Source organism: Lactuca sativa, chromosome 3 (assembly GCF_002870075.4).
Source record: "Lactuca sativa cultivar Salinas chromosome 3, Lsat_Salinas_v11, whole genome shotgun sequence".
NCBI classification, from domain to species: domain Eukaryota; kingdom Viridiplantae; phylum Streptophyta; class Magnoliopsida; order Asterales; family Asteraceae; genus Lactuca; species Lactuca sativa.
The window spans coordinates 230713540-230785628 of NC_056625.2; the positions used below are offsets into that span (position 1 = coordinate 230713540).

Below are 72089 nucleotides of genomic sequence, written 5' to 3' on the forward strand. Positions count from 1 at the left end.
AGGCAAAAGGAAAAAAGTTTCTCTAATCTGAAAAGATGGGAGAGTACTTTAGTATCGTGTTTTATGATCATGTTAATGTTTATGGAAAAACCATATCACAGTTGATCCTCTAAATACATCTTAGTTCATTTGTATGGCTAAGAAGATGAATCGTGAATTGTTGAAATAGTTTAAATCAAGAAGATGAGTCACACTTTGTTCCCAAAACAAGTCTTAAAGTAATACTCCAAGATTGTAAATCTGAGTGACATGAGCTTAAGAAAGGTTTAAAACCCTTATCAAATGTAGAGTAAAAGTTTTCTACTCTTGTACATTTAAAATTGGTAAGTTGTGATGTTTGAATAAAACAAAGATCAACTAAGGCCAATTGCATGAAGTGTTTGTCTTGATTACAGTCTGCACTAACTATTGAATATTAGTTTGTCAAGTAATATTCCTTGACAAATTGAATCATATATGTCAAAAGGTCAGTGGGAGTCTTAAAGATCTTGACAACTTTCAAGAACTAATCAATAATAAACCTATTATTAAACACTAGCACACAACTTGAGGTTTGTGGCGTATCGTGTTGACATATTCTTATTTCTGTGCCCATTCCAATTAAAGTTGACTATGCATGTGATTTCTATGAGTTCTCGGTTGTTTGCATATCAACTGGGAAGCAATGGTTGGCCCTTGTGCTACCAAGTGGTAAGAAATTAAGATCGAACAAGTTCAGTCCATATGAGTTTGGATTTGTCACTAACCATGTCTTCTGATTATGTTCATGAAAAATTCACATGGATAGGAGCACATACACCATAAAATCTAAGTGCCATAAGGTTTCTCTCTGATTCATGAAAATGATGTTGAGGAAACGCTTTTACTAAGTAGATTTGTAGGAGATAGCAATTGTGATATTTGCATTCTCAAATTCAATTATGATTACGGAATCCCTCTTCATAATTTGAATTATGAAAAATGGAAAAGGTCTAAACATTTCATACTTATATCTATAAGTTCTAAAATTGTTAAGACACACATGCGAGCTATCTAAGGAAAGGTGTATGATTTTGAGAAGCCTAGATAAATTCTTATCGTAGCATATCGTATCAGAAATATGAACTTTGGTAATGAAAACCAAAAATTATTGATTTCTAGAAGTCCGGTTGATTTCTAAATACATGTCAAAGCTAGTGGGAGCATAAGTGTTATGCTAATAATAATTTGTATGCTAGTAGGAGCATAATTATTATGTTAAGTGTTGCAAGTTAGAAATGTTAATTATCGAAATGTTAATTAAAGGATACGAAATTATACTTCGTTTCAAATCTAAAAACTTAGATTGTGAGTTTTAAATCTAAAAGCTTAGATTGTGAGATTTTAATCAAATTTAGTTATGATTGTGTTAATTGCGTTCTCAAATTTGATTATGCTTACGGCATCCCTCTTCATAATCATAATTATGAGAACATGGCAAATAGAAATATTATAGCAAAAGAATGATTAAGTATCATGTCTTTGTTATGAATCGTATCACATATGCTTCGGATATAGGATTGATTGCATATGTCATAATATTCTCGTGTTCTAATTTTCCAAATGCCTAGGGCATTTAGAGGGAATAAGGAATAGAATCGGATATGACTAAAGTGGTTAAACAGCTGTTATGGACAATCTATGGTTCGCCAAAGATTGGTCGTTTAAGGACAGTTGGAAGTATAGTAATGGAAGGACCATATTGACATTATTATGAATAGACAGGAGTCTATTAATAATGAATTGTCGTATGGCAAATATGGAATGCTTCCATATTGGGAGTGGAAGAATTGATGAAAAAGTTAGAAAGTGTTATGCATGAAGGATGTTCAAAGGAATGCACTTTGAATTTTACACTTCATTTCCATGTAATTGTCTTGTAACAATCTCCAAAGGAATATTTTGTAATATCATTGGTCAAGTCTCTGTGACTTTTGGCACCTTGACATTACAAAATAATCATTGCATCATAGTTTAGAATCTAACACTTTCTAGCAGTGATAAGAATTCGGAATTCTTACACTTGCAATAAGGATTTGGAATTTTGAAATGAGCATCATTGAAATGTTTTTCAATTGATCTATTTCACAAAGTAGGGACCATAGACAAACATAGTGTGCATTCTTGGTGCATAGCATAACTATTGTTCAGACAAACATAGTGTGCATACTTGGAGCATGGCATAACTATTGTTTTAATTCAAGTATTAAGTTGATTATTCGAAACATCATACAATGAGTAATGAGTAATCAATATGATTCAAAAAAAATTTGGGCCATATAGGATTAGTATTATTCTTGTGTTTCACTTTGCATGTTTTGACTTCCCGAATAACTAGGTTAGTCACACCATCCATAGTCGATCATACTTTGGAAGTAGGTATTGAGGCAAGACTGTCATGAATGGGTTTGTAGTTTGTCTAGGACATAGTTGCAGTGTTCATGAGTGCTCTTGGAATAATATTTGAGTAATGGATTCAACCCACGCTCATCTGAATCACTTCATGGATTTTATCACGAGTGATTGTGAGACGATAATATATTATACTCTTTAAACGGAAACGTGTAAGTTGTATTTGCGATTCGGTTGCACATTGACATATGTAAACGCACCAGTAACTTGGTGTTATAAAACATATCATTGTGTGTAATTTGATGAGTAAGTACAAGCGAGCATTTGGGTCGAAGTTTATCCGTTCCTTTTACCACACGTGGATAAAAGCAATATCTATGGGGCCCTCGATAATTTAGTGATGACATCAGGCCTAGACTAATTTGATTTGTTCAATTAGGCATTCGTTATAAATCGGAAATCAGGAAAAAACAGATGGATAGATATAATAATTATAATCCTTGTCTCGGTCCATATGATATCAATAGTGGAGGAATATATGATCCCTTATCTAACGGACACGTCATTGACTATGTCAGAGGTCGACAACGGCTTTTAAGAGTTATGATTGCTAGTCGGGTTGGAGTCATGCTTGCAATAATAGTTATTAGACTTATCCAACTGGGAGACTATTGGATTAGGTTTCTAAGCCCATAACTTTTAATGGTATGTACTTGAACCGAGAGTAGCATGGTCCGTTTGGGTTGCATGGCATTGGAACAATTTGGATAGACTTTTGTGAGAAGAGGATATTTATGATTTGTTAATGTATTATAAGTTCTAATATAGTAATATGAAATCATATTATTTACTTAGTATTGATCAACAATTAGTTTAAAATTTATTTTGTGATCAAAAGAGACTAATTAAATAAATGGGGATTGATTTGGTAAATCATTCATTCTTATAAAGTGGGCTTATGATCTATAGTTCTTCTTGTTGAGCTAAACCCATGTGGTGACCCATGGATACTCCATTGAGGTTAAAACCCATGGATCATGAGGAATATGGAAAGTCATGAGTTACATGGTGTAATCCTAGTTTGCCACACTATATAAGAAACCCCAAGGCTCATGAAATTGCCACTAGTGTAAACCTTTTTTTAGGGACAAGAAGTTAGGGCTAGCCGATTTGTGAATCAAGCGTTCTTCTCTCAAGTTATTCCAATTGTTGGTGGTGTTGTGTGATTCCATTTGAGGTGCAACACTTGGGGCACTAAGCTCTTAAAGCTCCAAGCAACAAGCTACAAGAAAAGGTATGTCATCTAACTTGTTTTATTACTCAAGTATCAATGTTTTGTATGCTAGTTAGGGTAATACCTTGGAAAGTTCAAGTTTGCATGTATAATAGAGAAAACATTGATCCAAAGTATTTAGGGTTGCATGTACACCTTAAGAGTGTAAGAATTCTCAAAACCCAACAGTTTCACCATCTATGAAAACAAATTTTTCCATCATAGTTGATATGGTCGTCAACTTTTTTTTATGACTCTCCCATGATACTGGTCGACTGATAGTATAAAGATGTATGCCATTAATAACTATTATCTTTTCATTATGCAAAGTCGTAGTCAAAATATCGTATCACTTATAAGTTATTACTTCTTTTTCAAAACTAGTTCATAATTCTTAGTCTCATGTAAATAGCATAAAATTTTCTTGGTAGCTTTTTAGTAACCTACACAATGATTTTATTGATAATGCCTCGGCATGCGAATAACATAAATAACATTGGTACAAGCACAAATTTGTGCATGGTTAATCTATGATCATATAGGATTAACTTCATTTGATCTTGTTCTACCTCTGTTTTTAGGTATTGAAATGAACCAGAAATATTTTGCTTAACTACAGAAGAAAATAAAAGGAAGCATTGTTTCATGGAATCTCGACTTGATACACACTTGATATATCCCTTTTAGCATAATTATATTCAATGTATTCAGATGCTTACAAAATACAAGGCTTTGTAGGATATTTTATATCATGTTGGTGTGATAGCAAAGTTTTTGATTCATGGAGCATATCTGTAACGACCGAAAAATCCGTACCAAAAATTTTACTTTAAATCATTACCAAATCCATATTCATAAAAACATATCATAAGTCATAACATAAATTCAGAGTATCATTTCCAAAACATACTTTCATTATCAGTGTAAAACATCCCAAGCTGACTAATCAATGGTGTGTGCCATGCGATCACCCCGATCTCTTCCCTCTGCTACCGGAAGTACCTGAAACCAAAACTGAAAAAAGTAAGAACGAAGCTTAGTGAGTTCCCCTAACCTACCACATACCTGGCATAAACACATACTGCACATACTGGGCCACGCCCGCTATTCCGGGCCTCGCCCGCTACAACGGCCCCGCGTGGCTTCGAGCCCCGCTCGGATACAAATCTGTTTCTTTTAGGCCCCGCCTGTCTCTGGGCCCCGCCCGCTAACCACATAATACAAAAGAGCATATAACACATAACTAAACATACCCTATTGTATTCCTGTCCTAAGGCCTCGCCTATATTGGGCCTCGCCCCTATCCTGTTACTAGCGAGTCATGGAACCCAGTCCAAGCTCCTACTGTAAGTGAGATACGGGCCCCCGCCCACACTCACTCCATACCTATCACGGTCCTTGCCCCTGCTCTACTACTAATGAGATATGGAACATCTCCCATACTCTATAACTGGTGAGATACGGGACCTCGCCCACACTTATCTCCCTACCAGGCACATACATGCATCACACAGACAACAAGTATACTCTATCATGCAAACCATTCCTTGGGCACTCACCCGACATTGGACCTTGGTCCTGAATAACATACAAGCAAACAGTGCCTAGGGCTAACCCCCAGGTCTTCCTACTCATAACTACATGGGCCAACATTGTGGCCATAGACCCATTCACACAAAGGGAAACTCACCTTCACGGCTGAACTTTTGTTGATAACCCTCTGGCTGCTAGCCGACAGTTCTCTGAACCGCTGCTCCACTAGCTCCCCAAGCTACCAATATCAATATACATATCACTTAGATCCAAAAAGAACTCTGGAAGCCAACTAAGTCCACTCTTGTCAAAGTCAAAGTCCTGGTGAAAGTGAACCTTCCTAACTGACTCTACTTGCCGAGTCAACCCATTGACTCGTCGAGTCCTTATACTCTGAAACTCTCACAATACACCTCAACTCGCCGAGTCACCCCCCCCCCACCGACTCAGCGAGTTCAACGATCTCTGAGTCCCATCCTGTCCAACTCACTTAGTCACTACTCAACTCACCGATCTAAGTCTTAACCAGAAAAGGTTGAGGTTCTCTGATCCAACTCGTCGAGTCCAAGAACAGACTTGCCGAGTTGTTATTCCAACTTGTCGAGTTCCTGCCTATCTTCATCCAACTCCTCGAGTCCACCCATGTGACTCGCCGAGTAGCTTCAATTCTTAATCCATATAGTGGCTTTTCGAGCCATGGAGGGGCTCCAACTCATACATCCACTCTTCCAAAGTCTATTCCTCACGTAAAGTTGCAAACTTTACATGAAACCAAGGAGCTACAGGCTTAAAACACTCTAGGGCTAGGGTTTATGACAAACATGCTTCACAAACACACCAAGGGCTGATACTTTATGGGTTTTTTGACAAAGACAAGCCTAGATCTAAATTAGCAACCTCAGATCTGGACTTCTAACTCGAAATGGCTCCTTAACATGCCAAAATGGCCCCAAAACATCATCCATGAGAAGATCTAGAAGCAACAAAGGCAAGGTAACAGATTGTTACCTTCAAACTGATGCTCACAACCAAAGAGTTGAATCCTCCAGCTCCTTAGCGGTCAAATCATTCAAATCTTCCTCTTGCAAAAGCCCCAATCTCACTTTCCTCCTCTTCTTACTCAAATTAGGGTTTGGAATCGCTTAAAGAAGCTGTTGGCCGACAAAGGGGGCTAAGGAGAGGACATAAGGTCCTTTAAATAGGGTGCGAACCCTAAGATTAGGGCTTTTCTCGTCCATACCAGACTCGCCGACTCGCCGAGTCGGTCACTTATTTTATAACCCGGATCCCGCTCCGACTCGTCGAGTTCTTCCCTGGACTCGACGAGTTGACTCCTTGACTTATAGCTTTTCCTTTCTTTTCTTGGTCTTTCTGATTCCGGATGTTACAACTCTCCCTCACTTAAACTAAACTTCATCCTCGAAGTTTCTCTACGGCCAATCACCCTGCAATCTTTTTTCAACACCCTGCTTAAATTCTAATACCAACTGCCTACCTCCGCTGGCAGCAGTACTACATTTCATACCAAGCGTAAGAGCTACCGAGGGTGACTTTTTTCTTTACTCGAAAGCCTGTTTAAGCCTTCTTTAATGGTTAGACTCTAGCCTCTAATAAAGATCGAGATAAGGGCATATCTTTGAGAAAGTATAGGAGAAGCTTGATGCTTCAGATCCAACCCCGACAACTCAAACTTGTTTTTTTGGCTAGCAAGAAATAGGCACTTGTTCTTACCTATCTAAAATCTATGTGCATTTTTCTGGCCTTCCCAAAGCAACGTTCCATAACCAACTACTTCTCCTGTCACTGTGAAGGACCTGTCGTTCACCGAATCCATTATTACTCCCGCCTCAAAGTTCTGCTGTCTCTCATCTGCCTTCCAAAAGAACCGAGACCACCCTGCTCTCAACGGGTTCTTCTGATGACTATGTCACTGGATACCCATCAGCTGCTACAACTGGCATAATCTCTTAGTCGCTCCCAACGACTTCCGAAGGAACCTCGACTATCCGAACTTCTCTATCTATCCTGCCACCCTGGCGCTACAAGTCCTGGGATCCTCGATCCCCTAACTTGACCCTAAGGTCCTTACCAGGTCCCACTTGTGTTACTATAAACTCCCGCGCCCCACCCACGGGTCTCACCCAACTACATCCTGGAGCGGCCTCTCCCAAGGTCTCACCTATCTAGGGCTATGCAGGCTAGCTCCATACTATTCTCATCAACTACCCATTCCTAATCCCTACCTTGATCACTAGGAGGTAAGGGCCTCGCCCAAACCCCGCTAACTAGGAGATACGGGCCTCCGCCCACTCTCCACTAACTAAGCTGCTAGGGAATGTTATGGCTTACCCGTAGTCTTACAATACCTTCCACCACTGGCTCGCTGATGGAAAAGTGTTGCGGCTCTCCTGCCGCTCTACCATGCTCTACATGCTATCTCTACCACTGACTATCAACACAAAAGTATCCCATGCTACCCATTCTCAAGATCCTTACTCCGACTCTCTCTCGAGTCCTACAGGCGATTCTTCATCCTAAATTTCCTACTAGATACCCATCTTGATTATATGAACTAACTATTGGGAAGTTCCTCAAACCCCCAACCTTGAACTCCTCAATCCATCAATCGTTGTGCTACTTCTTTTCCTTTTCAGAGGTCGTGTACTCATTCTTAATTTATATGCTCTTACCCTTGTACACTCGGAGGGTTCTCCCCCACTTTGATCCTGCCTATACCTCACTGCTCAATGCTTGAGAAGAATTCCTAATCTTCTCTGCTATACCGCAATTGTTGGATTAATGTCTAAGTCCATAACTATAATTGGTAAGACTTGACCCGACCCGGCATGGTCCATTTGGGTTGCATGGCATCATGCACTTGGATAGACTATAATGAGAGAAATAAGACACTTATGGTTATTAATATATTATAAGTTCTAGTATATTAATAATAAGAATAATAAGATTATTTAATTAGTATTGATCAAGAATTAATCTAGGATTAATTAAGTGATCAAAAGAAGACTAATTAAATATATGGGTTGATTGTGTAAATCATCCATACTTGTATAGTGGGATAATGCTCCATGGATAATCAAGTTGGGCTAAAACCCATAGGATGGTCCATGGATGCTCCATGGTGTATTTGAACCCATGGATCCAAGGAAATGGAAAGTCATGACAATTAGGGTTTACCCTAATTGTAACACTATATAAAGATCTTATTCTTGACAAAATCGGACACTTAGTGCGAGTAATGGAAGGGCTAGCCGATTTCATGAAGTGTAGATTTATCTCAAGTTATTCCAAGTGTATTTGGTGTTGTGTGAACCATTTGAGGTGTCACACTTGGGGCACTAGGCACTCAAGCTTCATGAAGACTTTCTACATCAAAGAGGTATGTATTCTATCTTGTTACACTCATTGTTTTGTATGCTAGATTAGGTTAATACATTGGAAGTTCTTATTTGCATGTATAATAGAGAAAACAAAGATCCAAGGTATTTAGGGTTGCATGTACACTTAGGAGTGTTCGAATGCTCAAAACCCAACAGTGGTATCAGAGCGTAGGCTTGTTTTCTTGTGATACTTGCAAAAGGAGCTGAAAAAATCGAGTTCTGATGTTGCCTGCCCAGCAGACTCGCCGATTCCATGAAGGGACTCGCCGAGTCCAAGTCAAAACGCATCCAACTCGCCGAGTTGGTTCGTGCACTCGACGAGTTGGACCCCCAAACAGCATAAATTCGACTTTTTTGGCTGGAATTGGACTAGGAACATTACCCTAAGATGTTTTTGAACTTATAAACTTGTTTTTGATGTGGTAATGTTCATGCTAATCCAATTTCAAAGATAATTGTCAATAGATTCATGTTTTGTATTAGTTTAAGGTTTAGACTAATTACATGAAAAAGTTTGATTTGAATTATCTTGTTCTTATGAGTTGCTTAGATTAATAGAAAGTTGAGTGAAATAGTTGTTTTCAATCCAAATTAATCTAAGAGGTGATTCTAAAATGTGTTTTTGTAACTTTTCCTCAAGTTATATGAAAAGTCACATTTAAGTTTCATAAAACTCATAAAAGTTGGCAATGGTTACAAAAGATGAAGAGTCTTGTCCTTAAGTTATGGAGGTTCAAGATTCACTTCATTAATAAATAAATAAATAAAGTGTAACCTTAATTAATTCCATAAGTTGTAAAATAAAGAAAAGTTAATTCTTTTATTAGTTTAAAGTCTTCCATAACTTGTCCTCAAGTTATGGAACTTGAAGAGTTTTTGGATTAAAACTACTTTAAACACATAAATCATGGAATTAATTAGTTTTGTATAGTTTCAAAGCTTTCCCTCAAGTTTTGGAATTTGAAAAGTTTTCACTTATGAATACTTTAATTCCAAGTTAGCCCTTAGAATTTTAAAGAGTTAAAATTCAACCCTTATACTTTATAATATTATAAGTTAATAATATATATATATATATATATATATATATATATATATATATATATATATATATATGTATAAGAGTAAAGTCAGTCTTACCGCTAGTACGCCTCATTCACGAAGCCGGTCTATAAGGTGGGTATAAGGTTGTTGCCTATAAAATGGCAACTTAATGGGTGTCCACTCTCACCCACCACTTGCTTGACTGGTGGAGGGTCGTTAGTCGAACGGGTTTGACAGGACTAGAATTCTCCCTTCATTAAAAGTATTAATGATAAATACTAAGTAACTAAACTCTTAATAATACCCAATCTTAGTTACTTAGGAAAATGTGAATAAGGTGCTAATCCATGAAATTACACTTTGCACTTTGTTTAATTCGGTTAGTGGAGCGTGTGTGGTTAACCGGCACACTAACTCGTATTTAACAAGGTAGGTAAAGGGTAACTTAATGTTTATCATAGTATCGATGGAGCGTGTGTGGTTAACCGACACATCGATTGAGGGCTAAACACTTAAGGGTACCAAGTAATTTGCATGGTTACTTCACACCTTGTTTTGTGATCCTCGGCATCCCAGTCACAAAACCTGAAGGGCACACTCGAGATTGAAACATGCCATTGAACAGTTCAATGAATCTCAAAGATCTAGGAGTTTCAAAACCAATTAAAACCTAATTATATATTTCGTTTATCTTGGTGGAAATTGGTGAATCGTCATTCACCTACCTTCAAATATTTTATAGCTTGGATTACGACATCCCTCTTCTAAGTTATAAAATAGTTTGTTGGATCCTAGCCTTAATATTTCATATTGGGTATTATATTAAGGACTATAGATCAACTATCTTGAATATCTCCCAAAAAGATGTCTGGTTTAGACATTTATGATCTTCCCAAATCTCTTGAAACAAGCTTTCCTAAATGAAGATGATGTCCCTTGTACTTCTTTCACCTCCTCCAATTATTCTCCCTAACCCACAAGTTCTTGAAAAGTTTAAGGTCACTCAAGCCTTATTGGCAAGGCAAGGTCTAGGTATGGTCACATCTTGGAGATGTAGTCACATATTGACAAGCCGGGAGAGTTGGGTGTCAAAGTCTTGAAAAAGTTGGTGGTTCAATCGCTTTCTAAGTCACATAGTGAGTTCCTTTGGGACACCTATGAAACAGACTTTGACAAGACCTTTAATGATCTTATCTATTTGTTAAGATCAACTTCCTTAAAACTTGATGGACATTGACAATAGTGACACAGGAAATCCAGAAAAACATTCTCTTCCCAGTGGAAAGGGATTGGCCATAGTCAACTCGGTTGACCAAATGGTAAAGAGAAAAGCTAAGTCTGTGATAGTCCCGTGTACCATTATCAAAGGGTCCATATGTTTATATTGCCAAAGAAAGGGGCATTGGTTGCGAAGCTACCAAATTTACCTAAGGATGTTAAAGTCAATAAGTTTGACTCTAGTTCAGGTAAAGTCCACTATCTAACTCTGTTAAGTTTCTATTCTGAGATTCTTGATACATGATGTGACTAGGTCACATGGTGATGTTTTAGGAATCAAAGAAAAGTGAAGAAACTTAAAGAAAGAATATGCTGAATCTGATCGCATAGATGAATTTCTATCGCGTAGTTTGAAGATCGGATTCTTGAGCTACTTCTTAGGAGTTATGAGATATTGCTTAGGAATAGATAACAACAAGTTTTCATATGGATTGTAAGCATAAGTTTTTCCGCATAGTTTTAAAATAAACGAAAAAAATTTTGATTTTATTTATTTTAAAATATCCTTACAATGGCATTTGAGGATAAAATTGTTGCTTATTTGATTCCATTAATAGCAAGAGTGGAAATATGAAATTGATTCTTTCATTTGTGGTAATGTCTAAATTTACCAAATAAGGAAAGATTCTCATCACCCAAGTTTCAATTGGACCGGGACTTGGAATCATGCAAGGTGTATAGCATGATGAATGAGAACTTTCAAGTATTGGAAAATTAAGACTAATTACTTGTTCACATGGATGTATGAGTCAAGTGAAGGACTAAGGGATCGAGTACACATTCTTGTGCACTGGTCAAGTCCACCACAAAAGATTGATAAAACTATTCGTCATAGTTTACAAAAGCTCAGTAAATATGATTATACATACAAGCTTAAGTATAACTCTGAGACATTGGAAAAAGGTTCCAATGTATGGCAGAGCGAATAAGAAGAATCAAATTAGGCAGAAACCATAGCACAGTTAGTTCTCTAAGGAACTCTTAGTGCATTCTTATGACTAAGAAGAGGAACTTGAATTGTTTAAGTGGTTAAATCAAGAAGATGAGTCATACTTCGTTCCAATACAAGTCTTAGAGTCATACTCCAAGATTGTAACTTGAGTGACATGTCTCAAAGAAGGTTTAAAACACTTGTCAAATGTAAGAGTAAAAGTTTTCTACTCTTGTACATTTGAAATTGGTAAGTTGTGATGTTTTGGATAAAACAAAGACCAACTTAGGCCAATTGTGTGAAGTGTTTGTCTTGGTTAGAATCCACACTATCTCTTGGATGTTTGACAAGGGAGTCTTATAGGTCAAGAGGAAAGTGGGAGTCTTAAAGGTCTTGAAAGTCTCAAGAACTAATCAAGAATAGAACCTAAAGTTCTTCACTAGCACACGACTTGAGGTTTATAACCTATCGTGTTGACATATTGTGTGCCCATTCCAGTTAAAGTTGGCTTTGCATATGAGTTCTTAGAGTTCTCAATGTATTGCAAAACAACTTGGAAGCAATGGCAGGCCCTTGAGCTGTCAGGTGGCAAGAAATTAAGATTGAGTTCAATCCATATGAGTTTGGATTTGTCATTATCCTTGTCTTGTGACTATGGTTTTGACAATTCACATGGATAAGAACACATACACCATTACATCTAAGTGTCATAAGGTTTCTCTCTGATTCATGAAAATGATGGTGAGAAAACACTTTCACTAAGTAGATTTTAGCTAGATAGAAATTGTGATATTTGCATTCTCAAAGTCTTAAGTGGAGCGTGTGTGGTTTATCGGCACACTAACCTGGACTTGTGAGAAGTGGTAAAAAGGTTTAACCATTATGATTACGGCATTCCTCTGCATAATTTTTTAGACACACAAGTGTGCTATCTAAGGGAAGGTGTATGATTTTGATAAAGTTTTATCAAAACAATCTAGTATCAGAAATCTGAACTTTGGTAAGAAAGTCAACTGATTTATGAGTACATGTCAAAGCTAGTGGGAGCATAAGTGTTATGCTAATAATCATCATGTTAGTGGGAGCATGATAATTATGATAAGTATTGCAAGTTAGCAATGTTAATTATAAAAAACAAAAGTTTCAAATGGGAAAGAGTTGTTTTGCTATAATTAAGGGAGAGGAAATTATAATTCATCTCAAATCTATAAACTTAGATCGTGAGGTTTTAATCATTTAGTCAAGGATATATATGAATTTCATGTTGGAATGGTTCAACATAAGGAAATTTTGTATATGAGTCCATTATTTGCGTTCTAAAATTCGATTATGATTACGGCATCCGTTTTCATAATCTGAATTATGAGAACTTGGCAAATTGAAATGGAAATGTTATAGCAAAAGAATGGTTTAGTCTTTATGTGAGACATCATGAATCGGTTTCCATATGCTTCGGATATAGGATCGATTACATGTGCTATATTCATCCTTTCTAAAATTTTCCAAATGTCTGGGGCATTAAGAAGGGAAAAGGTTTAGAACTGGATATGACAAAAAGGATTAAACAATTGTCGAGGACAATCTAAGGTTTACCAAAGATTGGTTGCTCAACGACAGTTGGAAGTATAGTGATAATTCTGGAAGGACCATATTGACATAATCTGGAACGAGGCAACTCTTGTTCAGAAGTGATAGTCAAAATGGAATCTGGAAATTTTTCAAAGTTAGAAATTTCAATCTGTGTAAGATTAGGTAACTTAATGCAAGAAGGATGTTTCCAAGGAGCTGATCTCCTTTGGAATACTTTGTAATGTTTGTTGTCAAGTCCTTGTGACTTTGTGCATAGTCATTACAAGAGGATCAATGCATATAAGTTTAGAATCTAACAAATTTCAGTAAATAACATGAATTTCAAATTCTTGTACTTGCAGTAAGGATTTGGGAGTGTGAAAAGAGAATCATTGAAGTTATGTTCAATTGATCTAGTTCACAAAGTAAACATCATAGATAAACCTAGTATGCATACTTGGTGTGTGGCATGACTAGTGTTTAGAAAACATAGTGTACATGCTTGGAGCATGGAACAACTATTGTTTTAAATTCAAGAATAAAGTTGATAGCTAAAACAGTATACAATGAATAATGTGTAATCATATGGTGATAAATAAAAGGTGTTTTATTTATGTTCATAGGTTTTGATACCATATTGGATTCAATTATTATTGTGTTTCATTTTGCATGTTTTGACTTCCAGAATAAACTAGGTTATTCTTCCGGAATGACTAAGTTATTCAAACCATCCACATTCGGTCATATGTTGGAAGTAGATATGAATTAAGACTGTCATGGGTTGGCTTGTAGAGGTCTAAGGTGTTGGACAAAGGGCTAAAACACTCATGAGTGCTCATAAGTTCTGAGTATTGGATTCAACCCGCGCTCATTGGAATCACTTCATGGATTTTATCACGGGTGATCATGAGACAATAATATCTTATATTCTTCAAACCTAGAGATATGAGTTGTTACTATGTGTTGATAGTACATTGATTGCACGAAAACACATTTGGTAACTTGGTGCTATAAAACGTGTCTTTGTGTATGTTTCAACAAGTAGTAGAACAAGACATATGAGTCGAAGTTTATCCATTCCTTTTACCTTTAGGATAAAAGCGATATCTGTAGGCCCCTCGATGATTTGATGATGGCAAATGGAAGTGCTCGGTCGGGCCAGGACTGATTTGATTTGTTCAATTAATCAGTCGTCATAAATCGGAAATCGGGAAACAACAAATGGACAGAGAGAATGATGATAATCCATGTCTCAGTCCATATGATATCTAGAATGAGGAATATATGATCCCTTATCTAATGGACAAGTCATTGACAAAGGTCAGAGTTCAACAGAAGCTTTTGAGAGCTACGATTGCCAGTCGGTTCTTGAAGTCATACACAATAATAGTTTTAGACTTATCCAAGTGGGAGACTGTTGGATTAATGTCGAAGTCCATAACTATAATTGGTAAGACTTGACCCGACCCGGCATGGTCCATTTGGGTTGCATGGCATCATGCACTTGGATAGACTATAATGAGAGAAATAAGACTCTTATGGTTATTAATATATTATAAGTTATAGTATATTAATAATAAGAATAATAAGATTATTTAATTAGTATTGATCAAGAATTAATCTAGGATTACTTAAGTGATCAAAAGAAGACTAATTAAATATATGGGTTGATTGTGTAAATCATCCATACTTGTATAGTGGGCTAATGCTCCATGGATAATCAAGTTGGGCTAAAACCCATAGGATGGTCCATGGATGCTCCATGGTGTATTTGAACCCATGGATCCAAGGAAATGGAAAGTCATGACAATTAGGGTTTACCCTAATTGTAACACTATATAAAGATCTTATTCTTGACAAAATCGGCCACTTAGTCCCGTGCCAACTACTGCACCTCAATAATCGGTGAAAACTCAGCCCTGAACCTGGACTAGAAATCGCTCCATGTCATCGCGTCCAACGTGGCATCATCACCAATGGAATGACCAATCTCCTCCCACCAATCTCTCGCTCTGTCCTTCGGAAGACAGGAGACGAGTCTGACCTTGTCTCCATCGGGACACCGGCTCGTACGGAATGCGTTGGCGACATCGGCCAACCACCTGCTGCTAGTGATGGGGTCCCTAGCCCCATGATAATCTGGTGCTCCGCATATCCTAAACTCTCGGAATGTCAAAGTACGCGCTCCCATCAAATCCATCATCTCGGTACGGAAGGCTCCCAACCTCTCATCCAAGATCTCTAGTATACCCTCCTTGACCGTGCCAAAGATCACAGGAGTCTGATCTAGGATACTGCGCATAACCTCAGCTGATATCAACTCCCTCATCCGCTCCTCAAGCTGCTTGGCTCTTGAACCCGAGCCAGATCCCTCTCCGGCGCCTGATCCGCCCACTGGTCTCTCATGCAATGTCACCATGCTGAAAACACATCACCATAACTATCAAGATACTTGTCACTGCTGAGGGATCATACACACACACACTACAAGTTTCCCGGTCTCATTTCGGCCTTTCCCGAATCAAGTACGGATCCTCTGCTTCCAGTAGTACGGGCCCATACTACCTTCCACATATATCCGTACCTTCCTCAAGAACTACTTCGACTCCACCAGGTCCCTATTTCTACTACTACTGCTCCCAGCACTGTCTCATTCTAGGCTTACCCTAGGGAAAATCCCTGACTCGACCCAAACCAGTCCTCAGCTGCTGTAGCCCTCCTTGTAATGCCAATTAGCTACACCTGAATACCATCGCATGTGATGAGGCTTAGATAATCCTTCGAGTAAAAGACTCGTCCCTACAATGGTTAGACTCAGACAAGAGTTGCACAATAGGGCCAAATCCAGCACTCTGAGATTATTCAACCCTGATCACATGTGATGTGACGTATTCACCTAATAGCTAACTCCCATCACTCAAAATCCCACAATGCACGAAGCAAGCAGCATTCAGACAAGGGAAAATCTAACCATACAGAAGCAATCATAATCCCGTACCAAGAATCTGATGAGTTTGAGCCATAAGAACATTCCTATGTGCACATACAAACCCTAATGCTTGGATCTAGGTTTCTCTAATTGAACATGCAATATATCCAAGACTTTGATTGATAGATCGAATGAAGAACATTCAAATCATATATGAAAAACAGATCTAGAAGATTACCTTGAGTTGCTTGCTTGAATCTTCTTGTCCTTGGAGCTTAGAGTCACAATTGTCACTCCTCTAATGGCTTACAAACACCAACTAGCAAGAGGATGATTAGAGAGAGAGGGGAGGGTGAGAAATGTCGGCCAGGGTTTCTCCAATACCAAAGAGTGCCGATTTCCTTAGCTCTAAGGGTCTATTTATACTAGAGAGCCTCCTAGGGTTTCCCCCCTAAACCCTAATTGGATAACTTAGGCCCTAAGCAATCCAATCTCCTTATTGATAAGCCTTGGACGATTTCTAGGCCTTTCCTAACCCTAAAATCGTCCACTCCCTTATTCATAAGGAATCATAGCCCAAAGTACAACTATCATACAATTGACAGTTTATGCCCCTTTATTCAATTAATCTCTTTAAGTCACCAAATTAATTACTAATTAATTTATGACTTATATTAATCAAATAACAATATTATTATTCCTTATATTATACTCATAATATATTAATAATATTTCTTCTCTCATTATAAATCATCCTATCAAGTTGCTATGGTGAAGGCAACCTAAAAGGACCATGCACAACCGGGTCAAATACTTGCCAAATGTAGTTGCAGCCTTAGACACTATTCCAACAGTCTCCCACTTGGATAAGTCTAGTAACTATATAAGCATAATCCGGTTAGCAATCGTAGCTCTCAAAGACGCTATCAAACTCTGATCTTATCAGTCATGTCCTTTAGATAAGGGATCGTATAGTCCTCTGTTTAGATATCATGCAGACAATTCTATGGAATCATTTGTCCAGCAGTTGGTTTCTCGATCTCAGATTTATTCGACATAGAACTTAATCGAACACATCAATTTAGTTCTGACCGGGCCCGACACATAAGTCAAATCAAATCATCGAGCGGCCGAGATATCGCTTTTACCCTCTTAGGATAAAAGTAACAGATAAACTTCGACTTATATGCATTTACTTATTCATTAATCAACTATATACAACAATGCGTTTTATAACATCAATTTACTGATGCGGTTTCGCATTATCAATGTACAAGTAATTAACAAATAACAAACCATATATCTAGGTTTTAAGACCTTATGATATTATCGTCTTGCGATCACCCCTTTTTATCATATTCCATAAGGTGATTCCAACAAGCGCGAGTTTGTTCCAATGCTCAAAACTAGTTCATAAGCACTCATGAACGTTGTAGCAAACTTTTGCTATGTATAATACCATTTAGACAATCTACACACCAATTCATGACAATCTTCATTCATACCTACTTCCAACATATGAACGATTGTGGACTGTTCGAATAATTCAATTATTCTTAATAAACTCAATTATTCTGGAAGTCAAAACATGCAAAGTGAAACAATAGTTAAACAATTAACATAAGATAGTAACTTTACTCATAAATAATACTCCTTTATTTAATCATCAAATGTCAATTACATTTATCTATTACATGTTTCAAAAACTATCTAATCTAATCTAATATCATCTCTCAGTCCAATACTCCTAGCATGCTGCAAATGCTTAACCCTGCTCAGTCCCTTCGTAAGCGGATCTGCTGGGTTATCTTCTGATGACATCCTCCTAAGCACGAGGTGTCCTTCTTCTACTCGATGTCTAATGCAATGATATTTTCTGTTGATATGACGAGATCTGCCATGATCCCTCAGTTCCTTGGTCAAGGCAACCACTCCTTCATTATCACAGAAAATTTCCATAGGCTCCTCTAGGTCAGGCACAACTCCAAGATCACCAATGAAGTTCTTCAACCATATTGCCTCCTTCGATGCTTCGCTCGCTGCAATGTACTCTGATTCGCACGTTGAATCAGCTACAGTTTCTTGCTTGGAACTTTTCCAAGTTACTGCTCCTCTATTAAGGGTAAAGACCCAGCCCGACTGCGAACGGTAGTTGTCCCTGTCAGTCTGGAAGCTGGCATCACTATACCCTCACACCTTTAAGTCGTCACTCCCCCTGAGGACTAAAAACCATTCCTTCATCCTCCGAAGGTACTTAAGTATATTCTTGACCGCAATCCAATGGGCTCTGCCAGGGTTCCCTTGATATCTACTGACCATGATCAAAGCAAAGGCTACATCAGGGCGAGTACAAGTCATAGCATACATGATTGAGCCAACTGCGGAAGCGTATGGTACTCGGCTCATTTCTGCCATCTCGGCTTCGGTACTTGGACTTTGAGTCTTACTCAACTTGACATTACTTTGTATCGGTAATTCTCCCTTCTTCGAATTTTCCATACGAAAACGTTTTAGTACTTTATCTAAGTAAGTGTTCTGACTAAGTTCTATTAGTCTCTTACTTCGTTCTCTTACTATCCTTATTCCCAAAATATACGAAGCCTCTCCGAGGTCCTTCATAGCGAAGCACTTCCCGAGCCAGGTCTTAACCTCCTGCAGTGTCGGGACGTCGTTTCCTATGAGTAGTATGTCATCAACATACAAAACAAGGAAGCTAACTATACTCCCACTGGCTTTGACATATACACATGATTCATCTTCTCTTCATACAAATCCAAACTCTTTGACTTTCTCATCGAAGCAAAGATTCCATCTGCGAGACGCTTGCTTAAGTCCATAAATGGACTTCTCAAGCTTACACACTCTATTCAGATGCTTCGTATCAACAAACCCCTATGGCTGAGCCATATAAACATCCTCAGCCAACTTTCCATTAAGGAAAGCAGTCTTGACATCTATCTGTCATATCTCATAATCATGAAATGCAGCAATGGCTACATCACCCTAATAGACTTTATTTTTGCAACTGGTGAGAAGGTCTCATCATAGTCAACTCTGGGAGTTTGAGTAAAGCCCTTCGCAACCAATCACGCCTATTATGTGTGTACCTTCCCATTCAGGTCGGTCTTCTTCTTGAAGATCCATTTACACCCAACGGTCTTACGTCCGGGCACATTATCAACCAAATTCCAAACTTGGTTGTCATACATAGATTGGATCTCGCTGTCCATTGCCTCCTTCCATTTTGCAAACTCCGGGCCTGCCATGGCTTCCTTATAGCTATTAGGTTCATCTAGATTTATTAGTGTACCATCACTAATATACGTGTCCCCTTCGGTAGTAATATGAAAACCATAAAACTGGGGTTGAACTCTAACTCTTTCGGAACGTCTAAGAGGTAAGGACTCGTCAATCGGTTCAACCAGAGTTTCCTCCTCGGGTTGAGTGCCAACGGTGGAGGTTCCTTCATCAATCGACTCTGAATCTCTTCAAGCTTGATCTGCCTCCCACTGTCTCCTTGGCTTATGAGTTCTTGCTCTCGGAAAACCCCTCTTTTCGCAACGAAGACAACATTGTCACTCGGTCTATAAAAGAGATATCCAAAGGATTTCTGCGGGTAGCCGATGAAAATACATCGCTCACTACGAGGTTCGAGCTTGTCGTGAGTATCTCGTCTTACGAAAGCCTCACAACCCCAAACCTTGATATGTGCCAATGAGGGAGCTTTCCCTGTCCACATCTCGTGAGGTGTTTTGGCAACCTTCTTTGTAGGGACTAGGTTAAGGATATGGGTGGCAGTCTATAAGGCATACCCCCAGAATGAGATAAGTAGTGAAGCACGACTCATCATAGAACGAACCATGTCTGACAAGGTTCGATTACGCCTTTCTGCCACACCATTCAACTGTGGTGTCCTAGGAGGCGTCAATTGCGAAACAATTCTGCATTCTTTGAGATAGTCGTGGAATTCAAGACTTAGGTACTCTCCTCCTCGATCGGATCGAAGCATCTTGATTTTCCTGCCCAATTGATTCTCCACTTCATGTTTGAATTCTTTGAACTTTTCAAACGTTTCTGACTTGTGCTTGATTAAGTAAATATACCCATATCTACTATAATCATCGGTGAAAGTCACATAGAAGCGGTTCACATCCTTTGTGGCGGATCTAAAGGGTCCACATACATCGGTATGTATGAGATCCAACAAACCCTCACCCCTTTCACACATACCAGTGAAGGGTGACTTGGTCATCTTTCCAAGCAAACAAGATTCACACATGTCATCTTCCCTAAGGTCGAATGACTCCAACACTCCATCCTTTTGGAGTTGGGCTATGCGCTTCTTGTTGACATGTCCAAGACGACAATGCCACAAACATGCTTTATCCGTACTATTGGAAGAATCCATGTATAAAACATCATTTCCTAAGTTATCTACATTCATAATAGTTTCATAAATTCCATTACATGGCATTGCTTCAAAATATAAGACACCATTTAGATAAGCATAAATTGAACCATTCCCATTATTAAAAGAAAATCTAAATCCTTGTCTAAACAAACCATGAAACGAAATAATGTTTCTTGCCATTTCTGGCGAGTAGCAACAATTATTCAAATCTAAACATAATCCATTACTAAGCACTAGAGAATATATTCCAATCTTGGTCACAGGCGACGATCTTCTGTTCCCCATGATTAGATTTATTCATCCACGCTCCACATCCCTATTTCTTCTTAGCCCCTGCAATTCAGAACAAATGTGGTAACCACACCCGGTATCGAGGACCCAAGAAATAGCATGAGATGAATTATTAGATTTAATTGTGTAAATACCTGCGAAAGATGGCTTGATCTTTCCTTCCCTGATGGCTTGCAGGTACTCTGGGCAGCTTCTCTTCCAATGCCCTATTTTGTGGCAGTGGTGGCACTCTGCCTCCTTCGGGTTAGGGTTAGGTTTAGCAGGATCAACCTTGGTCCCGCTAGAAGAGGAACCATCTCAGGACTTTCCCTTGCGGTAGCTCTTTGACGGAGCCTTCCTCTTCTTTCCCCTTCCTTGCCCTATGGCCAAAACAAGAGCATTTCCCCTTCCTTTCCCTATGGCCAAAACAGGAGCAGCTTGTGGATTGGGAGTCGGTGCAACATAATTTTCCTTGAGGTTGCTCTCAGCAACCCTTAGGAGACCTTGGAGTTTACTTAGGGTGACCTCCTCCTTGTTCATGTGGTAGGTCATCCTAAATTGGTTGTAACACGGAGGCAAAGAATGAAGCACCATGTCGATAGCCAAATCTTCCCCAAAGTCGACATTCAACTTGCGAAGACGATCGACATACCTTTACATCTTTTGCAAGTGTATGGTTAGAGCTTCTCCATGTCCCATTTTAGCGGAGATCATGTTAGTGAAGATCTCGTAACGTTCCTGCCTCGCGTTTTGATGGTATCTATCCAATAAGTCTTCATGCATTTCGTACGGATACATGTCCTCATAGGACTTTTGGAATTCGGCGTTCATTGTTGCTATCATGATGCAATGAACTTTCGTCGCATCACGTTCATGAGTCTCAAAAGCAATCATTTCAGCCGGAGTAGCGATTTCTTGATTGATCTTCTCGAGCTTCTCGTTGAGGACATACTCCTTGTCCTCGTAGCGAGCAATCGTGCGAATGTATCTTATCCATTCGCTAAAGTTCGATCCATCGAAAGTCACCTTTTGGCAAAGGCTCATCAGTGTGAATGAACTAGCAGCAGCGTTGTTCGATTTCGACATCTACAAACAGAAAGGACAAAGATTTATTAGAATTTGAATCCCTAATTATCACCCAATAAGAAAAATTAGGGCTAGGACCCAACAACAATATTTACATATTAGAAAAGGGATGTCGTAATCCAATATGCAAACAATTTGAAGGTAAGTGAATGAAGATTCACTAATTCTCCACCATGAAAAACATAAGCTTAAGTTCTAAATGTATTGAGAATTCCTAGGTTTCGATGAGATTCATTGAACTTTTCAATGGCAGGTTTAAATCTCGATATGCCCCTCTCGTTTGTGACTGGGATACCGAGGATCACAAAGTGGGTGTGAATAACCATGCAAATCTACACGGTGCCTTCATTGTAACAATCACCTACTCGATGTACCGGTAAACCACACATGCTCCACCGAACTATGATAAACAATGAATCATTCTTTGCCATCTATGCTTAGAACCGATTAGTGTGCCGGTAAACCACACATGCTCCACTAACTTCTAGGCAAGGGTGCAAAGTGTAATTTCATGAGATTGCATCAATTCACTTTTCCTAAAGTAACTAAGATTGGGAATTTTAGAAAATAGTTTGGTTACTTTATGTGTTCATTATACTTATTAATGAGGAGAGAGAGAGTGCCCTATCCTAAGCGTTCGGCTAACGACCCTCCACCGATCAAGCAAGCGGTGGGTGTGAGTGTACACCCATTAAGCGTCATTTTATAGGCAGCAACCTTATACCCACCTTATACACCGGCTTCGTGAATGAGGCCTACTAACGGTACGACTAGCATTTTAATTATACATATATAAATTAAGCTTGTAATCATATAGAGTATAGGGTTGAATTTTAAACTTGTAAAATTCTAGGGTTTGAAATTTAAATTGTCTAAATTAAACTTTTAATCACAAAACATAAATTTCAAAACTTGAGGACAAGTTTTAAACTTTTCAAAACATGTGGGATCAAATAACAAATAATTCAAATTAACCATTTAATCTCATAATTATCTATATTTGATTTATTTAAATGTTTCTTCCAAAACAATTTACAAATTCAATTAAAATAATCAATCAATTATCACATAAGGAAATTATTATTCAATTAATTGATAAATATCTTTAATTAGGTCAAGGATATACTCAACTATATGTTAAAATCGGATTTATATTGACCCATTAAGATAAAGGCAAGTTTCCATAAGATAAACAGCAAGAAAACCCGAAAATAGCTCCTTCTGACCCTCGAACTCGCCGAGTTGAGGCCTACTCGCCGAGTACACTGTGGTACTCGCTGAGTTCATCAGGCAGAAGGACCAAAATCGATTTTGCAACCAACAATCAAGCAACCAATGCATCCATTCAATAGAAACCAATCAAGGCTCTGATACTACTGATGAGTTTGAGCCATAAGAACATTCCTATGTGCACATACAAACCCTAATGCTTGGATCTAGGTTTCTCTAATTGAACATGCAATATATCCAAGACTTTGATTGATAGATCTAATGAAGAACATTTAAATCATATATGAAAAACAGATCTAGAAGATTACCTTGAGTTGCTTGCTTGAATCTTCTTGTCCTTGGAGCTTAGAGTCACAATTGTCACTCCTCTAATGGCTTACAAACACCAACTAGCAAGAGGATGATTAGAGAGAGAGGGGAGGGTGAGAAAAGTCAGCCAGGGTTTCTCCAATACCAAAGGGTGCCGATTTCCTTAGCCCTAAGGGTCTATTTATACTAGTGAGCCTCCTAGGGTTTCACCCTTAAACCCTAATTGGATAACTTAGGCCCTAAGCAATCCAATCTCCTTATTGATAAGCCTTGGACGATTTCTAGGCCTTTCCTAACCTTAAAATCGTCCACTCCCTTATTCATAAGGAATCATAGCCTAAAGTACAACTATCATACAATTGACAGTTTATGTCCCTTTATTCAATTAATCTCTTTAAGTCACCAAATTAATTCCTAATTAATTTATGACTTATATTAATCAAATAAGAATATTATTATTCCTTATATTATACTCATAATATATTAATAATATTTCTTCTTTCATTATAAATCATCCTGACAAGTTGCTATGGTGAAGGCAACCCAAAAGGACCATGCACAACCGGGTCAAATACTTGCCAAATATAGTTGCAGCCTTAGACATTATTCCAACAGAATCCGCACTAGCATGCAACATAAGCTCATAAACTCAGGCATAACCTAAACAGGCTATCCTACTACTGTCTAACCAGTACTATCATTCAGCTCAAAAGCACATATAACAAGCACATAAGGCATCATCCTTAGATCCTTAGTCCTAATCTAGCATGCTGATCTACTAACTGATAATCATAACATAGACTTGTATGGGTATTTTGGGGGACTTACTTGAGCTCGGATGATGGCATGCAGCACACCCTTTTCTCTTATCAAAGTTCTTTTCGCTTTTCTAAAACTGTTTCATTTCTCAAAACTCTTTTTACAAAACTGACTTTTCATTTTGAAAATTTCTATACCAATCCCTTAGTTTGAGTTTAGACACACCTGAAAGTATGTCTGAATCCCTCAAACCAAGGCTCTGATACCAACTTGTAACGACCCAAAAATCCGTACCAAAAACTTTTCTTTAAATCATTACCAAAGCCATATTCATAAAAACATATCATAAGTCATAACATAAATTCAGAGTATCGTTTCCAAAACATATCTTCATTATCAAAGTAAAACATCCCAGACTAACTAATCAATGGTGTGTGCCATGCGATCACCCCGAGCTCTTCCCTCCGCTACCGGAAGTACCTGAAACCAAAACTGAAAACCGTAAGCACGAAGCTTAGTGAGTTCCCCTAACCTACCACATACCCTGCATAAACACATATTGCACATACTGGGCCACGCCCGCTACTCCGGGCCTCGCCCACTAGAATGGCCCCGTAGCTCCTGGCCCCGTCTAGCTTCGAGCCCCGCTTGGATACGGATCTGTTTCTTTTAGGCCCCACCTGTCTCTGGGCCCTGCCCGTAAACCACATAATACAAAATAACATATAACACATAATTGACAATACCCTACTGTATTCCTGTTCTAAGGCCTCGCCTGTCTTGGGCCTCGCCCCTAATCTGTTACTTGCGAGTCATGGAACCCCGTCCAAGCTCCTACTGTAACTAAGATACGCGCCCCTGCCCGCACTCACTCCATACCAATCTTGGGCCTTGCCCCTTCTCTGCTACAAATGAGATATGGAACACCGTCCATACTCTGGTATTGGTTAGATACGGGACCTCGCCCACACTCACCTCCCTACCAGGTACATACATGCATCACATAGAAAACAAGTATACTCTATCATGCAAACCATTCCTTGGGCACCCGCACGACATTGGACCTTGCTCCTGAATATCATACAAGAAAACAGTGGCTAGGGCTAACCCCCCGGGTCTTCCTACTCATAAATGCATGGGCCGGCATTGTGGCCATAGACCTATTCACACAAAGGGAAACTCACCTACACGGCTGAACTTTTGCTAATAACCTTCTGGCTGCTGACTGATAATTCTTTGAACCTCTGCTCCACTAGCACCCCGAGCTACCAATATCAACTAAGTCCAGTCTTTTCAAAGTCAAAGTCCTGGTCAAAGTCAACCTTTCTGACTGACTCTACTCGTCAAGTCAACCCGTTGACTCGTCGAGTCCTTATACTCTGAAACTCTCACAATACACCTCAACTCACCGAGTCACCCCGCCGACTCGTCGAGTTCAACGATCTCTGAGTCCCATCCTGTCCAAGTCATTGAGTCACTACTCAACTCACCGATCTAAGTCTTAACCAGAAAAGGTTGAGGTTCTGCGATCCAACTCGTCGAGTCCAAGAACAGACTCGCCGAGTCCACAACAATCTTTAACAGACTCGCCGAGTTGTTCTTCCAACTCGTCGAGTTCCTACCTATCTTCATCCAACTCGTCGAGTCCACCCATGTGACTCGCCGAGTAGCTTCAGTTCTTAATCCATATAGTGGCTTTTCGAGCCATGCAGGGGCTCCAACTCACAGATCCACTCTTCCAAAGTCTATTCCTCACGTAAAGTTGCAAACTTTACGTGAAACCAAGGAGCTATAGGCTTAAAACACTCTAGGGCTAGGGTTTATGACAAACATGCTTCACAAACACACCAAGGGCTGATACTTTACGGGTTTTTGGACAAAGGCAAGCCTAAATTTGAAGTAGCAACCTCAGATCTGGACTTCTAACTCGAAATGGCTCCTTAAAATGCCAAAATGGCCCCAAAACATCATCCATGAGAAGATCTAGAAGCAACAAAGGGAAGGTGACAGAATGCTACCTCAAACTGATGCTCACATCCAAGGAGTTGAATTCTCCAGCGCCTTAGTTGTCAAATCCTTCAAATCTTCCTTTTACAAAATCCCCAAGCTCACTTTCCTGCTCTTCTTACTCAAATTAGGGTTTGGAATCGCTTAAAGAAGTTGTTGGCCGACAAGGGGGGTTGAGGAGAGGACATAAGGTCCTTTAAATAGGGTGCAAACCCTAAGATTGGGGCTTTTCTCGTCCAGACCAGACTCGTCGAGTCCACTCGTCGACTCGCCGAGTCGGTCACTTATTCTATAACCCGGATCCCGCTCTGACTCGTTGAGTTCTTCCCTAGACTAGACGAGTTGACTCCTTGACTTATAGCTTTTCCTTTCTTTTCTTGGTCTTTCTGATTCCGGGTGTTACAATATCAATGAGATTACTCGCCAAGAGAATTTCATCTATATATTATATGGGTATGCTAAAGTTCCTCCCACTGATTTTGAGGTATTGATCTACTTATTTCTTAATGAAGTCGTTACAATTCATCACTTTGCCGAATGTTAGATACTTTGACATGAAGCCTTATTTAGCCTGTATATTTAAATTCTAGTCACGAAATTTTTTTTGACAATTATTTGATATCAAAATTAGCTAAGAAGACCATAAAGATCTTAAGGAAGTCATTTAGAGAAACAAATGAGAATGTTTCTTGGTATTCAATACCATCATGTTTGTGAATACCATTTAGCAACCAATCACGCTTTATGTTTTTCGATGTCAATTGTTGGGGTCCAGCTTGGCCTTACAGAGCAGCTTGCATTCTATATGTTGAAATCCTTTAATAATTTAGCAAGTTCCCAAAAACAACATTATTTTACATTGAATCACAACTTCATTCCACTTAGTTAATTGATCACAAGTTAGGGCATCATTATTCGTGACATAGTCATTTCCTTCCTTATGTCAAGATCGACCTCATGTAAAAATTATGAGCCACCTACATCATATAAAATGTCTTAGAACTATTGAGTTTCATGATTTTCAATGTCAATAAATTAAGTGGGGCCATTTCTGTTGAGTTTCATTTTCCGATACATTTGAAGAGTTTTCTTATGAGGCATAACATATTGACTTGAATCTCCATTTGATTCTTGGAGGTCAAAATCCCTCAATAAACCACTCCCACAAATTTTGACATTCTCATGAAATTTGGCAAGCTTCGTCTTTAGAATTCAGGTACTATGTGACAGATCATAAATTGGTATGAAGAAACAACTAATAATTTTCATGTCGATTATTGCGATTGAAAATTGCTCCAGTCAGACAATCCCACACCTTTAGATAATTTAATTTTGGTTTACTTCATGTCCAATTCTCAAAAGGTATGTTTGGAACAAATTTTGAAGGAAATATATTCAAGATGTCCACTGTCATTCTACCATAATACACATCACCCATGTATGATCTCATTATTTTTATTTTTGAGTGAAGTTGATTTCAACCTATTTTTCCAAGAGGTTTTAATCATATTATGAGACTTATACTTTTCATGCATCAAGTACGAATATATGTAACAAAGTGATCATTAAGATAAGTGAAATATACGAGTTATGACTACTTTTTCCCGCTGGAAAGGATCTACAAACGTCGGTATTAGTCATATCTAGTAATTTCCGAACTTCTTGTAGATCCTTCCTTATTCCCTTTCATACATTTAATGTTTTATTAAATTTTAAGAAGTCAATTGATAACAGAACTTTGTCTTTTACAAGACCTAACATTCATTCTTGTGTGTGGCCTAAACGTTATTGTCACCACATAGATAAAGTCTCCACTTCTAAAATTCTTTTACTTAAGTTCTCCTAAATTATAAATGATATAAAAGATTTCATAAGATGGTTGTTGGGTTATAATTTTTTATAGGTTTCCCTCCAAAAACCATAAGAAATAATATGGGAACTGAAACTAATATTTACATCATTGTATCCAAATGTAAAAGTATAGCCAACATTTGTTAACTTAGATACAAATAATAAGTTTCAAGTTATACTCGATATGTAAAGAATATCTTTAATACTTAAACAATAACCACTTTCAAAAAATAATGAAGGTGTGTTAACCGCTTCTATGTTTAAGCCTTTATCTATCCCACTTTGATTGATCTTCAATTCCAATCCAACTTCCGGATTGTATGGAATTTATTTACTTGCAAGTTACTCTTTCACTTAACTTTTGGACCTTTATTCAATATTCCTTTCTGAATGACACAATCGTTACCTCTTTGAAAGTGATAATTACATGATTTATGGCATAACAAAAAGAAAAGTTATCAGCATACCTATCATTAACACCAAAAATAATAGTGATTAAAGACACATTAGCCAATTATCAGTTTCGCTTTGTCTAGACCAATAATTGTATATTATGGCATCTAAAATATTATAGTATGCTACATAAATATTGCACATCACCTTTGGACAGAAATACAACACTTATGTATATTATGTTGAAAATTCATTGTACGAATCATTATCCAATTAGCCTTTGGGTTCCTTGAACAATAATTCATCCAATTACTTAATGTGTCGTTCTATAAACTTCAATTTCAAATTTGTGCAAACTTTCTTTGGTCCAGTTACTCAAATTTAACATTGAAGTTACCACTCATCATTTAACAATAATATTTATTTCATAATTAAATTGCATATGGATATCACATTGAGAATGAAATAGCATGCTTTTAAGCCTTGTACGATGATAATAAGACTTGCAGTTTTTACTTTTATACAAGTCAAACATTATGAATAGGTAAAAATGACTTCTGCCATTTGTAGAAGATTGTTGTTAAATTTTATTAGATTCTGGCTTTGGTAATGTGTTTAGAATTCAGTGAAATTGGATAACACTAACATATCAAATCATCACATGCTACAATAGTTTATTATTATTCACTAGTAATCACTAGGGGTTTGCAATAAACCGCATAAACCGTTCGCACCGCACCAAACCGAACTGGATAACGCGGTTTAAAACACTTGCGGTGCGGTTTGCGGTTCGTATTTTTGTTAAACCGTATTATAAAGTGTGGTTTTTGGTTTACGATTACAAAATTGCAGTTTAAACCGCACCACATGGATAAAGTCAATTAACGATTATATATATATATATATATATATATATATATATATATATATATATATATATATATATATATATATATATATATATATATATATATTATACCTTAATATGCATATTTGGTCAAAGGCTGAAATTTAAGAGGTACAAGACATTATACAATTTGTACAATAAATTTATGCATTAAATTGAGCATCGTGGCTTATCTGGTCAACATTTACTCAATTCATTTGTTTTTGACTTGGTAATGAATGAAACAGTCAAAACCTAATTCATAGGAAAATATTATAAACGTGACAAAAAAAATTGAAATCAAAATTTTGTTAATTTTTCTGATATCTCTACCTACCTATTTATATCAAGCATCTAAAACCATAATTTATCAAATATCTATAGTCCTGGAAAAAAATGTGAAACGTGATTAAAGGTTTGTGTTTATGTGTGTGTGTGTGTGTGCTTACATACATACACAAACTCACTCTGTATCTCCCTCTTTAATACAACAGAAAAAATTGCAAATTAAACACATAAATTCAGTCTCTTTAATTGTTTTTTTTTCTACAGGGCACGAAACAGCTAGCAATACAACAGCCAACAATACTTGGTGAGTCAGCCAGTACTACACCACCTAATCAACCAACGACAATCATCATATCATCTTCTGTTCCTACATAAAAAAACATTGTATACTTTATCAGCTAGCAATCCAACTTATATTTTAAAAAACTTTATCTAATATAATGTAAATAAAGAAACTATATCTAATATAATGTTGTGTGTGTGTGTTTTGTGTTTATAGATCTTGAAGAAAATAGCAATCCAACTTTATATTCCTGCATAAAATAATAAATTTCAGGTCCGATCAGGTAAATCAAAAAAAAATATCTTAATATAACATAATATTGTACAAAACTTTAACCGTACCTAATATAATCTTGTGTGTGTGTTTTGTGTGTTACAGATCCTGAAGAAACTAGCAATCCAACTTATATTCCTGCATAAAATAATAAATTTCAGGTCCAATCAGGTAAATCAAATATAACATAGTATTATACAAAACTTTAACTGTATCTAATATAATGTTGTATGTGTGTGTGTGTTTTGTGTTTACAGATCCTGAAGAAACTAGCAATCCAGCTTATATTCCTTCATAAAATAATAAATTTCACGTCCAATCAGGTAAATAAAAAAAAATATCTTAATATAACATAATATTGTACAAAAATTTATCTAATATAATATAAGACAAAAAATATATATATTTACTATAATGGTGTGTGTGTGTGTGTAATTTTTGTTTATGTTAATATAACATAATTTTTGTTTATGTAATATAATGTAAGTCAAAAAAAGGTATATAATACTTTCATTTGCATTTTTGAAACACCATGTATTTTCTATGTACATGATTTTTGTTTTTTTGCAGGTTAGATCAACACTGTAATGGATGTTAAGGTTGTTGATGCCCAGTTGTGTGATGTGATTGTGTGTGATATTTGTGGAGATGTAGGCTATGAGCATTTACTTGCTATATGTAGTAGATGCAAGGATGGTGCTGAACACACATATTGTATGCAGAACATTATAGATCAAGTACCCAAACATGATTGGTTATGTGAAGAATGCATATTTAGTGTGGTTATGCATACAGAAATTCCAAAATTACCCTTACCATTGGAACAAGAAGATATTATTCATTCAAATGATAAAGTTATGAATGAACAACATAAATGGTGGATTACTTATGGCCAATGGATGATAGTCGACACCAATAGCTTACTCTTGGGTGAATACAAAAAATTAGATGAAGACCTTTACACCCCAATAATCTAATATAAATTAGAATCATAGATAAGGTTGTTTATTGTGGCATCAATATGAAGGTTTAGATTTAAATAATAGCAATTTACTTTGTATTGGTTGATTATTATAACACCCATTTTTTGTTTTAATCGGTGTACTTTCATTTTTGTTTATGTAGTTATTTGTCATTTATTATATTCAAGTTTAATTTTTTTTATGATAATAAACCATTGTATTGAAAGTACATTACCATAATATTACTTTAGAATACTTGAATTTCAAACTTTAGATAATGGATATTATAAAGATAATATATATAACTAATTATAACATCATAAGTTTTTTCTGTTGGTGGTATTTTAAATATGGATTGCTATTAATTACAAAACTTGAAAATATTAGACCTAATTTACTTAAGAATCCTTGGATTGTTACTCAAACTTCGACATACGACTTTTAAAAAGGTATTTCCTATTTCAAAATATTAGTAACTTGAGAAAAGAATATGATCTAATAAAAAAACATATTTTGAAATATGATGGAAGACTAGAAATACGAAACGTGCAGAAAATAACATTTTCCAAACTAATTGCAAAACTTGAAATTCGAACTTTAGATAATGGATATAGCTATTAATACGATAGTTATAATTTATCTTGACTTTTTCTTACCTTCCAAAACAACATATATATTCAAATATTATTCTGATCCTTTTAATTTATCCAAACTAATTATAATATTTAACATTTAAAATTTAATCATATTTATCTATCCAAACTATCTATAAAACTTGAAATTCAAACTTTAGATAATGGATATAACTATTATTACCATAGTTATAATTTATGTTGACTTTTTCTTACCCTCCAAAACAACATATTTTCAAATATTACTGTTATCCTTTTTATTTATCCAAACTAAGTATAATATTTAAAATTTAAAATCTGATCATATTTATCTATCCAAACTAATTACAAAACTTGAAAATCAAACTTTATTCACTAAAATATTACTATAACCAACATATTTGTTAATTTTCAGATTAAATACATGAAAAATAAGATATATCAGTTGCGAATGGAATTTATTGAAATGCATTAATATAGTTTAGGCGGGAAAAGTGGATTGGAGGCTGGTGGATTTAATGACATATGACAAACAAGATTAGGATTGGGATTTAAAATTCAAAATTTAAACGATACCTATTTTCTCCCTTAATAACAAACAAAGTTTATCAAGAATACCATTATATATACTAATGCCGCCAAATGCCAACCCATTTCTCAGTCAAATTGAATATTCCAACTAACAACAAGTATGTTCATCTATTCTTTATTGTTTTGGGTTTCATTTTGAAGTTATGTTTACTTATATTAATTAATAATGTTAACTTTCTTGACAGCCATCATGCAGGCCTTTAAGAATGATGTGGATACAACAACACATGAATCTGGTGAAAAACAACATTATCTCCAAAGAAAGAAAAAACGTGATTTAGCACTTGAATCTTGGAAATGGAATGAAGTTATTGATCTTGTAAGTGTTGATAATCAACATCAGTTGACTAATGAAGTTGATACAATAGATACAACTGAGTTAGTAAAACCGTTCAAAATCCCCCGACTCACGATCCAGTCCCGAAACAAGTTCTTTAAGCTTCGTCATCTACCGGATGACGAAGATTACGGGTATGTCATGATATTATCATTTGTATTTAAACAATTATTTCATAATTTCATAAAAGTAACTTAGTTTATATATTATATTCTTGAATTTTAATCACTTTAATGCTAAATTGATTATTTCTATTGTTTTTAAATTGTAGGTGTTTATTAATATTATTTTTAAATTACCTTTTGCAGAAATTGGTTGGAGTCACCTGTAGATATGAACTAACCAATACAAGAATCTGATGCGCCACGTCAGGCTGAAGATGATGTAGGTGTGATCCAGCAAAATCCGTTTGGAAATGATGTACATATTTCAACAGGAGCTGTTGTGGCTTGGCCGGATGAAGAATGAGCCTAACAAGAAAGATCGTCAATTTTATTTTATCAATAATTTGAATGACTTTTTGTAGTACATTCAAGTCGTAAATTTGGTATTTTATATTTAGTACTATATGCTTTTAGCTACTAGGATATTGGGATTTTATGTTTTCTCTTATGATTATTATTGAATTTATGATTTTTGAATCATACTTTTCCGTAGTATATTTGTTTATTTCTTATTGTTTCGGTAACCTCATAAACAGATTCAACAAGACAATATTTCATAATCATAAATAATTTCATAAGAACTCATGAAAATATATCTTTATATTATTTTTAATACTTGAAGTAATGTTTTAACAATTTGTGTTTTTTGTTAATATATATTTATTTCAAGTTTCATTAGTTTTTTTCGGTAAATATTTCTTTCATGTTTTAATATTTTTTTTCAATAATTGAAAGAATGCATATTGATTGATTTATATTTAAATGATATTGTAAATTTTATTTGGTAGATTATTTGTTTTACTATTTATACAACTGTATAAGTATCTAATAAACAGAAAGAAGATAACTAAATAACATAAAGATAATAGTCAGACAAAGAAACTAAGATTTATAAACTTAAAAGTTTTAAATCATTAAAACATTCAACTTGTTTGTTAACCTCATCATCGGTAAAAATCCTCATTTTATCTCTTAGGTGTATTAATATTGGTGTTAAAAAGTGAGTATTAGTAAAGCTTAATTGAGACTATTTATAACTCATTTTCCCGCTAAAGCACAATACTATCCCTAAGACTTGAAGTATCTTTTATTATCTGCGAATTTTATTTTAAAAAGTCAACTAGAAAATGCATTTCAATAACCTTAGGGTCATATGTGGTAAAAATGAGCTATAAAATAAGATAAGAAGAAATCCCGTCATTCCCAGTAAAATTTGTTAAAATAATATATTGACTAATCCACGATAAGGTACTAAAAAGTTTAAATAATTTCATTCCTAAATTTTAGTGATAGTATCGTGCTTTAGCGGGAAAATGAGTTATAAATAGTCTCAGTTAAGCTTTAGTAATACTCACTTTTTAACACCAATATTAATACACCTAAGAGATAAAATGAGGATTTTTACCGATGATGAGGTTAACGAACAAGTTGAATGTTTTAAACTCGTGTTGCATGAATGGAATGTTGAAAAACAAAAGAAAAGAGAGTTGGCTTTGCCAAACTGGAAATGGGACGAAGTTATTGATATTTCAAGTTCTAAAGATGAACAGTTGAATGATGAAGCAAAGGAAACAACTGATACAGCCGATTGAAAAATGGTTAAACGACCAACCAAGAAACCCCGAGTCACGATTCGTACGCGAAGCAAGGGTTATCAGCTCCGTGACGAGGAAGACGATCCAATATTTGTGGACACCTAAGTTTTTTTATTATAATTGTTTTCTAAGGCGCAAATTTTATGTTTTTTCCTTCCCTAGATTGTTTAAATAAAGTTTGACATTTTCAAATGTTATTATTTTAAGTTGTTTTTTTTTATGATTATCATTGCTATTTCTTGATTTTTTACCGTCAATAACATTGTTATAGTTTCAGTATAGAGCCAATATAACTGAAAAAAATAAATTGAAGATTGTTTAAAGTAAAATACATTAGAGCCTTTGCAGGAAAAATTATATTGTGATGTTATTACTAAAATAGAGGATTATGTTTATATTGGCTTCTAAAAAATAGTTTTAATGGTCAAATTAATCTGTTATTTCTAAAATTGTTATATTGATAAGATGTTTAGTTCATTTTGAGGTATAAATAAATGAAGTTGGTGTAACAGTAAGTAGGTCATTAGAAAATGTAAAGTAACTAATTTTCTGGTTAATGTCAATTGGTATTTGTTACCAATCTATATTGCTATTTTGGCGTCCCTTTGACCATCCTGTCCCTGGAAGTTATTTTAGAAAAATGACTCAAATAATTTTATATGTTTCAAAAAGCGCCATGCATTTCAATGTTAAACAAACCAAAACCGAAAAATCTTTTTTTTATTAAATTAATACATAAATTTTGATTATTTAGCAGATAAAAAGATAATGTATATCCAAATAGATTACACATTTTCAAAACAATATTTTAAATATACAAGCACATATATATGAACTGTATCTTATCCATTCATAACAAACTTTAAACAGATTTATTAGAATATATATAGTATTTATATATTTATATATTTATATAGATACGTCATTTGCAAACGGAATTTGTAATTCATATTAACAGAGAAAACTTTCACCAGTTCCACAATCTGTTCATACGTATGTTTTCCATATTTTTTAACTATATTGTTTTACTTCCTCACATATACATCATATTCAATAACTATGTTTTTCTTTATACATGCATAGACGAAACTTGTTCTTCATAACAACCACCTATTCTATCGACATCATCAAAATAAATCAGGTATGTTTATTTTCCTTAAGATTATCTCTTATTTAAGTAATATGTATTGGAATACTATGTTTTATTACTTTATTGATTATATCAATGAAGAACTGCATAGTTGGTTGTAAATGCTGTTAAGTTTAAATAGTATTTAATCAGAGATTAAAAAGTATTATTACTCTTATACTATTAATTAATTAATTACATCTGATTGACTAAGAAATTTAAGATTGAGTTTTTGAAACCAAGAAATTGACACTTACTTGGAAACATAGGTTTGTTGCAGATAGTTTCTTGAGCTCATTAACCAATAGAACCCTTACAAAGCTAATATTTCTCCCTGAAAAATCATATATAATATAAATATCAAACAAATTGTATGTAATATATGTCTATGTATGATTGGTAACATGATCCTCAACATATTTTATCTATTAGAAGAATCCATATTCCAATTCCAATATTGATTCATAAAAACAAAATAACCATAAAATCCATAAATCTAAAGAACAATATTTTTTTTCATTTAAACAACTTCATAAATTTAGTTACCTCTCCATGTAGCTTTTTTCATCTAAGAAATGAAATATCGGACAATCAAGATTTGTCGGCAACCCATGCAGTCTTGATACATCATACGAACACCAAAAATTGTTAAAAAAATGTCAATATGTCAACATATATACCAAAATCATGTTCAATAAAAATAACTACACATATATAAGTTATCTCAAAACCGTTTAAGGAGCCATCAGCAGTAAATAAGACCTATGTGTGAGGAAGAACCGATTTTGAGTTAAAAAAAACATTTTCTTATGGTTTCTCTTAAGACTTTCCTGAAAAAAAAAATACAAAAATTGATTAGTTTATGAATGTGATTTAGGCCTTTATTTTTCATTCTATGTCATCAAAACAAGGATAATGTAATACGCATTATTTGATGTTAACTGAGATGACACAAACATAGCCCAGGGGCAGGAACTATAAATATTTATTAGGTGTAGCACCAAAAAAATTCTCGAACAAAAACATGTAAAGGGCATGTGGTTTTCATTGTGCCTTTGGAGTCAGGAAGTCTACTCCCTGGCAGTCCTAAGTTTTTCAATGATCTGGAAAAAATGACATAATAATGCCCTTTTATCATACAAATTTACAGGGTATATCTGATTTTATAAAGGAAAAATATAACAAACTTTTTTATTTAAGAATTTATAATTCCCACAAACTCAAATTTAGAAACTTCACTTAAAACATGGACTTCTTGAAGCAAACATATTTAAACAAGATATGCTATTAAACAAAAACTAAATATCAAAACATAAAACCTGCAATAAATTTTGGAGTCAGGAAATCAATTCCATTCCCCGATTAATTTTTAATCCTATAACGTATAACAATATTCAATAAAACCTTGTAAAATAAGTCCTACCTTTTTAACAAATTCTAAATTACAAAGGAAAACAAAACCAAAGAGCATAAAACCTTTATGATCCAAAGTAGGATAGATATGGAAAGGCAAAAAAAGCAATAAATTTCCATAAGGATTGAGTCAATAGTCAACAGATTAACAAAAAGAAAGAAATGACTAAAAGGAGGAGAAGGCATCTATGAAGCTTCTCAACAAGCCAATCAAAATAATAAACCATCTCATTTTGGGGTAACCTAAAATTAGACAACAATATTAATTAAAAGGAAACACACCTACAATCAATTAATAGTCAACGGATTAACCAATTTGTTTTACCTTTTTATGTTAATCACCAGTAATGGAACTGAAGATGGAGAAACAACGAGAGTGAAGGCACTGAGGATTGAGTAATCAGTGGATAATTTATTTCATATCTTCATCTCTGTCCCAACTTTCTTCAATTGTTAATGCTTCGTACATTAAATCCTTAAACTGTACAATCTATGAATGAATATTCAAAACCCACATTGAAATCCAAATAGATAAATTAAGTGATGTTAAGGTATAGAACTAAATAGTTCAAAATTAGGGATTTGATACATACGTTCTATTAAGAATTTATTGCATCGCAGGTGTGAATGTTAGTATTTCTAGGGTTCGTCGATCTATGAAATTAAACCAACTGAACCTTAACCACTTTCGAATACGGATGCAATTATGAATAAACAAGAACTTCCTGCTGATATCTCCTTCAAATTTCTGAAAATTATACAATAAATCTTTGGGTTAGGGGTTTTCTGTTAGGTATATGGTAGAGATATAGATATAGAGGATGAAAATTTAACTAAAAGAAAGATTGAAAACCTGTAAATTAAGAAGCAGACGCGTTTCAGCAACAAGAGAAGCAGCAACCAATAAGAACCAACACATCCTCAACATAACCCTGTTGGGTTTCTCCAATCGTCATGTAGATCTAGATGAGGGATAGGGGTTGTAGATCAGAAGGATTCGGTGGTCGTGGTGGTCGCTAATGGTTTCTATTGTTGAAGGTTGTACGCGTGGATGCTGCGTTTGGATGTTAAACGGATCATCTAAGGACGTCATATCTCTTCTTCAGTTTGTAGGAGGTTATCAATTATGAGAAAGAGTATATGCGTTTGTAAGAGAAAGAGTGGTAGATGAGTGTCGTCTTCTTTAGGGTTAGACAAAGAAAGGAGTGTGTCGGCATCTTTAGGGTTACACAAAGGAAGGAGAGTGTCGTTAGTAAAAGGAAGTCATAACTTTATTTTCCTAAAAATAAAAATCTATTTACCAGATTAAATGTATGAATGTATTTATTCTGAAGAATGTTTAAAATATATATTGAATTGATTTTATTTGGTTTTTAAATACCGATCCAACTTTTCCATAACTCATTTGTATTTTCAAGAAGCGTTTTTTTTACTATTTATTTTATTGTCTTCCATATGATAAAAAATATATATATGATAAAACATGTAAACATTTGAATTTTTATTATTTTCAATAAGTTGATGATTTATTTTGTTAAACAAAATATAAGAAATTGTTGTGTGAAATATAACTTTAATTGAAAAATATTTCAGTGATGGATAATCATATTATTGTTCAAAAAATTTCGACATTGCGAAGCGTTTACATATGGTGGAACATATTAGTTGTTCGGGTTTTATATGTATGGGACGACGTTGAAAATAACCGACTCCTGATTTGGTTGATTGATCATAACGTAAGTATGAATACAATAAAAAAAATATGACATTTTTTTTGGCTAATGTTCATTTTATTATTTACATAATTGTTAATATATTACATATCCAGAGAGACAAAATGATCGTCATCGTCCCACAATGTTTGAGGCAAACAGTTTTGAACATGAATTTGGTTGGACGTGTATTGTCCTTAAATCATTTCCAAGTTGAGCGGTTTTACGAAGATCACCCCACGTATCAAAGTTACAGAATTTTTTTTGGTGATTGGGCAATACTAATAAAAATTAACACAATATTTACTCGATTGGGAAACGATGTCGCCAATTCATTTCCACATTATCTATTATGTTCTTCTATCACAAGCCTTGCAAGAGATTTTAGTCGTCAAAGAATGATGATCGGTACATTTATATATTTAATTATATATATTTTGTTTTTATCAATTGCATACAACAAATTAAAATTATAGTAATTTTAATATGCTTTAGATGTTATTGGGAAAATCGTTTGGGGAAGACGAATCACGCCATTCTATGCATTTGAATTATTTCTCCAAAATGAGATGTAAGTATATTTAAATATATTAACCAATTTTCATTGTTATTATGTGTTTTAACAAAATTTTGTTAAAATGAATAGGGGACATATTATCAAGTTGATGTTCAATCACATACCGATGAGCTTTATGATACCACTGTATCTTGCAATATTCAATCAATCCATAATTTATGTCTCTAGGGTCAAGTTGGTCCACTTAAATTTGTGTAAGTTAACCGTGGGCAACATTATATATAGTTTCATTCTTTACATGTTATTTATTTTAATATACCTTACTAACTATATATTACATGTCCATACAGACAATATTTTGGTTTCTACTATATTAACTGATGTCACGTTGGATCCAATGACACCGGAAGCTGAGCGAATTAGGATTAGAGATAGAGAGAATAATTAATTTTTCTATAGTTATTTGTTAGCGGATTATGAAGTAGTTATTTGTTTGCGGATTATGTGGTAGTTATGTGTTTGCTGATTTTTAGAAGGTTGTTTGCTTGCTTACTTTTTATATTCATTTTTTGCTGAATTTGTGACATGGATTTTTAGTATTTTATAATGATTTAAAACTTTTAAGTTTATAAATTTTAGTTTCTTTGTCTGACTATTTTGTTTATGTTATTTAGTTTTCTTATTTCTGTTTATTAGATATTTATACACTTGTATAATAAGTAAAACAAATAATCTACCAAATAAAATTTACAATATCATTTAAATATAAATCAATCAATATGCATTCTTTCAATTATTGAAAAAAAACTATTAAAACATGAAAGAAATATTTACCGAAAAAAACTAATGAAACTTGAAATAAATATATATTAACAAAAAACACAAATTGTTAAAACATTACTTCAAGTATTAAAAAAGAAGTATAATTTAATGTAAGTATCAATCTCACATATAAATAATTAGTTCAACTCAATCGATATTCAGTTAATACGGTTATAAGTATTGTATATAAAAATTATTTTTTATTACAATGTGTTATAAAAAAATAAAATTATATATTATTAATTTCATGTTTTTACAGTTGGCATGGTGATTGTAGATAAGGAAAATAGGCCTAATGAGGCTATCCAACTTGATGTAAATACACAAAAGGGTATGTTTCATATGCGCAACATGATTAATATGTTATCTTTATGCATAATTCATCCAAAAAAATTATTGTAGAAAAAAGAAAATTATATAATAAGACATATTATGAACGACTAAAGGAGAAGAAGAAAATGAGACAAACAGCTAATGGAGAAGTAAGTAGTCAAAACATGACACCTATGACAAATGTGTCTACAACACAGAGGACCGTGGCTGATATTACTAATGTAACTCCTACAAGTGTATTGGATTTTGCTCAAATGAAATCGATTAAGAACAAAAATGCATATCAACGACGCAAGGAACGAAACTCACCGACAACACCTATTGAAATTAGTCATATGGATCCATATAGCTTTGTTTATAATGGTATCCCTAAAGAACATCGTGTTTTGAAGGTACAGCAACCATGTGTTCATTGTGGAGCAAAACGATTTCAGTTTGAATTCCCTACGTTTTGTTGCATAGATGGTAAGACAAAGTTATCACATTCCTCTATTCCTGAAGAATTACTCAACCTCTTCACATCTAGAAATGAATTAGGTAGGACATTTAGACAAATGATACGTTGCTACAACAGCAACTTTTGTTTCGCATCAATTGGCGTTAATTATGACAAAACATTGACAAATATGACATCTGGAGTATACACATTTTGTGTGAATGGAGGAATATATCATAGAATCGATCAGTTGATTCCAAGAGATAGAATACCTCGGTACTTACAGTTGTATTTCTACGACGCTGATTATGAGATGTCACATAGACTCCAAAGGAAGAATATTGATAAAGAAATTGCTGGAAAGTTGATTCGTGTTCTTGATACAAACCCATACGTTAAGACATTTCAAAGACTTGCTGATCTAGGGCCGCTTGACAATTACAGAGTCACTTTAAATGCATCGGTAGAACTTGATCAAAGGGTATACAACCGACCAACCACATCTGAGGTACCATAATAATTATTTTCTACTAATTATAAAATACATATATCACGTATGAAATACAACAGTGCATATTACACACCATATTTAATCATGTCGTTTGTATCGTAAAAACCTCAGGTCGCTGGTATTTGGGTTGAAGGTAACGACAACATAGCCGCATATAAATGAAGTATTATCGTTTATGGAAAATCCGAGAAACCGCAAACAATTCAATCTTATTGGGGATGTTATGATCCATTGTGTTATCCTTTATTTTTTCCTAACGGTGAGTCTGGATGGCATTCAAAAATCCCAAGACATGGATTTTCCATCAATGATATTATTAATGACGATAAAGACATCGGGGATGATTTAGAAGGTACACATATCATAACTTTTAAAATTTTAGTTATGTTAACAAACATTACATTTTGTACACAGCATTCTTAATTTTTTCACGACATCAACATTGTGTAGACTCTAATACTAAAAAAGGGCGGAATACTGTATCTATGCGAGAGTACTACTGCTATAAGTTTTAAATTCGGCCAAATTATAATGTAATTTTGTTGGGAGGGAGATTGCTACAACAGTTTGTAGTAGATATCTACATCAAGCTTGAGACTTCACGTTTGGATTTTTATAGAAAAAACCAGTCCAAAATAAGAGCAGATTTATACCAAGGTGTAGTGGATTGTGTTAATGTTGGTGAGGTTCGACCGACTATGATAGGGCAACGTGTCGTGTTGCCTGCAAGTTTCATCGGAGGCCCCCGTGACATGCGGCGACGATTTCTTGATGCCATGACTTTAGTTCAAGATGACGGGAAGCCTGACATATTTCTTACAATGACATGCAATCCAAATTGGCCAGAAATAAAAAATGAGTTACTACCTTGGCAGACGGCCCAAGATCAACCAGACCTTGTATCAAGAGTTTTTCGTGCTAAGTTAGAGGATCTTAAGAAACAACTCCTCAATAAGCATGTACTTGGTGTAGTGGGTTCGTACGTTTATGTCATTGAGTTTCAAAAGCGTGGTTTTCCGCATGCGCATTTCCTCTTGATAATAATGCCTCCATACAAGCTTACTAATGCGGACCATTACGACAAAATAGTATGTGCTGAAATTCCATACCCAATAAGGTATCCTAAAATGCACGAATTGGTCATCTCACACATGATACATGGTCCTTGCGGTAGCTTAAACTCTGATTGTCCTTGTATGAATAATGAGCAAAAGAAATGCCGTTTTAGATACCCTCGATAATTCAATGAAACAACATTACAAGGAAAGGACTCATATCCTGTGTACCGAAGAAGAGATAATGGTATACAGGTTGACATACGAGGCAATAAGATGGATAACAGATGGGTTGTCCCGTATAACCCAAAGTTGTTAATGATGTTTAACTGCCATATGAATGTTGAATTTTGCTCGAGTATAACCTCTGTGAAATATGTGTTTAAGTATATTTACAAGGGCCATGACAAACAAGTTATCAATATTGATCCGGTTGGACAACCAGTTGTTATCAATGAGATAAAACGGTATCAGGATGCGCGATATGTCTCACCTCCTGAGGCAATATGGAGGATTTTAGCTTCCCCCTTTCTCAGATATACCCTTGTGTGATGGCTTTGCAGGTGCATCTCCCAAATCAACAGCTAGTTAGGTTCAGTGAGGATGATACACTGACTAGCGTTGTTGAAAAGGAGAGAGATAATAGATCAATGTTGACTGCGTTTTTTCTAAAAAATAAAGAAGATATGCGTGCAAGAGAATGTAAATACAGAGATTTTCCTAAAAAGTTTACGTGGGATCCGAAGTCACATCGTTGGAATCATCGAAAACTAGGATTAATGCGAGGTCGTTTGGTTTCTGCTAATCCCGCTGAAGGGGAGCGATACTACCTTCGCCTACTTTTATTGCATATTAGTGGCCCTACATGTTTTGAAGATCTCTATACGGTCAACAATATAAAATACCCAACATTTCGGAAAGCAGCTCTTGAAAGAGGCTTAATAGAGTCTGATGATGGTTTGTCTCAATGTCTTACAGAGGCATCTTTGTTTCAATTTCCCAATGCTCTTAGAAGGTTGTTTGCAACAATATTGAGTTTTTGTGAGCCAAGAGATGTTCGTAAGTTATGGCATGAGCACTACAATGGACTTTCAGAAGATTATAGACGACAATACGGCAGTGTTGAGAGAGTCCAGAATATGGACCTCATTGAAATCATGGTATTCCTACAATCTATGGGTGACCGCATTGATGATTTTGATCTTCCAAAAATAAATCAAAATGTCGATTTAGAATTTGGAGTTTTTCGTGAGGTACAAGAAGAATGCTCTATTGTTTTAGAACATGAACATTTACAAGCCCGAGATTCTCTCAATCCCGAACAAAACTTTGCATATGATGAGATCATGCGGCATGTCCATAATGATATTCCAGAAGTGTTCTTCATAGACGGTCCTGGTGGAACAGGAAAAACATTTTTGTACAAAGCTTTACTTGCTAATGTTCGTTCGTGTGGTCATACTGCACTCGCGACTGCTTCATCTGGTGTTGCGGCTAATAACATGCCCGGGGGAAGAACAGCTCACTCTCGCTTTAAGATTCCTATCAATCTTGAAAATAACTCAGTCTATAAGATTTCAAGACAAAGTGGTACTGCACAACTACTTCAGACTGCAAAAGTAATCATTTGGGACGAAGCGTCGATGGCTAAAAGACATGCATTGGAGGCGGTTGACCGTACAATGAAAGATATCACTGGGGTGATGCTCCCATTTGGTGGAAAGATAATGGTTTTGGGAGGTGATTTCAGACAAGTGTTTTCGGTCGTCAGACGTGGAACATGAGCACAGACTGTGGATTCTAGCATATGGATGTCACCTATTTGGTCTTCGATTACCAAGTTGCAGTTAATTATAAATATGAGAGCACTAACCGATCCATGGTTCTCAGACTTTCTATTACGTATCGGTGATGGAGTTGAAGACACGGTGCACGGAAACTTTATTCGCATCCCTGATGATATGGTAATTCCCTTCACTAAAAAAGAAAAGTCATTGCATGCTTTGATTGATGCAATCTTTCCATCCTTTGAAATTAATAGATCTGAACCAGATTATATAATTTCGCATGCAATATTATCCACAAGAAATGATAGTGTCGATGAGATTAATGATTATTTGATCGGCCGATTCCATGGAGAAGAGCAAATTTACTATAGTTTTGATGAAGCCGTGGACGATATAAATAACTTCTATCCTGTGGTATTCTTGAACACGCTCAGTGTTAGTGGTTTGCCCCCTCATTACTTAAGACTGAAAGTTGGATGCCCGATAATACTGTTACGGAATCTCGACCCGTCAAATGGATTATGTAACGGCACCCGATTGATATGTAAAAGTTTTCAGCACAATGTCATTGATGTCGAAATAGCTGTTGGTCAACATGCTGGAAAGAGGGTATTTTTGCCAAGGATTCCTCTAAGTCCTTCTGAAGATGACATGTTCCCGTTCAAGCTGAAGAGAAAGCAATTTCCAATTCGATTATGTTTTGCAATAACAATAAATAAAGCTTAGGGACAAACAATTCCAAATGTAGGAATTTATCTTCCAGAATCGGTTTTCTCGCATGGCCAACTTTATATGGCATTATCCAAGGGGATATCACGTGCCACTACAAAAGTATTGGTGAAACCCGATGAACAATTCAACGGAACTGAAGTCTATACGTCAAATGTCGTGTATAAAGAAGTATTGCATGATAAATAATGACTAGCCAATCATGTGTTCATATTTATTTTTAAAGAATCACAACTTTTCATTTTTAATTATTTCTGATTTCGTTTCTGGTAGCATGACTCTTATTGATAATTTTTTATGTGTAGCAAACTATTTGTGCAAAAACACTAATCCTATATACGAACTAATGTCTAAAATAAAGAAAAATCGCACCCGGCGCTTGGCGTGGGTAGACGGCTAGTATATATATATATATATATATATATATATATATATATATATATATATATATATATATATATATATATATATTCGAAAATAGTTTGACAAGTCATAAATTAGTGACATTATCTAAAATTTTTGAAATGTAATCTTAATTAATCAAAAATTTAATGCAAAATTTAATGGAGTGACCATATTTTTTTTGTCTAAAATTCATTTTCAACTATCATTCATGATTATTATTTTATGGTCACTATGTTTTCTTAATTTATGTATATTCATAAGTAGTTAATGACCACAATTCTATGACCACCAAATTTTTTAATGACCACTTACTGAGCCGTTAGTAACCACAATGATAGTATTATCATTAAACTTAAAGTAAATAATTATTCAAGCCGCATAAACCGTCCGCACCAAACCGAACTGCATAATGTGGTTTTGAACGTTCGCGGTGCGATATACGGTTTCTAAATAACTCAGACCGCATGCGCGGTGCAGTTTGCGGTTTTGGCTCTAAACCGCACCAAACCGCATTGCGCACACCCTTAGTCATCACACAAGACATGTTATAATTGATACAATCCACCATAAAGTCTAACAAAGGCGTCATTAAATAATAATAATAATAATAATAATAATAAATTCATGTGAATGTGCATATGTCTTAAATGATGACCACTAAAAGAAATTAAAGTCACCATAAGGCAGTACTTAAACCAAACTAGAACAACATTGATTGTAAATTAATATAATATTGTAATTATTAAATTAGGCCACTAATACACCAAGATAGAGTCAAAATTATGTTACAAAGGTTAAAACTCATATGAATTTCTCTGTTTGGTGTTAATCAAGTTATGAAGCGCATTCAGGAAGCCACTTATGTTTTTCAATTGCAACATAGTCTTGAAATTGTATCATATCATAAAATCAGAATAAAGCAATTGTATTTAAGTGGGATGAGACAATCAAGCTAATTACTAATCAGTGGGGATAAATAGGGGAATCCCACAGTTCAATCGTCTTGGTAATTGCATGGCGGCCAATTTTTTTATTATATAATTCTGTGATTGAGGAAGATTTTAAAATACATAATTTGGAGGATAAGCATTGTCGTTTACATCAAACAAAACAAAATTAAATTTATGGCCACTATAAAAAGAAAAGAAATCTAAAGCAAATAAGCCCGTTTCTAGACCAAGAGCCGCAAGAGAAATTTACGAGTAAACAATAAGCGGCCACAGACAATCATCGATTAAGTAAGTGATTATTTTAATGAAATTCAATTTACACTTATCGATTAAAATAATAATAAAAAGTTAACCCAAAACAATAGTTAATGAAACTTAGGGTTTGTATACGTAAATCTCAGTCGTGGAGGATAATCACGAATCAAACACAAAATTGGAAATTTAGAGTAGAAAACTTAATTCAAACCATGCTCTATACCACAATGTAAGATTGATATGCATAATCCAAGATCAATTTATACATAATCATCAAGAACACTAAATGAATTAAAGAACACTTACTTGAAGAAGATTATATTCTTTGATGGTGAACATGAATACCTTCATATTATATTATGATTCTTCAACTTCACATAATGGTGTCTAATTGATTGATTCTGATGGATAGAATGATACACACGATAATGATATTCTTGTGGAGAGGATTTTGGATGTGGAAAATTAGGGATGAGCAAAAGGACCGAACCGGCCGGAACCGGCTCGAACCGGACCCAACCTGGGAATCGGCTTCGGCCAAAATCAAGAACCGAACCGGCCTGGCGGTTCTACCGGTTCCCGGTTCCTACAGGTTCTTGTCATGTCTTCAAATGTTGGAATCGGTCCTCGAAAAATAGCATCATACAGTTCCGGTTTTTGTCGGTTTCTATCGGTTTTTGCCAATTCTACCGGTTCAGGTTATATCGGTTCCGGTTCCTACCGGTTCCCGGTTCCAAAAATCCACAAAAATAACGTCCCGGTCCCGGCCCGACCCGACCGGTTCCATCGGGTTCCAGTTCCAGTGCCGGTTCCGTTTCCGGCCGGTTCCCCGGTCCATATGCTCATCCCTATGGAAAATAAAGAATCGTGTTCTCTCCATGAAACGTATGTCCTCTCATATGTGTGTTTTAATTGATCATTTACACCTTATGGAAAGTATTAGAACCACAAAAATTTGGTCCCTCAAATGATGGATAAATGTCATATCCATCATACTACATATAATTAATCCTAGGGACCTGATATGTCATTATGGAAATCTTATGGTAAAAAAATATAATTGTACTCGTTATGTAATAAACACTACAAGGATAGTCTGAAGGACATACTAAAGGGTTATTTTCTTACAAGAACATCCTAACCCGATTCTGAATGACAAAAGTATTCATAAGCAACAACAGACTATAGTTCGCAGAAAACCCATTCAGAAGTTGATGCAACTATAGGCATATAGAGCAAAGGTTCACATCGGTTGCACACCCCCAATCCAATGTTCAGACAAAGGTGTCCAATAGAAAACTAGTAAACAAGATCAAAAACAGACTAGGGAAATCCAAAGGTAATTGGTTGGATGAACCTCTCGGGGTCTTACGATCGTATAGAACGACGCCAAGAACAAGCACGAAAGAAATCCCCTTCAGCCTTGCCTATGGCATTAAATCAGTACTATCGACAGAAATGATGGAAGCATCGTTGCATACGACGTATTTTCAGGGAGGACAAAAAAAAGACCCGAGGCAAAACTTAGACCTCATTGAAGAACGGCGTGAGCAATCTAACATTCTCCAAGAGGCCTATAAGAGCATCGTCGAAGGATAATACAATCAAAGAGTAAAGGAAAAGGATTTCAAAATAGGAGATTATATATTGTGAGGAAACAAAGAAATTCATGTCGTACTAAGAGGAAAGCTAGGACCAACATGGGAAGGACCTTACAGGTCATTAAAGCATATCGCAACGGGTCCTACTCACTCGAAACAACACAAGGACAAGAAATTCCAAGAACATGGAATGCTAGGAACCCTAAACGGTTTTTCTTCTAAAAGCAAATATAACCCCTATGTAGAATGGATGATTGTTAACAAAAACCCCTATTTAGAAGGGAGGCCAACAAAAGAAACGCAATCAGCAAGGATAGGCCATAGGTGAACCCCCTATTTAGAAGGAAGTTTTATTAAAATAAAATCCCTACCTAAAAGGGATGGTTGCAGCCTTATAATGCCTTAGGGCCATATCATCAGCTCGGCTGATCACTCAGACTCAAGAAGTAATACTTAGTGTATTTTTTTCTCTTTAGCAATAGTTAGTGTGCTTTGTTTGAAAACAATACGGAAAGTATACTTAAAAGGATCCTAACCTCAAATTCGAGCAATAACTACTAGTCGGTAAGCTCGAATGATGCAAATTTTAGAACATCAACATCAACGACATGAAAATAGTGAAAGCAAGAATACAATAAAATGTGGCAAGAAAGAACAAGTTACTCCCACATGCATAGAATGTCAAGTAAAAGCAATACAAGAGAAACATCCAAACAAGTTTACACCACAAAGGGCTTTCAACCACCAAAACATGCCACATAATGGCCTAAAAATAAGAGCAAAAGCTTAAAAACATTTTCACACAACATAGGGTAGCACAAGGAAACAACAAATCAAACTACCATGCCACCTCCACCATCGTTACCACCACCCACAACACCATCATCACCACTTACATCTCCCGCTCCACCATCATCAACAATTGCAACAATACCACCCCCAACGACATTTTCCTCATCATTAAACCCACCATTAACATCACAAACGCACATAATTGCCCCAACCTAACAATGTCAATGTGACACAAACCAAGCAAAGCTTCCCAATCCAACATGGCGAAACTCATAAGTGCATCGCCCATCCCAGTGGTATGGATGGAGCGAGAGTCACTCGCTTCTGGGTCATAAGTTCAAGCATCAATCTCGGATTTTAGACCAGCCCGACCAACCTCCTCCCCGACCATGAACGTTGCATGATGAATCCAGCTAGCAGCACCCATAGATTTAGGATGCTCAATTAACTTATCCATCACATGCAGAACACCGACATGAAGCAACCAATCCAGATCCCCACGCAAAACATCCAATTCATCCCTAACATACTCAACGAGCTTGTCTCGGTCAACAACATCACACTCCAAGCTCTCATTCTGAATCACCAGGCCCTCGTTAGACTAGGTGGGAGCGTCCACCTTGCTTTCTAACACCGATCAAGCCTCAACCAAGGACACATTATCCATCGCCAATAGATCATACTTTTGTTCGAAGCCACGAGCATCACGCTCAAGTTCTATAACCCGTCAATTAAGCTCAGCTTCACTCACCAATAACGCATCATTGCCCTTCTCCACCTTGCTTATGCGCTGAATGCAATGAGAGAAAGCAACCAAGTAAAATATAGCTTGCGTTGAAACATATGGCATGCTGTCAGAAAAAGGTTAGTTTACAATAGCGTCCATATTGGCAAGAGAAGCCAATGGAAAGGCGTGCCATGAAAACTCAAGGGCATTCCCACGAACAGACTAACGAGATTTAATGTTAAGATTCCATCCACAAATGAAGGGAGCCACACCATAATTCCTTCTGAATTGGAGGAAATTGAACTCAACAAGAGTGAAAAACCACTTTCTTGTTGCACATGCCTTCCGATATGGCTACCACCACCATCAGAAGGAGTCTCCCCAATGGCTAAGATAGCATTCTCCTCGCCATACCACGTTAAACGTTGGAGATGATACCCTCCTTGCTATCTTCCACCACTTCAGTAATAGGGGATTTAGCAGGGACAAGATCAGCTACCGTAGATATCGGTTGAGCATCCACAAGACATTCACCACCACCCACAGATGAGCCCTCTATAGGTTGTACCATCGGAGGAAAAACAACATCCAAATGATCAACCATACAGGGTGCAAGGAGAGTCTCACGAAGGTCAACTTCCTAGTACTCAAGCTTCCCATGATACCGCTTCCACAGAACAAAGTACAACGACAAGGGAGTCTCGACAACTGAAGAAAAAAAAATCCTTTTTTCAGAACCATTGTCACACAAAAGAAAGGAGAATAAAAAGGGGGGGGGGGGGGGAGGGAGAGGAACTAAGAAAAGCAACGGTATCATCAGTAATGGTGAAAAAGACAAACATATTTCCCTGTGATGCTAACTTGGACTCATACCGGCACCGGAAAGAACATACTCTGGAAACTCATCAGGCACAACTTGGTTGTACGAGAACAGCTTGGGAATGGTTTTTGAGAAGTTGATTGCCCGGCAGTACCTTTGACCGACTCCCTCCTGATTAACCCATAACCATTTATCCTGCCAGTTCTTCGACATCTTACCATTTGGAACAAGAACGTGACTACCACGACGTGCAGAGAACGTGTACTTATCTCTTATGGCGCTAAAACGGAAGAAGAACTTAAAGAAAAAATATTCAGGAATGACACCATTAGTGTTGCAGATCATCTCAAACGTCACCATCTTGTTCACGACATTTGGAGTAATCATTTGGATACCGCAACCATTCTTCTACAGAAGTTCATTTATAAAGTCTGTAAGTGGAAGACAGAGCCCGACGCAGAAGGTTTCCTGGTGGGGGTGACAAGATCATTGCGTCAAAAGTTAGGAACCCCCCCCCTATTAATCGATTAAAATTCGTAGACTTCTTGCAGAGTTTCAAACTTAACCGCAGTGGGAATGATGTTGGAAATATTAGCCATGAAATAAAAGAAGTTGCAGAGAAAAAAACCCGAAAGGGTTTAGAAAATGCATGGGAGATAAAAGGAAAGAGGAGTAGTTTTGTAGTAAATAGAAGAGGCTGGATATTTAAAATCCATTTGTAACACCCGATTCAAGGTATTTTCATTTTTGACCCTTGGTATGTAAATACTTTTTAGATTTGGTCCCTAAGAGGCAGTTTTGCCATTTCTGGGAAACTTGTAGTATGTGGGGCGTATGCATGCAGGGAACAAATCCTAAAATATATGGTTTGGACCCTATTTAGGCACCATTTTGAACCTTGGACCTCTCATTTATCATCCTCCAAATCCCTTTGAGTCACATTTCGAAACCCTAGGCCCATTTGAAGAGATTTGACCTGATTATGTGTGTTTTAGTGTGTGTTGGTGAGATTTGAAGAAGAAGAAGAAGAAGAACTTGGAAGAAAGAGCCTTGATCAAAGGAGAGCTTGTAGATCTATATTTCTCACATCATTTATAGCTTCATTCAGGTATAAAGCATGGAACTTGCTCCCTGTTTGCTTAGGTCTAGTCTTTATGAACTTTTGGTCCCATTTTGGTCATATGATGAGATCTAGTGGATTCTTCCACTCCAAAAGTTAGGAGTTGCTTCCCTTGATGTTTTCTAGGCCCTTAGTCCATAAAGTTAGCATCTTGATGATTGATGATCAACCAATCATGTTTTTAAGTCATTAAGGTGAAAGTAGAATGCTTGTTTGAAAATCAAAGTAACATTTTACATAAAAGTGTTGCGGAATTTGTTCCTAGTAAAACATGATAAATATGTTATCAAAGCATTTCCGAAGAAAAGTATTATTATTCATTTTAAATAATTTGGGATGTCATCGTCAATACATAAATATAAGCATAAACAGAACTTACATTCATTTACACTAGTGATCTACACCTCTTTAATCTCTTAGTGTAATGTAACTTCGTATCGGCACCTGTGATTCAAATAAGCTTGAGTGGTTCAGGTTGGGAAAACTGGTGAGTACATAGGGTTTTCAACCCACAATAATATAATCATTACGTTTAATCATCAAACAATCAATCAACCCAATTACCCATCCCCATTATCTTATTTACTCTTAAGGATCTACCCTAAGAATCAGCTATTCCTCGTTCATTCATTCCTAAGGATTATCCAAAGGAATAGGCATGAAATCCATCGTTGCTAATGACACATCTGTCAAGCACAACCGCTAATATTATCACTTAGGCGCATCTGCCAGAATTGTGACATTCTTTATGGGGCGCATCTGCCGGTATAGACCTTTAGGCGCATCTGTCGGGGTTATGAGGTTCTCTATTAGGCGCTTCTGCCAGTAGAGTCCTTTAGGCGTATCTGCCAGGGTTATCTCGTTTATTGACAATATCATTTTCGAGAGTTCACTCGCTATACATTTCAATGGGTTTCTGGAGTACATCGGTGAACACATCGTTCACAACACCTACATGTTGCGAGCCTGCTAGTGTTCCACTCGACTGTCTAGAATAGTCTGTGGTTGTCATCCATACTCTACTAGATGACGGGGCCAACATTTGGGTAAAAGGCTTCTCACATCGTCCACCTTTCACCCTTACCTCATGGTCTATATTACCTCTCAACTTATCGTCCAACTCTTATTTCATCTACCCATGTTTTACCCCAACATTTTTGTAGCTATAAAATACATATACAGTTTAAATCATTTAAAACATGTATAAAAATCTTTCACCCAGCATAGACATAAGGTATTCAGGCAATATGCACACATAGCACGTAATTTATATAAAATACTTCATATCTATGTGTAAGATGAAAGTAACTATGAACTCACTTGAGAAGGTGTTGACTCGGCACTCGGACAACACTTCATTACTCTTAACACAATTCTCTGCGGACAAAACCTAGTATCATTAGCACTAGAGTTTAGTCTAATATTCTGTGACAATCGTCAATTTCTAGTCAAGTCAAACCGGTCAACTCAAATAACCCTCGTATATTAGGTTTGCCTTATGTTTACTATTATACAACAAACCATCTTAATACAAAGCATCGCTTAGAAGTTTCACGTGTTCAGAAAATCCACACCCAAATAAGGGTACGATATGGAACTACTCGATAAAAACATTAATATATACCCTTCGAGGGGGTATAAAGTTCATAACGAGGCTTAATAGGGTTTACAAACCTTGCATTTCGAAGTTAAAACACTCACAGAAGTCGCAAATAAAGCCTTTCTAAATCTCTCTCGCTCTATCTCTCTCTATGTGAAATCTCTCCCAAATCTATCTAAGTATGAGAAATCTCTCCAAGTATGTGAAATCTCTCCCAAATCTCTCCAAGTATGTGAAATCTCTCCTAAATCTCTATAAGTATGAGAAATCTCTCTAAGTATGTGAAATCTCTCCCAAATCTCTCTAAGTATGAGAAATCTCTCCAAGTATGTGAAATCTCTCCCAAATCTCTCTCCACTTTTTATAATCACTTGGGGCATCCCGACCCTCGAATTAGACGAAAACAGCTCGAAAACGGAAGTCTATACGAAAAACAACATCTTAGGACCGAACCTTCTTAGGGCCGAAACCCTAAGAAGCGAAACCCCTAAGAAGCCTCTTGGACCGAAACTAGCAAGAACCGAACCAAGGAGGACCGAAACTGCCATGGACCAAGACTTCCCATAAGGAACCGAAACCTCTTATAGGACCGAAGTCACCTTCGGGTTCGGCTCCTAGCACCTTCGGCTCGGATCAGACCTTCGGACCAAAGCTCCCTCTGCTCACTTCGCCTTCGCCTCTCATGCCTAACTTCGCCTTCGCTTCTAGCCCAACACCTTCGCCTGCGAAATTTCTCGGTTCAGCCAGCTCTCTGTTCCCAACCATAGACCGAACCCACCCTCGGTTCTAAGCACAAGGACCGAACCTTCGGCCCTGACTTCGCAGATTCGCCCCAATTTCCCGGTTTTCAATCCTATTAGCATTTTAAGCCTGTTTTTTCTGATTTTAACACAGGGTTTTCACACAAACTCGTAGTTTAACATAAGAGACCCAAAATATTCATATTTTAATCGTATTTGGAGGAAAATCATTGCCTAAGAATAATCTCTTGGATAAGATACTTAAGGTGGAGTGTTGACTTTGCTTTAGTGTATAACACAAGCAACCACCCCATGCCCACTCCATGACCCAACCTTGTCCTTCCATCATACCTAGTTATTCCATAGTACTTTTCCCACCATTTTCCAGCCACACACTTGGTCAAGGGCTGGAAAACCCTCCTCTCTCCTCACATTTCTCTCATTCCTCTCATTTTCCACCAAAGAACAAACTTCATTTTCTCTCACTTTCTCTCTATAAAATTTCGAGATTCAAGGCTATTCTCCAAGCTTATCTTCTACTTTTGGTAAGTATTAACACCCTCCATATGATTATTTCACTTCATTCTACTCAGATCATGGATATCTTACACAAACATCATCACATTCATGTTAGATCTTCGAATCTTCAAAGCATCTTCTAAGTGTTCTTGAGTTGAACACCTCTTTTCTTCAACATCCATCCACTAAAAACACACAAGGTGAGTTAATAACCCTATCTATTTACGTTTTTCTTTAGTTTTAAGGGGGGAATACAAGTTAAAATCCACGAACACAACTAAACTCATCTAACATTTTTCATCAGAAAAGTTTAACTCCATTCACGGACTGTTTTTGTCAACTTAAACATTTTAGTTTTCAAAATTGTATTGCGCACAAATAGCTCAAGTTCATACCTTTAAAATGACTACTTGCACATCCCCATACGATTTTTCTGCTATTTATGGTGATGTTTACAAAACTACTTATCACTGTAGCTATGAATTCGGACCAGTCAGTGAATATGAACGTTTTCCCACCAGTTAAAGATTTTTAAAAATCACAATAAAATATATGGACAAACTAGACACATTTTCGAAACTCTCAGAGTTTACAGATTCAGTTTTCGACTCCGTATGATTTTTCTATAATTATTCCAAGAACAGGAATAGAAAAGATAACACTAGCAAATTATTGATAACTCGTTTACACCTTGTAACTTGCTGAGCAAGGTGTGTATTATCATATATAAATACATTTTGGTTATATTACATGTCTTTTACCTCATTACAGAGGTTTAAATCATATGTAAAAGGTATTTCTACCATTACAAAACATTTTTGATAAGCTATAACAGGTATAGTTTATGTTTCGTATACATTACAAACACTTATGATAAACTATGGTAAGTATAGTTTCTGTTTCATATACATTATAAACGTGTTTCGTTAACACAACAAACACATTTCGGAAGGTTTTATTCCCATGGAAAAAGGTTTTACACTCACACACACTACACGTAAACTTGTTAATGTAAATTGTGAGACATTCTTCTCAGTACTCCTATAGTACAGGTTAAAATTCTCGGTAGTTATAACCAGAGTCTCTTGTAGGGAGAACGTGATAGTTGTGTATTGATCTATATTAGTCTCTTGTAGGGAGAACGTGATAGTTGTGTATTGATCTATATTGGGTCTCACCAACCCACACTTGAGCTGCATGCAACAGCTAGACCAGCAGGTCTGAGGTTACAAGTGCCATTATCTTTTTCGACGCCTGAGAAACGTCGTGGCAGGTTCATTAGTCATAGTATGGTTATAGCGACTCACTTAGGGAGTTAAAAACACATAAAGTTTACGGGGATTTTCTCAAATCAAGAAGGGTTTTATGTCGATTTAAAATCACCTTTTATATCAATAAGTATGGATATTACTTGTACATTTCGGTCTTGGTATTTAAAACTACACATGACTCTTGTAAGGAAAATATTGGATTTTTCTTGGTAACACACAACTCATTATAAAGATCGGTTTCCAAACTCTTCATCTAAAAAGCTTATGAACTCACCAACTTAATTGTTGCCACTTTTTCAAAACTACTTGTATTCTCAAGAAATCAACGAAATCAGGTAACCACAAGCTTTTGAGGATGGAACGCTATGGCGTTGAACAACTATTTTTATATCATGCTGTAATCAATCATTGAAATATGTAACACTTGAAACCATGTAATTCTTTTCTAATTATATTTATGATTGGTTGTATTTACTTTGAGCACTATTATACTCGTTGTTGTGATACTATACATGAAGTCCGCCACCCCCGGACGTTTCCGCCATCCTTGGTTTGGGGGTATGACAGATTGGTATCAGAGCATTGTTTATAGTGAACTAAGTATATCGAACCACATAAGATATACAAACTATAAATACATTGGGACTAAAGTCTCTGATTTAACAATTTCAAAACAATTATACTTTTAGAAATGAAATAGTTTCTTGATTTAAAAGTACGAGTAGATACATACATACTAGTATAGTATCATATCTAGGGCAATACAAAAGTAAGACAAGGAGTTGGACACTATGAGTAGACCTTGGGATATGTAATCAGACTTGGAATGAATATAGCTTGATCAACTATATTTATCCGAGGTGTGACTATTGTATGTCGAGGCATGGTCGTAGTGAGCAATAAGCCTAAAAACTCCCCATACAAGAAAGTTACTAAGAACTAAACATAACCTTAAAAATACTATAGGAGTATTTTGTAACATCATGACTTATGTGAAAACTAAACAGATCCCTAATAATAGGTCTATAGTCACTAAGTGGGTACTCTAAAGTTATATATAACTTAGAGATCATAGACTTAGAATCTGTGGTCATTACCTTACCTCCTTTTCCTTGTTTGGATGTGGACCTAGGGTAGGATCACCTATTCGAAGGTCTATCATATATTGTTATATGTAATTAGTATGCGCTATGTCATTATAGAAGTAACTAATGAGGATCAAACCCCTATAATAATTTCTAGGAATACGACTAATATATGCTTCCTACCCCTCCTATTCTCACACGTATAGCATGGCAAGATTCTACTTACCAGGCGACCCCTACTTTCCCAGCCAAGGAAATGATGGATGGTCAGGAGAAGAACCCAAAGAGAAACTGGAGGTGATCAACCCTCCGTACATAGACGGGGTTCCCGCAAACTGTTTCGACTACATCAGACATGTGTCCCATTGGGCAACCGTGATTGAGGGTTGTAGTCGACAACAACGACAGCGATCACCATTGGAGACCAACGAGGTTTAAATGACCTCAACCACGGGGGACCGACTAATAGAGCCCTCCCGGCATAGATCCGGAAGATCGCGAACATCGGGGATCAAAACAGGGAGACTACGAATCAAGTCCGGGAACTGCGTGCTACTACAGACGGTACCATCTCACAAACTCGAGACATGGAAAAGAACTACCAGTTCAGAGACCAACTCATTAAGAACCTTTTCGCCACTCGGGCGAAGGCAAGAGAGCGTCAGGATAGACACTTGACACTCGAAGAGAGAGTGGTCGCAGCCAAGCATAGGTTAGTAGAACTACAGGACACGTCGACTTCGTTTCAAGCACCACCGGAGACGTACTATCGTGAGCAGAGTTCATATTACTGGCAAGACCTTGTAGGTTAGGTTCATGAGTATGCGTTGGTGCTACTATATTCTATGTGTAAGCTCAACCCTGCGATTTAAGTGGTTATACTAATTGGGGGATCCATTTGCTGTCAAAATTTTTTTCTTACAATGATCTGGTGTAGACCTCCATCAAGGTTAAAATTTTCTCTGAAACCAAAATTTCTAGAATCATATTAACAAAATGGGCTTACGGCGTGTCCATTAGACTTGAAGGTCTATTAAGTCTTACTCATGCAACTAAGCATACATCAAGTGGTCGTAAGAAGGACCTGGCTTGGATCAAATTTCAAGGTTTCACTTGGATAACAGAACTACTAAATTCCATGGGTTTATTATATATAGACTCTTATTAGGAATTGCTTTCAGAACACCATAAGAATCGAAATACAATACACTTAGAACTAAGATAAACTTAGTTAGATAACTCACGGCACATAGCCATTTCTAGCGACTCATTATCGTCTCACCTTTAACCATTTTGGTTGAAAGGTGCCTTCTTCTTAGACCTATAGGGTGCGATCATACCAGCAATAATGCACCGGATCCCATCAGAACTCCTCAGCTAAGATTGTTTGGGAAAAAATAGTAACTAGGATGGGTAAGCTTAACATTTGTACAAAACCAGCTTCTACCCATTTCCGTAACTCCATCTCGGGAGTGTTTAGCGGAAACACTAAGAATAGTGCAGCAATGTGCGAAATTTATATATGTGAATATAAATTGTAAGTATGCACTTGAGGTGATCATCCCCACTCATGAAATCGTTCTTCATCATGAAACAGAATTTTGTCTTCACCAAGAGGTAACCAACCAACTAGCAAGGCGCCAACCCTGCAGATAGACTCTGCTACTTTTCAAGCTGCAGTCACGGCAACCGTGGTAGTCGTCATGGCGCAGCTCAATTCTAACCCCATCAACATGCGTAGAGATGGTGCCAGAAATACTAACCGCAATAACAATCGAGAACACCAACGAACGTCTACCAATGAAAATACCTCAGACCAAACACCTAAGATCAAGAAAAAGAAGTTTTGGAACAAAAAGAAGCGCAACCTATCCCAAAAACTCGCAAAAAGACAGCAATCTTTGGCTGCCCCTACAATTACGACAGCAGTCACAACACATGCCTCGACATCCGCCACAACATCTGTCACTCAAGCACCAGACAGGCAATATATGGGAGCACTTCCAAAGTGTAACTACCATCACACAAGAGCTTGCCGAATTCCGCGTTGTATCAACTGCAGCAGGAAAGGACATATTGTCCGCTTTTGCAGGACCCCAACTCAGCACATCAGTTCAACCACCAATACCAACGTAAGTCCAGCGTGCCACCTATGCGGAGAAATGGGACACTTCAAGAGTGACTGTCCAATAGAGAGGAATGACAGGGGAGCAGGAAGAGTGTGACGAACAAACCAGCAAGGGAAACAAGGAATCTTATTAGGACTTTTGTAATGTTTCCAACAACGATAACTTTTAAGTACGATATGTTTGTAATGAATTCGGTGTGCTCGCTAAAAGTTACTGTCTTTCAAAAAGTAGTTAAAATACCCTCTCGTTAAATCAAATCAAAGACACTCATATGTGACCTTAGGATTATTACCGGCGAGCCGTGATGAATTGATGTATACATCAGTATTAAGTATAATCAAAATACTACAGACTTAAAACAAATAATTCCATCCTAATTCTTGTTCCGTGACTAGTGGTAGTATTAGGATAGAACCATTCACTCGTCGATTTCATCAATATCAAATGACATACGATTTGTATATACCGATCGATCATGGAATGATCGGACAGGGGTCATAATATAAAGTATCATCACTAGCTATCAGATCACACTTATTGTCAGCACGAGATGTTGTGGTATGAATCAATTGCAGTAGCAATAACTACGATCAAAACGGAAAACACTAAAAAGAAACACAGGATGCACTACCACTCTAATGAATACCTATTACGAATACGACTTAGTACATGTGTCATCTAGAAATTCCAATGTCGTCATTTGATATGGATTGGTTTGGACCATCACCTTGTCAATTGCATATGTTACGAGAAGACCCTCCACCTAACCAGCCGAATATCGAAACCCTCGTCTCTCACGACCTAAATCTGACTTTGACTCTCTGGTCATCCTTCATTGCGAAACCCTAAAGCACTCTCTGGAGGTGTGTTATACCTTCTGTAACCTTTTCAATTTATTCCTAGTAAACCCTTTGATGATATCACTCGTATATCAGGTCAAGATAAAGCATGGAAGCTTGGGACGAATACGGTTAGTCTATCACTACTAAGTGTATATACAAGGATAGTATATAATTAAAGTTCTACAGATATTGGATGTGTGCTTCGCCCTATTTCCTGTTCCTTGTCTGGTTGTAAACCTGGGGCAGAATTACCCATCCAACCGCCTTACCAACTGTAATTACATATGACCTATATGCGCGAGTTAATGATAGATGGACCAAGTACGAGTCCTACCAGGAACTTCGAGACAAGACTACCCAGGAGTGTGAGTGAACCTCCTACCATCCGAATAAGTCTAGTCGCGTAAACCAAACCCACATGCTTCCCACCGATGTAACCGACAAACAAGAAACACTACAGCAGGCCCTATGCAGTGCTCCGAGGAGAAGTTATTACTTATGACTTAAGACATACGGAGTCGGCTAGGTCATGCATGACCTCGATCTAGGAGCGGTAGTATTCGCCCTAGAGATCTAGAGGTGCTATCTCTACGACATGAAATGTGCAATCTTCACCGATCATAAGAACCTAAAAGGCAAAAGCGGCAGGACATGTTATCTCATGAACCGGATCTAGACACCGAGGTTGATGGATTCAGAAATAATGTCACGACCGAAGCACACGAAAACTTGCTACTCCCTTCATCCAGGCTCGAACAAGATGTGTCTGGATCTCAAAAAGTAACATCGGTAGCCGAATAGGAAAGATGACATCGCTACACATATGGGCAAGTATCGGACTTGTGTTAAGGTCAAGGTAGAACAACAGAAGTCTTTGAGTTTCCTACAAACAACCAATGATAACCGAAAGGAAGTGGAAGCGGATAGCCAAGAACTTCACAACCAAGTTACCCAAGTCAAAGGGTAGTTTCGATACCCTTTGGGTAACTGATGATAGGATGACCAAATCCACGCACTTCCTACCAATCAAAGGAACCAGCAAGATGGAGAAATTGACTAGAACGTACATCAAAGAGATTATATGACCGCATGGTCTGTCAATATTATCTCTGACAGAGATAGTAGATTCATTTTGCGACTCTAGCAACCCTTTCTGGGACTTGGCTAGACTTAAGTATGGCCTAGCACTAGCAAACCGACGGGCAGAACAAAACAAACCGTTTAAACCTTGGAAGACATACTAATAGGTTGGGTGATTGACTTCGGTGAAGCGTAGGAATGCCCACTTACCACTCCTTAATTTTTCGCACAACAACAACTATCACCCTAACATCAAGGTCACTCCGTTCGAAGCTTTCTATAGCCGCAAGGACAGATCACCACTGCATTGGGCGGAAGTAGGAGATACACAGCTAGTGAAGGAGCAAGTCCCTGACAACACCCTCGTTGGCCCTGAAATCGTAACAGGGACAACGAAAAAGGTCATGCAAATTCCAGGTTGGTGACCATGTACTATAGAAGGTCTCACCGTGGAAAAGAACGATACATTTTGGTAAACATAGGAAACTAGATCCAAGATACATCGGACCATTTGAAACCCTTGTTAGGATTGGCCCAGTAACATGCAAACTCCGACCGCCTTAAGAACTTAATAACGTACATCTTACCTTCCACGTATCGAACTTAAAGGAAATTTCTATCCGACGAGACCCTCGTGATACCACTCAACAAAATCAAAATCAACGAGAGTCTCCACTTCATAGGGGAACTGGTTGAAATCATGGATCGGGAAATCAAAGGAACAAAACAAAGTCACATCCCTATTGTGGAGGTCCATTGGAACATTAAACGAGGACCTGAATGCACCTGGGAATGTGAGGACCTAATGAAACAAAAGTACCCGCATCTCTCCCAAAATTTTTGAAGTCCCGGTCAAAAAGCTAATTTCGGGATGAAATTCCTTTTAACGGGGATGATGTGACAATCGTCAATTTCTGGTCAAGTCAAACCGGTCAACTCAATTAACCCTTGTATATTAGGTTTACCTTATTTTTACTATTGTAAAACACACCATCTTAATACAAAGCATTGCTTAGAAGTTTCATGTGTTCAGAAAATCCACACCTAAATAAGGGTAAGAGATGGAACTACTCGATAAAAACATTAATGCATACCCTTCGAGGGTGTATAAAGTTCATAACGAGCCTTAACGGGGTTTACAAACCTTGCATTTCGAAGTTAAAACACTCACAAAATTCGCAAATAAAGCCTCTCTAAATCTCTCTCGCTATATATATCCCTCTCTCTATGTGAAATCTCTCCCAAATCTCTCCAAGTATGTGAAATCTCTCCTAAATCTCTCTAAATATGTGAAATCTCTCCCAAATCTCTCTAAGCATCCGAAATCTCTCCTAAATCTCTCCAAGTATGTGAAATCTCTCCCAACTCTCTATAAGTATGAGAAATCTCTACAAGTATGTGAAATCTCCCAAATCTCTCTAATTATGAGAAATCTCTCAAAGTATGTGAAATCTCTCCCAAATCTCTCTCAAAATCTCTCTTAACTTTTTATAATCACTTGGGGCATCCCGACCCTCGAATTAGAAGAAAACAGCTCGAAAACGGAAGTCTACGCGAAAAACAGCCTCTTAGGACCGAACCTTCTCATGGCCGAAACCCTAAGAAGCCTCGTAGACCGAAACTAGCAAGAACCGAACCAAGGAGGACCGAAACTGCCATGGACCGAGACTTCCCATAAGGAACCGAAACCTCTTATAGGACCGAAGTCACCTTCAGGTTCGGCTCCTAGCACCTTCGGCTCGGATCAGACCTTCGGACCGAAGCTCCCTCCGCGCACTTCGCCTTCGCCTAACTTCGCCTTCGCTTCTCACCCAACACCTTTGCCTGCGAAATTTTTCGGTTCAGCCAGCCCTTAGTTCCCAGCCATACACCAAACCTACCCTCGGTTCTCAGCACAAGGACCGAACCTTCGGCCCTGACTTCGCAGATTCGCCCCAATTTCCCGGTTTTCAATCCTTTTAGCATTTTAACCCGTTTTTCGTGATTTTAACATGGGGTTTTCACCCAAACTCGTAGTTTAACATAAGAGACCCTAAATATTCATATTTTAATCATATTTGGAGGAAAATCATTGCCTAAGAATAATATCTCTTGGATAAGATACTTAAGGTGGAGTGTTGACTTTACTTTAGTGTATAACACAAGCAACCACCCCATGCCCACTCCATGACCCACCCTTGTCTTCCACCATACCTAGTCACTCCATAGTACGTTTCCCACCATTTTCCAGCCACACACTTGGTCAAGGGCTGGAAAACCCTCCTCTCTCCTCACATTTCTCTCATTCCTCTCATTTTCCACCAAAGAACAAACTTCATTTTCTCTCACTTTCTCTTTCTAAAATTTCGATATTCAAGGCTATTCTCCAAGCTTTTCTTCTAGTTATGGTAAATACTAACATACTCCATCTGATTATTTCACTTCTTTCTACTCAAATCATGGATATCTTACACAAACATCATCACATTCATGTTAGATCTTCGAATCTTCAAAGCATCTTCCAAGTGTTCTTGAGTTGAACACCTCTTTTCTTCAACATCCATCCACTAAGAACACACAAGGTGAGTTAATAACCCTATCTTTTCATGTTTTTCTTTAGTTTTAAGGGGGGAATACAAGTTAAAACTCCAAGAACACAACTAAACTCATCCAACATTTTTCATCAGAAAAGTTTAACTCCATTCATAGACTGTTTTTGTCAACTTAAACATTTTAGTTTTCAAAATTGTATTGTGTGAAAATAGTTCAGGTTCATACCTTTAAAATGACTACTTGCACATTCCCATACGATTTTTCTGATATTTATGGTGATTTTTACAAAACTGTTTATCACTGTAGTTACTAATTCGGACCAGTCAGTGAATATGAATGTTTTTCCACCAATTAAAGAGTTTTAAAAATCACAATAAAATATATGGACAAACTAGACACATTTTCTAAACTTTCAGAGTTTACGTATTCTGTTTTCGACTCCGTATGATTTTTCTATAATTATTCCAAGAACATGAACAGAAAAGATAACACTAGCAAATTATTGATAACTCATTTAAGCCTTGTAACTAGCTGAGCAAGGTGTATATTATCATATATAAATACATGTTGGTTATATTAAATGTCTTTTACCTCATTACAGAGGTTTACATCATATGTAAAAAGGATTTCTACCATTAGAAAACGTTTTTGATAAGCTATAATAGGTATAGTCTATATTTCGTATACATTACAAACATTTATGAAAAACTATGGTAAGTATAGTTTATGTTTCATATACGTTATAAACGTATTTCATTAACACAACAAACACATTTCGGAAGGTTTTTTTCCCATGGAAAAAGGTTTTACACTCACACACACTACACGTAAACTTGTTAACGTAAATTGTGAGACATTCTTCTCAGTACTCCTAGAGTACAGGTTAAAATTTGTGGTAGTTATAACCAGAGTCTCTTGTAGGGAGAACGTGATAGTTGTGTATTGATCTATATTGGGTCTGACAAACCCACACCTGACTGCATGCAACAGCTAGACCGGAAGGTCTGAGGTGACAAGTGTCATTATCTTTTTTGACGCCTGAGAAACGTCGTGTCAGGTTCATTAGTCATAGTATGGATATAGCGACTCACATAGGGAGTTAACAACACATAAATTTTACGGGGATTTTCTCAAATCAAAAAGGGTTTTATGTCGATTTAAAATCACCTTTTATATTAATAAGTGCGGATATTACTTGTACATTTTGGTCTTGGTATTAAGACTACACATCACTCTTTTAAGGAAAATATTGGATTTTTCTTGGTAACACACAACTCATTATAAAGATCGATTTCCAAACTCTTCATCTAAAAAGCATATAAACTCACCAACTTAATTGTTGACACTTTTTCAAAACTACTTGTATTCTCAGGAAATCAACAAAACCAAGTAACCACAAGTTTTTGAGGATGGAATGCTACGGCGTTGAACAACTATTTTTATATCATGCTATAATCAATCATTGAAATATGTAACACTTGACACCATGTAATTCTTTTATGATTATATTTAGGATTGGTTGTATTTACTTTGAGCACTATTATACTCGTTGTTGTGATACTATACATGAAGTCCGCCACCCCCGGACGTTTCCGCCATCCTTGGTTTGGGGGTATGACATATTCACCGAGACTAATTAATAGTATAGCTATTATTACTATTATGTAATCGTTAAATGATACTTATATAACCCATAATAATAGCCCAAGTACTTATTATAAGGTCCTAATAACATGACTATAATAAAACATAAGTTATACTAAAGATAGGTTAGGCGTAGCTCACTTATAGCGGGTTTTTCTCAAAACCGGGCTTCGCTGGAGCAGCGTTTCTGAGCCAAAAGGCTCTTTTCTCGGGGCTTCGGGAGCATCGGGTCTTCCTTCAGGTGCTAGGGTGTTTACCTAGACTTTGGGGGGTTTTGGGGCATAGAGAGAGAAACTAGTGAGAGAAAGAGTAGTTGGAAGGTGTGAGAAATGAGTGTGCCTGGGTACTCTATTTACAGGCTGGAAATCACCAAAACTCATCGAGTTAGCCGCTAACTCGTCAAGTTCCAGGCCAGGTGTCACCATCTGGTGGCTAGCCTTGGGAAGGAAGCAACGGCCATGATTGCGCCACTTCCTCCGATTTCGCACAGCACCTTCCCGACTTAGAAAAGTCATAACTCTCGCATACAAGCTCCTTTTTTGACTCCCTTTATATCCACGCGTAGGTAAAAACAAGATCTACAACTTTCATTTTGACTCCGTCGGCTAATTCTCGACCTATCTTAAATTTAACAGTAGGAGGAGATTATACTGTTAAATGACCGCGTAAAATTCGTAACTTCTTCATACGGACTCCGTTTTCGTCTGTATTTTTATCGTTGAGTTCCTATTAATGAGATATTCAACTCTCATTTAGGTCGCGTAGGCCAAAAACCGCTCGAACTAAAATTCGAGTTTCGTGTCATGCATTGCTATGCCAAATCTTAGAAAAATCATAACTTCGTCATACGAAGTTAGATTTTGGGCCTTATTTTTACGGATGTTCTCAGTTTAACATATTCTATGAATTTTGTTTATATCACTAAGTCTAAAAAGTCCTCTATCATAAATTCACTATTTACGTCTCCCGGTGCCATGTCGGTTTGCCGAAAAACTTCGATGGGACATAACTTCTTCGTTATAACTCGGATTTCTGCGTTCTTTATATGTGCGGAACCCTTGTAACATATACTACAACTTGGTTAAGAGTACTCCTTCTAAATAATATTCCATCAAAAATTCATTTTTGATGTTGATTGTCTTTAAATTGACTAGCCCGGATCTACGGGCGTTACAATTATCTCCCCTTTAGGATGATTACATCCCGGAATCATCAACAAAACAGGATTGTATAATGATTACATTCTTTTTCTCTTCATCCTAGGTAATAACTGTAACTCCTATGTTGCTTCGAATGAGTATCTCACTCTTGGACTCTTTGAATGTAGGCGTTACTCGATCTTACACCTGCTCCCTATCTCACGTTAGACTCCAAATTATGACATTCGAGTCACAATGTTGATCCTTAGTGGAGACTCCTTCTTCTTCTTAACAAACTTAAGATAAGTTCTTTTATTACTACAATGGAACGATGTGCCATATTCTAATGACCTATCATCGTATGTTGCAATGCTTAGACTCAGGTCTCTTAGAGTCTTCCAAAACTGACTATACTTTCCTTCATGTGCTAATATCCTCTTAAAAGGTAGCATTTCTAGCTACAAGCAACCGTCGCGATACCTCTACTGATCTCTTTGATTAATTCTTTCGGCTTAAGTCAGGTGCTACATCGAACTTGGTTCTCGGAACCACATAACATACTCGTCGTAGTCATACTCAATTTGGTATGACCACTAGGGTCGGAATAACAACAATCTTCTTAGTCATTACCGAAACAATGGTAACGACATACTTGAATAAAACGAAATCAATTACTAGCTCCTTGGTAACCTTGTGGCTTTCCCTGATCCATGCGTGAGCCTTGTGCTTCCGGTAGTATAGGCCTCTACTACCATTCACACCTACTCATACTTGTCCCAAGTATTGTCTCGCAGTTTATCCAAGTCACCATGCAAGAAAATCACACAATCATTCAACACATCATATAACAAAATGAAGGTTTTATATTATTCCTTGACACGATTACATGGGTGTTCAAGTTCACACTAGACTATGCCTCTAATAGGCTACACCTTACGATACTATCCACATAGATACTGCATCACTCATTCTTCATATATCAGGTCCTCACTCCTGATTCCTTTCACCTTCGTCAAGCATCATTTGGAATGTTCTTGCATTCGGCTTTGGCGGCACATTTGGCTTTTTAGCCCTTTTCTCTTTGGGCAGTCTTGCTTGAAGTGCCCTTCCTCGTTACATCCGTAACACACACTTTTTGTTGAATATACACTCATTGGCATAATCCCCATGCTTCCCACACTTGAAACAAGTCACCACCTCACCGCATTTTCCAGAGTGTTTCTTTTTGCACTTCTCGCACCATCTTTCTTCACTTCCTCCTCCTCTAAACTTCCTTGTATTGGACTTTTTCTTCTCATAGGGCCTTGTCGATCCTTCGAATTTCCTCTTTTCGCCAACAAACTTGGCAGCCCAGATAGCTGCCTCCAAAGTAGGTGCCTGACGTACTGGCACTGCATACTCCCATGGAAGTCCCTTGTCATACTTGTCGATTTTTGTCAGCTCATCTGGGACAAGACGTAAGGCAAACTCCATCTTCTCTGTGAAGTTGTTGTGTATTCATCAATTGACATGCTTCCTTTCTTTAATGTTAGGAATTAGTTCTCTAGCTTGAGCAGATTTTGGGATGAGCAGTACTTGCGTTTGAACTGAACCAAAAACTCTGCCCATGTCAATTTCAAGGGCTCATTAGGTCTTAGAGTCTTCCCCAGGGTGTTCCACCAACGAACAACACCTCCTCGGAACTGGCGCACTGCGAATGTGGTCTGTAGTTTACCTCTGCAACCACACTTCATGAAAGCCAACTCCAACTCCGAGATCCAATCCATAACTCCGATCGGATCTTCCTTCCCAGTGAAGGTTGATGGCTTGCAAGTTAGAAAATCCTTGTACTTGCATCTATTCCTCTCGACTCCGTCATCTTGATTGTTTCTCCTAATCACTGGTGGATCAGCTTGACCAACGGTCCTGCTGTCGTTCCTTTCCTCAGACTGCCCGTCATTCAGATCTTGCTGTTCAATAGGCACAGTAAGTTCCTCTCAATTTTGTTCAAGTAAACGCCTTGTTTCCTCCATTTGACGATCCAACATCATCTCGATCAACGCTTGCACTTCGGCCATCGTGATTGGCTCAGGAGCGGCAACTACAACAGGTATATGCTCAATCACTGGTGGTTGATTCCTGTTTCCATTCGAGTTCCGGGCTCCACTGCGGGTTCTTGCCATTTCGATCTATTCACCAATTTAAACATTCGGTGTGTAGCGACAAGAATTTAGATAAGAAAGATTTTATTTATGATCGACATGTAAATCTACTTATCACTTCGAAAAGTTACATGCCAGTTCTAATAACGTAATCCAAACGTTTAGAAATCTGATCACATAAAATTTCCAGATCTAGTCGGCAATAGACCATAGATCCGATCACGTAATGCATATCACAAATCATTTAGCACATAAAAGCATGTTAGGCATTTTCCCTAAAATAAGCTAGTTATTGTGTCTATTAAGATGTATTACCTAAATTTATTAGACATATTCCTCACAATCATCGCCTAGCATTCTAAGTTTAAATCTTTATTCCTAGTTCGCTTAAACTAATGCTCTGATACCAACTGTGACATCCCCATTTTCACGGCCAGAAAAGACCGGTTTTGTTTATGCTTGTTTGAAAATCAGAGTAACATTTTACATAAAAGTGTTGCGAAATTTGTTCCCAGTAAACCATGCTAAATACGTTGTCGAAGCATTTCCGAAGAAAAGTATTTTTATTCATTTTAAATAATTTGGGATGTCATCGTCAATGCATAAATATAAGCATAAACAGAACTTACATTCATTTACACTAGTGATCTACACCTCTTTAATCTCTTAGTGTAATGTAACTTCGTATCAACACCTGTGATTCAAATAAGCTTGAGTGGTTCAGGTTGGGAAAACTGGTGAGTACATAGGATTTTCAACCCACAATAATATAATCATTACGTTTAATCATCAAACAATCAATCAACCCAATTACCCATCCCCATTATCTTATTTACTCTTAAGGATCTACCCTAAGAATCAACTATTCCTCGTTCATTCATTCCTAAGGATTATCCAAAGGAATAGGCATGAAATCCATCGTTGCTAATGACACATCTGTCAAGCACAACCGCTAATATTATCACTTAGGCGCATCTGCCAAAATTATGACATTCTTTATGGGGCGCATCTGCCGGTATAGTCCTTTAGGCGCATCTGTCGGGGTTATGAGGTTCTCTATTAGGCGCTTCTGTCAGTATAGTCCTTTAGGCGCATCTTCCAGGGTTATCTCATTTATTAACAGTATCATTTTCGAGAGTTCACTCGCAATACATGTTAATGGGTTTCTAGAGTACATCGGTGAACACATCGTTCACAACACCTACAAGTTGCGAGTCTACTAGTGTTCCACTTGACTATCTAGAATAGTGTGTGGTTGTCATCCATACTCTACTAGATGAAGGGGCCAACATTTGGGTAAAAGGCTTCTCACATCGTCCACCTTTCACCCTTACCTCATGGTCTACATAACCTCTCAACTTATCGTCCAACTCGTATTTAGTCCACCCATGTTTTACCCCAACATTTTTGTAGATATAAAATGCATATACAATTTAAATCATTTAAAACATGTATAAAAATCTTTCACCCAACATAGACATCATGTATTCAGGCAATATGCACACATAACACGTAATTTATATAAAATACTTCATATCTATGTGTAAGATGAAAGTAACTATGCACTCACTTGAGAAGGTGGTGACTCGGCACTCGGATAGCACTTCGTTACTCTTAACACAATTTTCTGCGGACAAAACCTAGTATCATTAGCACTAGAGTTTAGTCTAATATTCACCAAAACTAATTAATAGTCTAGCTATTATTACTATTATATAAGCGTTAAATGGTACTTATATAACCCATAATAATAGCCCAAGTACTTATTATAAGGTCCTAATAACATTACTATATTAAAACATAAGCTATACTAAAGATAGGTTAGGCGTAGCTCACTTATAGCGGGTTTTTCTCAAAACCAGGCTTCGTTGGAGCAGCATTTCTGAGCCGAAAGGCTCTTTTCTCAGGGCTTCCTTCGGGTGCTTGGGGGTTTACCTAGACTTTAGGGGGTTTTTGGGGCTTAGAGAGAGAAACTAGAGAGAGAAAGAGAAGTTGGAAGGTGTGAGAAAAGAGGGTTCCCCGGCACTCTATTTATAGGCTGTAAATCACCAAAACTCTTCGAGTTGGCCTCCAACTCGTCGAGTTCCAGGCCAGGTGTCACCATCTGGTGGTTAGCCTTGGGGAGGAAGCAACGGTCAAGAGGAGATTATATTGTTAAATGACCGTGTAAAATTTGTAACTTCTTCATACGAACTCCGTTTTCGTCTGTGTTTTTATCGTTGAGTTCCTATTAATGAGATCTCAACTCTCATTTAGGTCGCGTAGGCCAAAAACCGCTCGAACTAAAATTCGAGTTTCGGGTCGTGCACTGCTATGCCAAATCATTGAAAAAAATCATAACTCCCTCACATGAAGTCAGATTTGGGCATTCTTTTTATGGATGTTCTCGGTTTAACATATTCTACGACTTTTGTTTAGATCACTAAGGCTAAAAAGTCCTCTATCGTAAATTCACTATTTACGTCTCCCGGTGTAGTGTCGGTTTGCCGAAAAACTTCGACGGGACATAACTTCTTCGTTATAACTCAGATTTCGGCGTTCATTATATGTACGGAACCCTTGTAACATATACTACAGCTTGGTTAAGATTACTCCTTCTAAATAATCTTCCATCAAAAATTCATTTTTGATGCTCATTGTCTTTAACTTGACTTGCCCGGATCTACGGGCGTTACACAAAGGCTTCAAGTTCACGACTTTATGGATTAAGACATTCATTCAAACTAGGATATGAAATTTGGATGTTGGAAGGCATGTATTAAGAATTTATGGAAAAAGTTCTTCATAGGCGCGTACATTGGGCATACTGAAAGTACGTTGTGCATACGTGCACGTGCCCGCGACATGTATGCAGCCTTGTATGTTGGGCATACGTTTGGCACGCGCAGCATACTAGGCCTGAATTGGACTTTTATGACATTGGGTCATTATTCGGACTAGTGGAGTTCGGGCCTTGATGGGTCATCAGCCCTTCTAACTTTAAGCCATTGTTGGGCTTTGGTCCTTTTTGTGTTTGGGCCCATAATGGGTTTTGGGAATCTTTTAGAGCGTTGGGCCATATTGAGCTTTTCCGTTCTATTGGATTGGGACTCAGATTTTGGGCTAACTTAGGAATGGGTAAAATGGTCTTTTACCCTGAGTATTGGACATTTGGCTAGGATCCCAGCTATGGGTTGTAACTCAATTATTGATTTGATATTATTTGATGGTGTTTGCGCGGGGATTTTTCTGAATCAGCAGTCCGAGTATTTATCTTAGAGATTCAGCACTTTGAGGTGAGTTTCTTCACTGTGCTTGGTAGGTTGAAAGCACCAATACCGGCTCATGGTTTATTATGATTAAGATGCTACTTGTTTGCATGATTCTTGCATGTATGATATTTAATATGTATACCGGGTGGGGCCCGATATCAAACGGGGCATGATGAGTATATTGTATGTTATTTATATTTGTGATTTTTGCATGTGTTTTTATGTTTATATGTATATCAGGTGGGGCCTGATGAATGTGATGAGGCAGGGCCCATCTCATATTTCTGAAAGATATGTTCCGAGCGGGTCTCGATGCAGGGCAGGGCATGTTATATGTTTAATATGTATGGTATGTGGTGTTTTGGGGAACT

At 36.8% G+C, this 72089-nt stretch overlaps 1 protein-coding gene and 1 long non-coding RNA gene across 8 annotated transcripts; one reads left to right on the forward strand and one right to left on the reverse strand.

Moving 5' to 3' along the window:
• Positions 1 to 29882: 29882 nt before the first annotated feature.
• Positions 29883 to 38440, reverse strand: LOC111900997 (uncharacterized). Of its 7 annotated transcripts, none has more exons than XR_006189419.2 (9): positions 38027 to 38439; positions 37767 to 37921; positions 37499 to 37663; positions 36492 to 36590; positions 36307 to 36378; positions 36018 to 36094; positions 33172 to 33342; positions 30440 to 30509; positions 29883 to 30348 (listed from the first exon to the last, which is right to left on the reverse strand). It is a non-coding gene; the product is annotated as an uncharacterized LOC111900997 (long non-coding RNA). The 7 variants fall into 7 exon arrangements; XR_006189420.2 differs by having other exon boundaries at positions 36523 to 36590; positions 38027 to 38438; XR_006189421.2 differs by having other exon boundaries at positions 36307 to 36590; positions 37499 to 37654; positions 38027 to 38440.
• Positions 38441 to 44418: 5978 nt separating this feature from the next.
• Positions 44419 to 45264, forward strand: LOC111901001 (uncharacterized). The gene is made up of 2 exons (XM_023896868.2): positions 44419 to 44955; positions 45073 to 45264. The coding sequence occupies exons 1-2, from the start codon at positions 44419 to 44421 to the stop codon at positions 45262 to 45264; spliced, it is 729 nt and encodes a 242-aa protein (XP_023752636.2).
• The last annotated feature ends 26825 nt before the right edge of the window (positions 45265 to 72089 follow it).

Bases quoted from the DNA above. Each gene is read 5' to 3' on its own strand.
- LOC111901001 (XM_023896868.2), top strand. From the start codon at position 44,419: ATGAGAGCACTAACCGATCCATGGTTCTCAGACTTTCTATTACGTATC. The intron at 44,956-45,072 runs GTATTTTTGCCA...AATAAAGCTTAG, and splicing joins GTCAACATGCTGGAAAGAGG to GGACAAACAATTCCAAATGT.